Genomic DNA, 71,191 nt, shown 5'->3' on the forward strand with positions numbered 1-71,191 from the left:
AGATCTACCTGCCTCTGCCTCCCGAGTGCTGGGATTAAAGGCATGTGCCACCATCACCTGGCCAAGGCAACTCTTATAAAAGAAAGCATTTCATTTTGGGGGGCTTGCTTACAGTTTCAGAGGCTTAGTCCACCATCATCATGGCAGGAGGCATGGCGGCACTCATAGCACTGGAGATGAGAGCCATGTCCTGATCTATTGGCTCCAAAAGGAAGAGTTGGCACTGGGTCTGGCTTGGGCTTTTGAAACCTCAAACCCAGTGACCAGTGTCCTCCAAGAAGGCCACACCTCCTGGTGCCACTCCCTGATGACCAAGTATTCAAATATATGAGCCTATGGGGGCCATTCTTATTCTAACACCACAGAGGCCAAGGGCAAGTTTGGGGTGCAACATCAGACAGCAAAGAACAAGCGACTCTTCCGGAAGCTTCACTTTTGTGTGTTTTGTTGGTTTGTTTCTGTCATTAAAAGGAAGAAGGAAAGCCAGGAGGTGGAGGGAAGAGAAGAAGAAAATACTGAGAGGAATGAGGTCTGTCTGGCAGCCCAGCGCTCCCCACTACGTGTGTGCCTCAGAGAAACATTCCCAGACCTGAGAGGACACATGGGGAAAACTGATTGCAGCATCCTACGTAATAGAGGGATGGGAGCAACCGAGGAGCCGCCTGCTAGGGGAATGGAAAAGTACGTTGTCGAAGACGGATCATGGGAGTCTTGGAGCAGCCAGAAGCAGTAGATTTTATAGTATATAGTAATCTGGACAGGTCATGAAAAAGCACTCTAGAACATGTTATTCATTGTTAGGTTATGTCACATGACCAGAAGCCATAGGGAACCCAGGGAACGAAAGTCTTTCCCATGCAGCTAACGTTGGATTGCTGGTACCCCACCGATTGAGAATAAGACCACTACCATAGTTTAAAGACAAATTTGAAGCAGGCTTTAGTTAAACACTGGTTAAGTGAATGGGCTCCTGGCCAGGTCCATCTCTGGGTTTCCAGAAGATGGCTCTGAATCAGGGTTTACAGTAGCTTAAGTATTTCCTGTCCGGTCCGATCAGGGGCAAGCATACATCCTGATGTACCTCCAGCCTTCATCCAATTGGGGGCAAGCATACATCCTGACGTACTTCCTGCCTCTGAACCTCTGGTGCAGATGGGTCAAACAAACTTCTTTAGGGTAGTGAAAACATGTGGCTTGTTGTCTCTCATAAACAATAGCCTCCAGCATTTCAGGAACTATCTGCCCTTGGGCAAGGGGCTTGAAGAGCAGAGACATTTTTCTTTCATGGATCTCTTAGGCATAATAATTAAAACTTAAAATGTAACTTTGGCTCTCACATTGCCAGTTGCATGCATCTTGCCTACATTCATATATTAAACAGTTCTCTAAATTTTGTAAGGTAAGTTCATAGTTAAGGAATACTGTACTACAGTGAGTACTGATGGGGAGAAGTGTGGAATAGGAACATAAAAAGAGAGGAAGAGGCGTCAGGAGGTTGACCCAATAGAATAAAATACTAATCTTATTGTGGTGACACATGCCTTCACCCCAGTATTCAGGAGGCAGAGACAGAGGGATCTCTGAGTTTGGGAAAAGCCTGGTCTACATATCTACCTCACCAGGGCTGCAAAGACCCTGTCTCAAAAGAAAGCAAAGGGACTGGGAAGATGGCTCAGCATCCACAAGAAAAGCTGGATGGGTCTGCACATACCTGAACCCCAGTACTGGAGGGAAGGGGAAGACAGAGAGGATCCCTGGGGCTTGCTATCTGCCATCGTAGCCCCGGTTTCAGTGAATATTCGGTGAGACAGAATTCCCTGACTCAAGGGAATAGTGGAGAGGGATAGAGCAGGATATCCCATGTCCCTCTGTATCTTCTACACACCTGCACAGGTGTTGTTGGATTTCATTCTTTTTTCTTTTCTTTTTTTTTTTTTCTCGAGACAGGCTTTCTCTGGGTAGTTTTGGTGCCTGTCCTGGATCTCACTCTGTAGACCTCGAACTCACAGAGATCCGCCTGGCTCTGCCTCCCGAGTGCTGGGATTAAAGGTGTGCGCCACCACCGCCCAGCTCTGGATTTCATTCTTGTGAACTGTTCAGAATATGCACATCCATAGCCAGAAAGTCTCTGACTGACTAGAAGCAGTTAGGTCAGGGAGGAGGGGAGTGAGTGTGGTGTTTGTGTGTGTGTGTGTGTGTGTGTGTGTGTGTGTGTGTGTGTGTGTGCATCTGCAGGTGTGGTAGTTTGAATGTAATTGGTCCCCATATTCTCACAGGGAGTGTCACTATTAGGAGTTGTGGCTTTGTTGGAGTGGGTATGGCCTTGTTGGAGGAAGTGTGTCACTGTGGAGGCAGGCTTTGAGGTTTCCTATGCTCAGTATTTCAGTTGACTTCCTGTTGCCTGCAAGATGTAGGACTCTCAGCTAGGTCTGTCTGCACAATGCCATGCTCCAACCAATAATGGACTGAACCTCTGAATCTGTAAGCAAGTCATCCCAAGTAAATGTTGTTCCTTTTCAGTTGCCATGGTCATAGTGTCGCTTCACAGCAATAGAAACCCTAACGAAGACAGAAGTTAGTACCAGGGACTGGAGTGTTGCTGTGATATAGGACTGGCCATGCTTTTATTTGAAGGAATATGGACCTTGGGACTGTGGATTAGAAAGTAGTGGAACGTTTTAAGTGCTGCTTGATGGGCCATGCTAGCAGGAGTGTGGAGGAGAGTGGTGCTGAGGGTGATTTGGTGAAGCAGTAGTCTAGAGAATGATGCCCACATTCCCAAAATATTGGTTATGGATGTTTGTTATCATTTAAGGGAGGTTGGTTACAAATTGTTATTGGTCATAGTAAAAAAAAAGGCTAAACAAAGGAGTTAAATTCAAAGATCTCTTTCTAAAGGAAAAAAGGGGACTATGATATAGAAATGATGAGATAAAAGAGTAGATTGAATCTACTTTAATCCAAAAACGACTATTAATCTCAAAATATTTTACATTGGTATGGATTTTGGCTTTAAATTTTGCAAATTTAAAGTTAATTTTGTTATACTGTATGTATGTTTCTACTCTTGTTTAGGGTATTGTGTTTATGCAGCTCATTTAAAAATGTAATATATGATTAAGAAATAAAGATTAATAGTCATCTATAATAGTCAAACTTGTAGTCATGTAGGTATGTTTTCAGGATCATTGACAGATATATTTAGATAGATAGATGGTCTTTAAATACTTCAAAGATCTACAGAATATGGTATTTAAAATGTTTTTAATAACATAAGACTTTTCTTGGCAGTGAGACACGTCTGCTCCTGGTAGCACCAATTTACTTCAGATAATGGGCATCGAAGGAACTCTGTATGGAGCTTGCTTTTTTATGGCAAAAGCTAGCCATTTTGGCAAAGAAACTGCCCTTGCATCAATCACTGGCAGTATACTGTCCAAACTAGATCAGCAGGGCACAAAAGAAAGTGACTGCCAAACTTTGCCAAGACAAGATAGGGCAGTCCTTCAAAATACCCTGCTTCAGAGAAAAGTCTGTCAGATATACTAGGCCTGTAGGCCAAAGATGGATGCCCCAACTTTGGGTGACTGTCCAGGCAGCCAGATGTCCCTGTCATTAGGTAACATTTCACCCTTCTGGGGTCTTTGTTGGAGTTAAAGACTAAATAATTAGACTTAAAGTTTTTCTTAGTTAGGATAGAAAGTGAATTAGGTATAAAACTTTAGACTCATCAAGATAAGGTAGATAATTGAGTATTTTCTCTAAATTTGCCAAATACAAATGGACTGGATATTGTAACTGTAATTGTTATTTAATAACTGTTTTTGTTGTATATCATTTTACTATGTTAAAATTAAACCTTTCCTTTTTAATTAGATAAAAAAGAGGAAATGCTGTGGAATAATCCTCTTATATACTGTAAAGATTTGTCACTAGAACTGATTTAATAAAAAGCTGACTGGCTGGTAGCCCAGCAGGAAGTATAGGTGGGACAATCAAACTAAGGATACTGGGATGAAGAAGGGCAGAGTTAGAGGAGATGCCAGAAGATGCAGAGGAAGCAGGATGTGTAGAAAATGAGGTAATAAGTCATGAGCCACATGGCAGAGAGTAGGTAAGAAATATGGGTTAATTTAAAATGTAAGAGTTAACTAGTAATAAGCCTGAGCATTTACAATTAATATTAAGTTTCTGGGTGGTTATTTGGGAGTGGCTGCTGACACAGGAAAACTCGGACTATAGTTATGGAATTTGCCTCCACACCTAAAGAAAGCCGCTGAGGCCAGGCATGTGTCAGGGGTGTCCCTGAATGGAGGCCTAGTAGAGAGACCATTGCATGAAGCTGTGAAGGTGAAGCCTGGATTGCCTTGGAGACCCCAAGATGTTAGAGATGACAGAGTCATATGATACCTGCTGAGGAGAACAGCTAACAGGGAGTGGAACCAGCCCAAGAGAGAGAAGTGTGCTGCAGTCAACAAAGCTGAAAGGAGACGGCGATCTGAAGAGCGTTTTGACAACAGACTTGGAGATGCAGAACTTGGAGTTTGCCCAGCTGGTTTTCGGTCTTGCTTTGGTCCAGTATTTCCTCACTATGCTCCCTTCCCTGTGTTCAGGAATGGTAATGTATATCCTGTGCCATTATATGTTGCAAGTATGTGATCTGCTTTTTTGATGTGATTTTACAGGGGATTACAGTTTAGAGGTTGCATGAATCTCAGAAGAGACTTTGAATTTTGGACTTTTAAACCCTGTTGAGACTGTAGTAGACTATGGGGACTTTTGAAGTTGGACAAAATGCATTTTATATTATGATATTGTTACAAGCTTATGGGGGCCAGAGAGTGGAATGTGGTAGTTTGAATGTAATTGGCCCCCATAATCTCATAGGGAGTAGCACTATTTATTAGGAAGTGTGACTTTGTAGGAGTGGATGTGGCCTTGTTGGAGGAAGTGTGTCATTATGGAGGCGGGCTTTGAGGTTTCCTATGCTCAGGATACTGCCCAGTGGACGCTGGGTTTGCCTGGATGGACAGAATTCCCTTGGCACTGTGGGACTTTGAGGCCAAGTGGTGACTCGGTTGCCTCATCTGCATCCGCTGATGAATGTGGCATGTCAGATCTTTGCCAAGGTCTCTTCTAGCCCACAGATTCTTTGAGGTTTGTGGAAAAGATAAACAACAGTGCACACTCAAAAACAGGAACAAGAAAAGCCTGTTTGTCTTTTCCTGCTGGTAACTGATACTCCCTGGGCAAGCTGGCTGCCCACACCTGCTGGCCATTCCCAGGGTGTCACAGCCAGCAAGCAGCAGGTCACCCTGACTGTGAGAGGAAAGACAGGGTACAAGTTGTCTAAAGCAAAAGTCCTGCTCATTCCCAAATCCTAAACCAGTGGCTTTGGAGGAGAGATCCAGTCTGTGAGCGCTTTAAAAACAAGCAAAAACCTGCTAGGTGACCCAGATGTGTGGGCAGGTGAGAGCTGCCACTGTGGATCTGAGGGCTTCCTGCCCCTCTTCCCTGGCCTTCCAGTTCGTGCGTGCTCCTCCAGCTGATTGGACCATTGGGAGAAGAGGAGCCAAGTCTGTCAGCCTCTCCTGAATGAGAACACCCACTTTTCCTGACGAAGCCTGGGATCTGCTGCAGAGGTCACAGGGGGTCACAAGCCAGGGGTGGGAGGAGCAGAGGTTGAGGGAAAAAATGATCATTGAGGAACACCGAACAGACAGAGCCAAGCTGACTTGCAGGCCACTGTCCCACCCTGATTACATTCTAGCTTTCCTAATTCTAGTCTCTTGAGTTTTTGTTTGTTTATTCATTTTGTTTCATTCTTAAGACATAATCTCCTATAGCCCAGGCTGTATCCAAACTTTCCCTGTAGCCAAGAATGACCTTGAGCTCCTGTTATTCTTGCCTTCACACACTGAGAGCTGGGATTATTATTATTATTATTATTATTATTAATTACTATTATTAATATTAATATTAGAGACAGGGTCTCTTTATGTATCTATCCCTAGCTATCTTAGAACTTGCTATGGGGCTGGAGAGATGGCTCAGAGGTTAAGAGCACTGACTGCTCTTCCAGAGGTCCTGAGTTCAGTTCCCAGCAACCACATGGTGGCTCACAACCATCTGTAATGAGATCTGGTGCCCTCTTCTGGCCTGTAGGCATACATGTAGGCAGAACACTGTATACATAATAAATAAATAAATAAATCTTTAAAAAAAAATTGTATGTCACCACAGCACAGCTTTCTTTCCTTTCTAAAAAAAAAAAAAAAAAAAAAAAAGAACTTGCTATGTAGACCAGGCTGGCCTCAAACTCACAGAGATCCACCTGCCTCTTCCTCTTGAGGACAGGGATTAAAGGCATGCACCACCATGCCTAGCCTTTATAATTATTTTTTTAAGAAAAAAGGGGGGGTGGAGTCTAGAGAGAGAGATGTCTCAACAATTAAGAGTCTGGCTGGTCGTCCAAAGGAACCAGGTTCAATTGCTAGCACCTGCATGGTAGCTCGCCACAGTCTGGAATTTCAATCCTAGGGGATCCAATGCCCTCTTTTGGCCTCCACAGGTACTGCATGCGTGTGATGCAAAGCTATATAGACACACACATAAAATAAAATAAATAAAATCTCAATTAATAAAATAAGAAGCCTGTCATGGTGGCTCATGTCATTGCTCCCAGCACTCAGAAGGCAAGGGCAGGTGGATCTCTTAGTTCAAGGCCAGCCTGGTCTACAGAGCAAGTTCCAGGACAGGCAGGGCTACACAGAGAAACCTTTCTCAAACAAAACAAAATATTAAAGAAGAAATAAGAAGAAAATACAATGATTGGTTACCTCTATAGCATTCCTGTGCTATTGCCCCAGAAGGCACACGTATCTTGCCTGACAGTTCAGTGTTGTAGCATGCACAGTCCATTGATGAGTAAGACCCACTGATAGCGCTTTATCTCCCAGTGGCCTGTGTAGCATCTTCTGGCACTATGGAAGTTAACCAGCAGGGAGAAGATCTCCAAGACAGATGTACCTTGATTTCTCTATGCCTTGCAGCCAAAGTGTATGGTGTCTTTATCAATTGGGTCGTGCCTCCTGATTCTGGTAAGCAGCCAAGAGCAATAGCAAAAGTCTTCAGTGTTTTTGGAGGCCTCTGGAGCCTCCCTGACCCACAGCTCATAGAGAGGTATCACACACTTGGCACTGAAATTTTTGTCTAATAACCCATGGCTTCTGGGAATAGCATTATCCACCCATGTAGGGTACTTCTCTTTAATGCTGCTAAAAGTGTGTGTGTGTGTGTGTGTGTGTGTGTGTGTGTGTGTGTGTGTGTGTGTATGTACATGTGTGTGTGTATGTATACATACACAATATACATGTGCGCACACACACATATATAGTTTTTTGGGACAGGCTCTCACTGTGTAGTCGTGGCTGGCCTGGAATTCACAGGGATCTGCTTGTTTCTGCCTTCCATGTGTGGGGATTAAAGGTATGCACCACCAAGCCAGGCTAAATTATATACTTTTAAATTATCTTACAGAGTAGGAGGTTTCAATAAAGCTTTTAATACATCTTCACCCATGAGCAAGCACACATGGGTCAGACTTGGGATGTGATCAGAAGGCACAGGACCAGCAAATTAAGCAAAGGTATTTATTTGTTTGTTCTGAGACAGGATCTCCAGCAGCCTCTTCCAATTGCTGGGATTACTCCCTAACTCCTGGGTTTGTGCTGCGCTGGGAGCGGAACTCAAGCTTCACGCGTACTGGGTACACTCCACCAACGCAGCCACATCCCCGGCCCGATCGAGGATCTTCACGGAAATTAAAAGCGGGGGCTGCGGAGATGCTCTGGTGGGTAAAGTGCTTTCTATGATGCAGCAGGAGGTCCCCAGCTCAGGCCCCCAGCATAGATGTAGAGTGCCAGGCAGGGGTGGTGGTTGTGCCTGCATGCCTAGCGCTGAGAGGCAGGTGCTCATTGGCCAGCCGGTCTAGCCAATCAGGGAGCTCCAGGTTCCATGCGCGGCCCTGACTCAGAAAATACGGCCAGGGAGAAGATGGCACAGCAGGTAAATGCAGTTGCCACACAAACCTGACGGCTTGGGGTCGAACCCTAAAACCCACCATGGAAGGAGAGGACCGGCTCTGCTCTCATACAGACATCATATACTCGTGCAAAAATAATAATAAACGAAGTGAAAATTAAGGTACAGAAAGGTAGAGCAAGCCACCTGACATTCACCTTTGCCCCCTCAGACACCCAGACAGGCATGTGCATGGACACAGGTACACACAGCTGGGCTGTGATGCCTACCAATGAGAAGGCCTGGCCGGCTGCCATCGGTCAGAGCTTGTCACCCAGGAGAGCTGTGAGCTGCCAGGCAACCAAGGGTCTTTGCTCTCACACGAGTGCCTATCTAGGATTGCATGGGTTTGAGAATGCCGCTTTAGGTCATAGGAACAGGCCCCAGATTCAGGACTCAGGAGGTGCCACAAACACCAGAGAATTAACACTTGGTGGCTGGAAAATAAAGCCGGGCTCCTTGGCCCCGTAAGAGAGAAGCAGATCGAGTGAGCAGCCCGGCCAGCCAGGCTCTGCTGGCAGGAACCCGAGAGGTTATCGGACACCTGGGAGCGCCCTCCCTGGTGTGCATTTCAGTGACCTCTGCGCCTTTGATTCTTAGTGGTCACTGGTTCCTGAGTCAAGGCGACACAGCTGTAGAGGTGCCTTAGGGACCATAGCCAGAGAGTGTGGCTTGAGCCAGTAATGATAGAATTCAGAAAACAAATCTGTCCCCCTTCAATTCCTTTGTTATTTTTAAATTATTTCATGTGTGTGACTGTTTTGTCTGAATATATGCCCATATACTACTTGCATGTAGTGCCCACAGAAGCTGGGAGAAGGTACTGGATTCCCTGGAATTGGAGTTAACACATTTGTGAACCCTCATGTGGGTCCTGGGAATTTGAACTCAGGTCCTCTAGAAGAGCAGCCAGTGCTTTTAACCAACGAGCCATCTCTCCAGCCCCTGTATACATATTTTAAAATTAAATTTAAGCTTTTTGAGGCAGAGTCTCACCATGTAGCCCTGGCTGGCCCAGATCACACTATGTAGACCATGCTGGCCTCAACACCCAGTGATCCACCTACTTATGCCTTCCAGGTGCTGGGATTAAAGATGTGTGCCACATCACCCGGCAGGGCATATTTTTAAATGTTTTTAAAATATTTATTTTATTTCATGTGTTTGTGCATTTGTAGGTGGGAATATAAGAGTTGGTATCTTTTAAAACACAGATTCACAGATCAGTACAAAGCTAGCTTTCTCTACGTGGTTGTTTATCTTCGGAGGGTTTTTATTTTTTAAGCTTTCATTCATGTATATGTTGTCTGCTGAGCACTCCACCACTCCCTGCCCGTCCGTGTCTTCTTTTCTCTCCCTCGTTAGTTCTCTCTGTCCTCCTAGATGGTTTAATTCCACTCTCACGTCCTGTACATATATATGATTTTATGCATCTGTGGAAAACCTAGACATCACAAAAAAGAGAAAGCACGCTGTCTTAGTTCCTTTTCCTGACTCAGCACCTTAAGGGAGAAAGGGTTTATTTGGCTTACATGTGGAGGTTACAGTCCAGTGTGGTAGGGCAGCTGGGTTACACTGCATCCACAGGCTGGAAGCAGAGAGTGATGAACGTTTGCACTCACCCCCCTTTCTCCCTTCCGTACAGTCTAGGATCCCAGCCCAGGGGATGATGCCACCCACAGTAGGTGGATCTTCTCACCTCAACACAAGCAGGAGGAAACCTCAGGGGCCCATCTTCACATGATTCTAACCTCATCAAGTTGATAATTGAGATTAACCGTCACACATGACATTTACCTTCCTGATTCCCCTAATTCTAAAAATCACCTTCAACTGTGGTGCTGGGGCATGCTACGATGTCATCCTTGACAGATGGAGCACAGGTTTGTAAGTGATAAGGGGACAGAAACAAGCCTCTCAGGACAGGGAGGCGCTCCTACCTGTGAGGTAGTTATTGTAGCTATTGCTGTAAGATTCCAATGACAGGTCAGAGGACACACACACACATACACAAACACACACACACACACACCAAAAACAAAAACAAAAACAAACAAAAGACAGGAAGCCAGTGCATGGGGAAAAAATCTTCAGAGGATCTAGAGAGATGGCCCAGTGGTTAAGAGCACTGACTGCTCTTCCAGAGGATTCAGGTTCAGTTCCCAGCACTAACATGATGATTCACAACCATGTGTAACCGTGTCTAACTCCAGTTACAGGGGATCTGATGCCCTGTTCTGGATTCCAAGACAAAACATTCAGAGAGATGGTGTTACACACTATTCTCCAAGCTGAACCAGCTGACATCTTCATGAGTTCAGCTGTGCCTCCTTGCAAAGGGTCATCATGACTGGGTTTGCTGAGTTTACACTCCCTTGTGTAAGGAAGTGACAGAGAGGGTCATGGGACTGTCACTTGAGTATTCCGACATTCCTCCCAATGAGTTGTGTGTAATTCTGCCCTCATTGGACACCATCTCAGCGTCTTGGGGAGGGTCTAAAGTATCTAGGCTGGGAGGAACCAGGGGAAGGGGCTCCATTTGCACAGCCCTGGGGGGTCATCATCCACTCTGGTGCAGACCTAGCAGCTGCCTTAGGGCCGTCCACGCTCCCACTCAGAGCCCTCAGCCCCTGCACTGAAAATCAGCCTGAAAAACTCACCAGTTCCCCCGGGAAGAGGAAGGCCAAGGCTTACTGTGTCACACTCACACCCCAGTCCACAGATGGCGAGGGAGGGAGTGGATTGACGGCCTGTAGCTGCAATCTCTTCCTTAGTGGAGATAAGATCAGGCTGGGTTTATTAAAGAGACAAACTGAGGTGTCTACCCAATGTTTGCTCTTACCGTGTGTGATCTCTTGGCAGGAGCGAGGAAGTTGTTTGGGGTAAACACTGTTAAATGTAGTAGCCATGCCCCACAGAGCACATTTGTGAACTAGATACTGAAAATAAACCCAAAAAATACCTAGCATATCTTTGGCAAGCTGCCCTTCCAAGGCCCCGGCTGTATTTTCTTGGAGACACAGGCACCTTTGTCTTCAGAATTCCAAGCACCCATTCACCAACAGAGGTCAAGGTGGGATGGTAGAAAAGTTACCATCATGCTCTGGTTCCTTAGTAAAGGACATGTGGACTCCTCTCCAAGAGCCATTTAGTCAGGTGTTTTAGTTTTGTTTTGAGACAGGGTCACAGCCCAGGCTGGCCCTGAACTTGCTATATAGCCAAGGATAAACTTATTTATATATTGTGTGTATGTGTTCATGCATGCATGTATGCATGTCACAACATGCCTGTGGAGGTCAGAGGACAACTCTGGGAAGTAGGTGGGTTCTGGGAATTAAACTGAAGTCAGCAAATGCCCTTATCCATGAGCAATATTCCACCTTGACCTTGAATTTCTGTCTGTCTTGATGGGATCACAGGCATGCACCATCATGCCTGGTTTCTGTAGTTCTGGGGATTGAACCCAGGGCTTCACGGACACCAAGCAAGCACTCTACCAAATGAGCTACATCCTCAGCTTGGGCTTTATTTGTTGAGACGGTGTTTATCTGTGTAGCCCAGGTTGCTCTCAGGTTTGCATCAGTCTTTCTGCCTCAGTTTCCCAGATGCTGGGATGACTGGAATTTGTCTTAGGAGCTCCTAGGCCTGGCTGTTCAATGATAATACCTGGAGGAGACTTGAAAACCAGCTGAGCTGGAATCCATGTTATACTAGAGAAACCGAAACCTCCAAAGGTGACTGTGATATTTAGGTTTTTGTTTGTTTGTTTTTCAAGACAGGGTTTCTCTGTGTAGCCCTGGCCGTCCTAGAACTTACTCTGTAGACAAGACTGGCCTTGAAGTCAGAGATTCACCTGCCTCTGTCTCCCAAATGCTGGGATTAAAGGTGTGCGTCACTACTACCCCAGCATATTTAATGTTATTTGTCAACTTGACACAATCTAGAATCACCTGAGAAGGGAATCTCAATGAGAAATTGTTGTAGAATATTATGTTACATTCTTTAATGCTGTGGAACATTTGTTTAGTGATGCAAAGATGTGTTGCATTCCTTTATGTTGCATTTAACTCTGTGAAGCTGTGTTACTGTGCTTGCCTAAAACACCTGATGGTCTAATGAAGAGGGAACAGTCAATAGCAAGGCAGGAGAAAGGATAGGTGTGGCTGGCAGGCAAAGAATAAATAGAAGGAGAAATCTGGGAAAGGAAGGAAGGAAGGAAGGAAGGAAGGAAGGAAGGAAGGAAGGAAGGAAGGAAAAGAGAACAAGAAAAGGAGGAGAGGAGGGTGCTAAGGGCCAGCCACCTAGCCACCCAGCCACCCAGCCACCCAGCCAGCCATGGAGTAAGAGTGAAAGTAAGATATACAGAAGTAAGAGAAAGGTGAAAGCCCAGAGGCAAAAGGTAGATGGGATAATTTAAGAAAAGCTGGCTAGCAACAAGCCAAGCTAAGGCTGGGCATTCATAAGAAAGAATAAGCCTCCGTGTACAATTTATTTGGGAGCTGGGTAGTGCCCCTCCCCCCAAAAGAGCCAAAGAATAAAACAGCCAACAACAAGGAATTGATCAGGTGGGCCTGTGGACATGTCTGTAGGAGATTATTTTAGTCATGTTAATTGAGGCAGGAAGACTTGCCCACTATGGGTGGCACCATTCCCTAGGCAGGGGATCCTGAACTGTGTTAAGAGGGGAGAAAGCCGGCTGAGTCCAGGCATGTGTGCATTAATTCCTTGCTCTCTGCTCTTGACTGTGGATATAATGTGACTAGCTCTTTCAAGTTTCTGCCACTGTGGCTCCCCTGCTGTAATGGGCTGTAACCTGGAACTATGAACTGAAATAAATCCTTTCTCCCTTAAGTTGCTTTTGTCAGGGTATTTTATTATAGCAACAGAAAAGACTAAGATGTTGACCATTAATCCTGTTCACAGATCTTCCTAGGTGACTTCCGTATGGAGCAGTGTGAGAAGTGGGGCTAGAGACCAAGCCAGAGATGTCTTAGAGATCAATGGCCACTCTGGGCCAGGTGTGGGCATTGGTAGCAGTCTGTGTACCTGGACTTCATGCTGCAGACCTAGAAAGGAAGCCTCGGGATGGCAGGAAGGGTCTCAGATTGACTTCTGTAGTTCTGGGGACTGGATGGGACGGGGCCTCAGCAGTAAAGGATAGCTCAAAGCTTTTTGATCATTGGGGTCAAAACAGTGTTTTTCTAGGTGGGTGTGGTGGTACTTGCCTGTAATACCAGCACTTATGGAGGCTGAGGCAGGGAGATCTGAGGCCAGCCTGGTCTAGATAGCAAGTTCTAGGCAAACTATGGCTACATAGTGAGACCCTGTTGAAAAAAAAATACAATTTCAGTTACATTTTTTTTTATAGATATTGCTGAAACTGATGAATGGGTAGCTAAAGGGCATACAGTCTCTTTTGAGGTTATGGAAATGTTTGAAAATGGTGCTGTGCTGGCTACATTTATGTCAACTTGACAAAAACTGGAGTCATTGGTGAGGAGGGAGCTGCAGTTGAGAAAACGCCTCCATAAGATCAGGCTGCATGCCAGCCGGTGGTGGTGCACACCTCTCTGAGTTTGAGGCCAGCTTGGTCTACAGAGTGAGTTCTAGGACAGCCAGGGCTACACTGAGAAACCCTGTCTCAAAAAAGGAAAAAAACCCAAACAAACAAAAATCAGGCTGTAGGCAAGCCTGTAGGGCATTTTCTTAATTAGTGACTGATGGGGGAGGACCCAGCACATTGTGGGTGGGGACACCCCTAGGCTGGTGGTCCCGGGGTTCTATAAGAAAGCAGGCTGAACAAGCTGTGGGGAGCAAGCCAGTAAGCAGCACCCCTCTGTGGCCTCTGCATCAGCTCCTGCCTTCAGGTTCCTGCCCTGTTTGAGTTTTTGCCCTGACTTTCTTTGGTGATGAACATTGGAAGCATAAGCCAAATAAACCCTTTCCTCCCCAGCTTGCTTTGGTCATAGTGTTTATAACAGCAATAGTAACCTTAACCAAGAGAGGTACTAAGGATCACTGAATTGTATATGTGAACTGTATATCTTAATAAAGCTGTTTAAAATTACTGACAGATCTTGGCAGAACACTCAAGCTACAAGAGAAATCAAATAGACAAAGAATTTATATTTTACAGATTTTTGTGAGTTTGAGGCCAGCCTGGTCTATATAGTCCTGATATCAAAACGAAGGAGGAGGAGGAGGAGGAGGAGGAGGAGGAGGAGCAAAACAATGACCACACACTGAAAAGGAGGGAAAAAAACCAGAGCTGGGCATGGCGGTGCATGCCTGTAATCACAGCTCCTAGGTGGTAGAGACAGGAGGACCAGGAAAGCCACCTTCAGCTATGTAGCAAGTTCGAGACTAACCTGAGCTACATGAAACTCTGTCTCACAAAACCAAGAAGAGAGGCCAGAGAGATGCCCAGCAGTTAAGAGCACTGGCTGTTCTTCCAGAGGGTTTACTGAGGACCTAGGGTGATTCCTAGCAACCACATGGTGGCTCCTAACCATCTGTAACTATGGGATCCAGTGCCCTCTTCTGGTCTCTGAGGGCACTAGGCACTCTCATGGTGCACATACATACATGCAGGCAAAACACCCATACACATAAAATGCAATAATAAAATAATTTATAAAAACAGAAAAGAAGAAAAATAGGCTCCATGGTACCAGTCTGAGAGGTTGTGTTTATTAAACCAAGCCTTCAAATTATACATCCACCTACAGTCCATAGAAGTCCACAGAGGTCCATATACAGTACATATACAGTACATATGGAAGTAAGAGGCTAGCCAATCAGAACTGGCAGAGAAAAACTGGACACTGCTACCTCATCATAGCACCCTCCTTAGCCAGCTGTTGAAACACGAGAAGGCTGACTCAGCTCCAGCCCCAGCGGTGGATTTCCAGAGATTTGTCCCAAACTGCGGTGGGGAGGAGAGTAGCAAGGCAATAGTTTAGTTTTACATTCACAGATTAAGTATCTAGTCTAGGTGTCTCTGTTCCTATTGCCGCAGCTCATACGGAACACCACTCAGCAGGTGGGTACAAACAGAGATCTCCTAGAGTGACGCTTCGGCTATCGGAGCAAACCTAAACTGCCCTGTTTCCATCATGAGTGCACTGTGATAAGCACAGCAGCTGACTTCAGGTCAGTAAGGGGCATTCAGGAAGGGAAGAAGGAAGGACCGGAAGTACAAGGCCTAGAAGTGGGTGTCAATGAGGATGTAAACGAGGATGCAAAACACAAGTGTTAACAATTCCTCATTACCCTACTTTGTAGACACCACAGCAGCTTACAGCCCTTTGGATATCTTAAAAAGTAACTCTTCGTTACCTATGTACAAATTTTTAAAAAGATCCATCAGGAGACAAGAAGAGAACTGATTGACAGCATCATTATGAAAACTGAAATTTTCAGCTGTGTGCCTCCATAGACTTTAGGTATGGGACTCTACAATGCTCCAAAAGTCTTTTTGGATAGTTTAAAAATTCCCATAAAAATGTATTTTTACAATCATTTCAGTTATATAAGGGGTGTTGAGTGGGGTGGAGGTACCAAGCCCAGGATGAGGGAGAGGAAAATCTCACAAGCACATGACTGTATGGCATTCATACGCTCACCCTCACCGGGATGCCTAATTTTTAAATAAAGATATCATCATTCACATTCTAATTCTAGAATCCAAAGCACTTACTCCGGATAGTGTGCGTGTCAGGGAGGCTGACCTCACCTTATCTGCCCTTGACCCTGTCACCTGCAGGCCTCCTCAAGGATTCAGAAAGTTCAGAAACTGCAATCCCAGCTACTCAGGAGACAGAGGCAAGAAGCTGATAAATTTGAGGCCAGCCCAGGCTACAGAGAAAAAACTGGCACAGGTAGGTAGCCAGGCTAATTTCCTGTGGGGAGTGAGGGGCACCTCACTCTGGAGCAGTCTTCTCTAGACGTTTTGGCTGATATTCTGGCCTAAGTGTTGGGGATTTGTTAGCTTAGTAGGGTCTGTGGAGGCCCTGGCACCCAGGCTAGAGCTAGGAAAGTGTACAGAGGCAACTTTTCCCAAACTCACCTGGCCGTTCCGGGGCCACCTGGAACAGCCAGATGACTACAGAACACGTGCCTCCTAAAGGACATTGTTCAATGAAGGCCGTGCTAAAGCAGATTCTCTAATGCAGTGACTTTCAAATTGCTCGAAACACACGGGAGGCGTGTTGAAACACAGGGGCCATTCTTGAGGCCCGGGAACCCACTTTCTTAAGAGTGTAATGACCCTGCTGGATTGGGGACATCCCTTGGAGTAGTGACCTTCCTCGAAACTCTTTGCCCTACAAATCTTGAAGGCAAGAAGCACTCCTGTGGCCTCAGGAAAGGCTGCATGTAACATTCCTACAAAGTTAGCTAGAAATCCAAAGAGGCCCAGTGACATTCTAGCAGGTCCCATCCTGGAGGGATGGAGGAATGTGTACTAGGCTCCTGTCCATGTCCCTAGGTGACCAGGGACAGCTGTGGCATCTTATGTGAGGAGTGACAGTGGCCCCTTTCAAGGTTCCATGAGCCCAAAGCGACACAGATGCCGAAAAGTCCCACCTAGCAAAGAGCATGATAAAGTGTCTGTCCCCAGAAGGATGTGCCAGTCACTGCAGGGAAGCTTCCTTCCTCTGCCACTGCTGGGTCTGTGTAAAAGCCCATTCTGGCAGCTAGTGAAGAGGAAAGAGGCAAGAAATGTGGCATCTTTATCAGGAAGAAATGTGTAAGTGGATTATCTAATTAAAACACCTGATTGTTAAGCGATCAACCCACAATCCCAAAAGTTGGCTGGGTAACTGTATCAGAGAGAAAAAAACCAATTCCTCCCTCTACTCACATATAAATGAGTCACAGCCGCAACATTCATAAAATTCAGCTGAGTTAGTTCCAACCTCACAAGCTGCTCTGGTGGGGAGATTTCAAATGTGATCATTAAAATAGACACCTGATTTGGGTTCAGAGACACACCCACAGAATGAGAAAAGAGCACACTTACACACACACACACACACACACACACACACACACACACACACTCCATCTTAGCCAGTGAAGTGCCTCTCAGCAGAGGATCAAAGCTGTAGCAATCTGTATGTGTTCAGGGTCAGAGTACAGTTCAGCAGGGATCTCACTGCCAAGCCCTGGTTTTCTGGGTGATCCCACCATAGGCAAGGCTGTTCCCTGCTGGCTGCCCGATTCCTTTCAGATGTGCTCTGGGTGGCTCTGCAGACAGGAAAGCATCTCTGTGACAGGCCTGCCTTCATAGCAGATCTGATACACGGCTGTGAAGAGGGGAAACCTGGAGGGATAGGAGGGGAGGACGCGTTAGGTTGTGCACTTTGCCTCTTGGAGTGAGTTCATTTGTGTGTGTGTGTGTGTGTGTGTGTGTGTGTGTGTGTGTGTGTGTGTACCCCCAGACCATAGCACAACTGATACCATGATGAAAGCACACTTCATGCCCAGAAGCCCAGCACACAGGCGGCATCACCTATCAATGAGAACAAAGACCTAACCCATCAAAGTCCGTAGTTCTGGGAGAGCCCCTAAATGTACTAACCTTGTTTTTTGGCTCCTGTAGTTGTGATTCTGACTAACTGAGGTGTGTCAACCCAGGATATGATTTTTGTGCTTAAAAACTCACCCCTGAGAAGGGCTCAGGGCTGCACTGGGATCCTGAACACCCGACATAGTCACCAGTTGGCTAATAAAGACTTCCTATTGGCCTAAACCCATGTCTGAGAAGTCTTCTCTGGTGGATTCCATACAACATGTACCTGCAGATATACTCATGTACATGTGTGCAGAGGTCAGAAGACAACTTTGAGTGTTGTCTTTGGTATGTTTATTCAAGACAGGGTCTCACTACGTAGTCCTGGCTGGCCTAAAACCTAGAAATCTTCTTACTTCCGCCTTCCTGAGTGCTGGTGTTAGAGGTGTGAGCCACCATGCCTGGTCCACGTTCTGTGTGAAATGTGACTTTGTGCCCTTCCTGTGTGGAGGGAAGTGCACAGACTAGAGTAGCCATGGCTGGCAATCATTGTAACCACCTGCCCCTGCAGTCTCTGGCAGCTAGGTCTCCCCTCTCTAGAATTAGGGGTGGTTAATGGTACACGCCTCTATGGTCTGGTCCCCGAGTGCACCCCTCCAGGCTTTGAGTGATCGATTCCTATTCTTTAGCACTATTGGGAGATGCTGGAACCTTGAAGACATAAGACCTGAGGGGAGGGAATGAGGTCATTGGGGGGGTAGGTCCCTTGAATGGGATCCTGGGAACCTTCCTGACTCTGCTTCCTGGCCACCTCAAACAGACCTCCTCAGCCATGTGTTCCTGCAGTGATGTTCTACTCCTGCAGGGGATATACCGCAACATCATAGGCCCAACAAAGGGGCCAGGGGACCATGGGCTGAGACTTCTGAAACTATGAGCCAAAGAGACTTTTCTCTCCTCTTAGGCTAGCTCAAATACTGGTAGTTGACTCCTGATCCTCCTGTCTCAGTCTGCTGAGTGTTAAGGTTAGAGGCATACACTAACTACCATACTCAGCTCACCCCCCCTTTCTTTTTCTTTTAAAAGATTTATTTATTTATTATATATACAGTATTTATTATGTATACAGTGTTCTATCTGCATGCCAGAAGAGGGCACCAGAACTCATTATAGATGGTTGTGAGCTGCCATGTGGTTGCTGGGAATTGAACTCAGGACCTCTGGAAGAGTAGTCAGTGCTCTTAACCTCTGAGCCATCTCTCCAGCCCCCCACTCCCCCCCCTTTCAAAATACACGGTCTTACTCTGTAGCTAAGGCTGACTTTGAAATCTCTTTGCAGCCTAAGCTAGCCTCAAACTTGTGGCAGTCCTCCTGCCTCATCTTCCCCAATGCTGGAGTTTCAGGCATGAACCACCACACCCAGCTCATTTATTTCCTTTCATAAAAACCAAAAGTATCTGGGTGTGGTGGCACACACTTTAAATCCTAGCACTCTGGAGACAGAAGCAGGCAGATTTCTGGTTTATATAGTGAGTGCCAGGCCAACCAGGGCATGGAGTGAGACCCTGCCTCAGAGGAAAGCCAGCTGCAAGGGAGATTCCCTGTAGAACAAACTAGATCCTAGCAGATGTGCCTAAAGCTCCTCAGGATTGGCTATGGATGGAGCTCAGCACACACAATTATAAACTGACTGAAAACATTGGGACTTTTTTTTTTTTTTGCTATTTTTTTTGTTGTTATTCAACCCCAGGGTTCTCAAGTGTGAACCTTGTAGATGACAATGTCATGTCACAATGTAAAAATGCTGGGCACACTTGACTAAAATTTCATATTCTATACCATGTTTTATCTATAGGATTAAGCTCTTCTCCATGAAGTTGAAATTGGTTTTGTGTAAGTAGCTACTGCCCACCAGAGATGTCCACATCACATCAGAGTCCAAACAGATCCAGTCAAGTCCTAAGTACCCTGGCCAGACTGCTGCCCTCACCCAGCCTCTGCCACTGTCTCAGGAACCAGCAACCCAGACGACAAGACTCACTTGTCCAGCAGCCCCTTCTGCTTGAGGATGCGGTAGACCTCGGCAGAGGTCTGAGGTCCCTGGAGCTTCTGCCCGTTCAGCATCTCCTTCTCCAGTTCTTCAATGGTCTGAGGAGCAAAGCATAAAGAAAGGATCCACTTGAGAATGTTCCTTTCGAGAGAGGTGGAGAGGAGAGCTGAGATGTCCTGTTTCCAGGCAAGGATAGGCCCAGGACATTCCACAGGGACAGATGAAACCATGAAATTGCAGGCAAATGGGACTGGAAAATGTCCCATTAAGTGAAGTCATCCAGGCTCAGAAAGTCACCCAGGCTCAGAAAGGCAAATAGTGCATGTTTTCTCATATGAGGATCTTACCTTCTCTGTGTGTGCGTGTACACACATGTGTGTTTGTGTACCTGTGTGTCCATGCCCATGCGTGTGCATGCATGTAGAGGCCAGAGGCTGGTGCTGGGCGTCTTCCCCAGTCACTCTCCACCTTCCTCCCTGACCCAGAAGCTACTGACTTAGCTGGGCCTGCTGACCTGTAAGTCCTGGGCATCCTCCAGTCTCTGCCTCCCCGGCACAGACATTACAGGTTCATACGGCTACACCCAGCTCTTTATGTGGGTGCTGGTGAGCCAATGTGGGGTCTTCATGTTTGTGTGGCTGAGCCATCTCCCCAGTTTCCTAGCTTCTAGTGCTTATATCTGTACATTTATGTTGGAGTGGGTGTGGGCAGAGGCCAGGAGACTAGAAGCGAGCCCCAGAGAAGGGGAGCAAGGCTTTATGGGATCTGGGAGGGTAACAGAACATCTGTGATATGAAAATGGAGGGGAATTCTGGTAGTAGAAGGGCACAGTCAGGGATGGCATGGGGAGACGGAAGTTGGGAGGCAGAGGGGTTGGGGGAGAATCAACCTAAATTAAGTATTATGAAAACGCCATCACAAAACCTGTTACTTTGTACGCTAATTTAAAAAAATTAAATGAAAGAAAAGATAAGGACATTTAGGGTCCAGAGCAGTCAGGTGAGCGCAGTCAGGGCAGACAGAACAGGTGCTGACAGGGGAAGTCTCTGTGGGGACAGGGGGCTCAGATGAAAAGGTCTCGGGGTCAGGTAGAGCAGGTGGGGTTCAGGGTACCTTTCCGGTCCTGGCAAAGGCCTCTGCCACCTTGCGGTTCCGCCCGCCATAGCAGGTGGTGATGAGGTCAGCTACCCCGCAGCTCTCCAGGAAGGTGGCCGTGGACACCTGCCCCTTACAAAAGATCTTGGCGAAAGCAATCATTTCCATGAGTCCCAGGCGGATGACGGCTGCCTTGGTGTTGTCCCCACAGCGGAGGCCATCGCAGAAGCCAGCTCCCACAGCAACAATGTTCTGCAGAGACCACAAAGGAGGGGCTGGCTGACGCCAGAGCACACACAGCCCTCAAAGGGTGTGGACCAGTGTGGGAGGTGGGGGTAAGTGTGGAGCATCAGCTGGAGTGTTAGATCAGTTGACAGCAGTCCGTGGGTGCATTCTCTTTGGACAAACTAGTTTGTCTTTTAAGTTTTCTTTTTTTTTTTTTTTTAAATCAAAACAGTGCTAGGTTGTAGCTTGGTGCCTCGTGCCTTTGATCCCAGAATTCAGGAGGCAGAGGAGGGTGGATTCCTGTTATTTTGAGGCCAGCTCGATCTACACAGTGAGTTCCCGTCCAGTCAGAGCTACATACCCTGTCTCAAACATGCACCACCACCAGCAGCACCAGCAGCACCAGCAGCACCAGCAGCACCAGCAGCAGCACCACCACCACCACCACCACTTGCCTTGCAAACAAACACAAGGATCTGAGTTTGATCCTCAGAATCCATGTTTTATTTTTATTTTTTATCTTTTTAAAAAAAGCCCCCAAACTGAACTCTACCCCACTGCAAACTGACAGGAAATGGGTAAATTGAACTACTATCAAGCAGCTAATAGATCACTCTGAGCAGCTGCAGTGGGCAGTTCTCTTAGGCATGCTCTAGGACAGTGGTTCTCAACCTTCCTGATGCTGTAGTCCTTCAATACAGCTCCTCATGTTGAGATGACCAACCGTAAAATCTTCATTGCTACTTCATAACTGTAATTTTGCTACTGTTATGAATCGTAATACAAATATCTGTTTTCTGATGGTCTTGGGCGACCCCTGTGAAAGGGGTGTTCGATCGCTCAGGGGGTCTTGATCACAGGTTGAGAACTGCTGGTCGAGGAGATGGCTTGCTGGGTTCCTGGGTAAGCATCCACACAACTATAGCTTCAGCCACTTGTTCCATTTAAATTTCTCCAAATGAACATTGGTGGGGTACCCACTCTGCACTGTAGTGCATCTGCTCTACTATACACAGGCAAATCAGATATGGACTCCCCTTCCATAGGTGATAATCCGGCATGGAGGCTGCCAACCTAAGGCCTGTGTTTGTCACAGTCTATGGAGCCTGTCCACACCACCTACTGATGGCAGATGTGAATGATGGAGATGTGGGCCAGAGGCCTAAAGCACTTTCTATCTGTACCTTGCAGAAAATGCTTGCCAATCATAACAGGGAAAATAAAATGTGTGTACAAATGACAGTCCCTTTCTTTTTGGAGGTCCAACAACCCATCTGACTCTCCCGGGGCTAGCTCTTGATGGACTTGACCTCTAAGGATGTCTGTTTGAACAGTGGGCTTACCAAAGACAAGGGGCTACATTCTGCTTGCAAGCCGGGCCCTGTATCAGGGAACTTGGTTAAGGATTCTAGGAAACCCATGCTCAGGGCACTAAGCTGGGCCACCCTGATACGTTTTGTGTCTGTTTCATCCAAAGGAGTAGCCCGTGTGGCCACTAAGCGTTTGCAAAGTCCAACTCAGGAGCAGGCCAGTGGCTTCTTGAACTTGTGACTATGAGCTAAGGCTTAGAGAGGGATTGTTAGCTGAATGACTGGAGTTTTGAATCTCTCTGCTGTCTCTTGGACTGTGTGTCTGTCACCCATTCTTGATGGTGACATGATAAACCAGCCCTAGGAATTACCGATCGGGGGGCTGAATGGGGAGAGCAGGATCTTTTATGCTGCAAGGGGCCACATCCAGGCCGCTGCAGTCCTGACTCTGAGGCATGGGCTTACCCTCCTGTCTCCTGGCTGAGAGAGGGAAGAAGCGGGAGTCATCCCTGAGGCCCAACCCCCACACATGGTGTGTGCCCCGTGTGTCACTGATTCCCATGCCTAGGACATTTGTCCTCTTTCTCCCAGGTTGGAGAGACTTCCTCACATCCCAGCAATTCCGTGTCACAGGGACATGTCTCCATGGTTTCTCAGAGGCAGAGGGAGTCCAAGGGCAGGTCGGGAGGAGAGAAACACCATCAATAGCAACGGCTAACCTTAGCTCAGTGCTAGAGTGCTTGCTCGCCAGTGAAAGGCCCTGTTGTAAACACTAAAAATAAATAAATTTACACCTCCCAGATTCTCACACGGTGGCTCCTTCATCGGGCACAATGAAGGATGAGGAAGCCAGGCACATCGCAGCTTGCCAGGAGACACACCATGCCCACAGGCCCAGTGAGCAAAAGACACAGAGAGGCCTCCTCAGAGTCCAGGCAAGGGCTTTTTCACGGGAAGAGCTGGCCCACTGAACCAAAAAGCTTTGGCAGGCTTCTCTGTCAACTGGCTAAGCTGGGTAGTATGAGGCCTCACGCCCCAGCCCAGCTCTTCCAGTCCTGCACTCAAAGAAAAGGCAGACAAGGAGGAGGGCAGAAGGGAACAGGGCTGTGAGTCCTTCCCAGCAGGACCCTGGGCTCAAAGCTTCCAGGAGTCACTAACCTCCCCACCAGGGGGCCTTGGACAGGCCAGCTCTCTTCTAATAGGACCCTGGACCCCGACCCAGCTAAAAAACCACACTGAGCCAGCTAGAGCATGTTTGAACAGAATTTGAGCAGATGTCCTTTGAGAAAGCTCAGCTATGAAAGTTACCATTATTCCCCTTGCTCACGCAAATCTGCTCTAAACTAGCCGCAGGTAAAAATACCGTGGGTTTTGGAAGACCGGTGTGTTAAAGCCTTCCCCAGGTCCCACGGTAGAGCAGTGCTCAGAAGCAGCCCCCCATCTGGAGGGGCGGTTTCTTCAGTGGTGCATCGGGCCAGGTAGACAGGGCTCAATTCTACTCTTAACCTTGCACAGAAATACAACACCAGGCTGGGATGTAGATCTGCAGGTAGAGTGCTCGCCTAGCAAGTGTGAAGCCCCGCCTTTGATTCCATCCTGAACTAGGTGTGGGTGCTGCATACCTTCAATCCCAGTGGAGTCAGGAGGGTCAGGAGTTCAAGGCTGGGGCTGGAGAGATGGCTCAGTGATTAAAAGCACTTGCTGCTCTTCCAGAGGACCTGGGTTCAGTTCCCAGCACCCACGTGGTGGCTCACAACCATCTGTAACTTCACTTCCAAGGGACCCAACACCCTCTCCTGGTCTGTGGGCACGGCACACACAGGGATGTGGGCATGCACCCGAACACATAAAATATTAAAAATCAAAAATTAAAAGAAAAACCGGGCAGGAGTGGCGCATGCCTTTAATCCCAGCACTTTGGAGGCAGAGGCAGGTGGATCTCTGTGAGTTCAGGGACAGCCTGGTCTACAGAGCTAGTTCTAGGATAGCCAAGGCTGTCTCCAAAAAACAAAACAAAAACAGACAAAGAAAAAAGAAAAAGTTCAAGGTCATCAGGTACATATGGAGTTCAAGGTATCATGTTCTTCCTCCCCAATATTGACCTCTCTCTATATATTTACAAATGTATACCATACATGGGTATGTATATACATCAAACCAGAGGGCAGTCCATGCCACTGCAGGTCACACAAACACTCCCACCATGTAGGTAGAACTATCCTACAGTCCCCAGGGCGGCATCCCCCTCTTCTGGAAGTTGAACAGCCCACCTAGAGGTTGTCTGGACTCTTGCTTTAGCTGTCTAAAGAGTGCTTGCTCAACTGGCCTCTGTGAGAATCCGGAGACTCTACAAAAGCCACCCAGTCTTATGGTCACAAATAAGCCACATGGCATTCTAGAATCAAATGATTTTTAATTTAAAATGTTATAGTTAGCGTGTATGTGATGCGTGCATATAGGCATGCACATGTCACAGTGTGCGCGTGGAGGTCAGAGGTCAACTTTGTGGACTCTGTTCTCTCCTTCCACCTTTATGTGGGTTCCAGAGAGTTCTGTCTTTAGGCTTGGGCAGTGAGTGCCTTTAACCACTGGGCCATCTCACTGGCCTGATCTTTCTGATAATGGAAACATGACTCAGGTTCAGACTACACAAGTCCAAACTGAATAGTTCTAGCTAGGACAGAAATGATTCCACACAACTATTGATACTGGAGTTAAGTAAGCAGAAAAACAAACAAGACATTTGGATGAAAGAAAATTAAAGACTGGCCAAAATATGATTGGTTGTGTAACAGATGAGAACAGGCCTGTGTGCCAGGCAGGCGGGTGTGACAGACGAGGGGGCACATGCAGACTGATAGACTGTATGACAGACGAAGGGGCACACGCAGACCGACAGACCATTTGAGCAGCCTGTGGTGGTTCACATTAGTCATCAACGTGACAGCTCTGGAATCACCCAGGAGGAGTGCCTCCAGGCACCCGGAAAGGGATCATCCTGACTGGGTTAACTGAGGTGGAAAGACCCCCTCAGTTAATGGGGTGGTACCATCCTCTGGGATGAGGGCCCACACTGAATAAAAAGGAGAAAAGGAGCTGACCACCAGCATCCATCTTTCTTTGCTTCCTGACTGCAGATAGAGTGTGACCTGCCGGGGCCCCTGTTCCTGTCCCTCCTGCCATGATGGCCGAATCCCCTGGGACTGTGGGCGAGAATGAACCTTCCTTCAGTTGCTGTCCTCAGGTTATTTTGTCAGAGCAATGAGAAAAGTAATTAAGACACTATGATTAGTCTGCAGATCGGCCCCAGCAAAGGAGCCAGCCAGGTCAGAGCACCAGAAGGTGCCATCTGCCATCAGAAGCCAATGTCACAGCCAGTGGACAACACTGGGGGTGTGCTTAGAGGATGTATAGCCAGGCCCCACCTCCTGTTCTTTGCTGCCTGAGCGTATGCAATGTGATCAGTCAGCTTCCTGCCCCTGATACCATGTCTCTCCCGCCATGATGGATTCCACCTCCTGGAATGATAAGCCAACACTGGCCCTTTCTCTCTCAAGTTGCTTTGGTATTTTACTTTAGCAGCAGGGGAAGAAATTAATACGTGGTCTTTGCTGACTAAACCTAAGATGCAGCACTATAGAAGTCAAACAGGCCCATGTCTCTGAGGTATTGTTTGCTGCTTTTAAAATGAAGTCTGGAGGCTGGAGAGATGGCTTAGGGGTTAAGAGCACTGGTTGCTCTTAGAGAAGACCCAGGTTCAATTCCCAGCACCCATTAAGCAGCTTACAACTTCTGTAACTCCAGGCCAAGGGGATACGATGCCCCTCTCCTGGCTTCTGCAGACACTGGGCATGGTGCATAGACATACATGCAGGAAAAATACCCATGTACATAAATAAGTAAAGTAATAATCAGTGTGCACTTGTAGTTTTATGTACATTTATCCTTTTCCTGAGGTTGGCAAGTCTTTCAGAGTAGAGTTTCTAAAGGAGGATAATCCTGGGTGTGCTGACAGCTGCCTTCAATCCCTGCACTGGGAAGGCAGAGGCCAGCCTGGTCTATGTAGTGAGTTCCAGGCCAGTCAAGGTTACACAGTGAGACACTGTCTTCAAAGTAAATAAACCAAGATGTATAGAAGTGGTTTGCGGACATTCTGGGTGAGGTAATTGCAGGCTCTTCACCTTCACCTGTACCTAGGGCTGTATTTCTCAGTGCAATGTTATTTGTATTGTTTAGGTGATATTCTTTGAACATGTAAAAATAATAAGAGAGCACCAGGGAGCTCTCAGTGGATGAAGCCCTTGCAGCACAAACATAGCTGCCAGCACCCATGCAAAAGCAGATACGTGAGTGGGTGCCTGGAGACCCAAGTTTGGGGATGGAAACAAGTGGGTCCCTGGAGCTCAGTGGCCAGCCAGTGAGGCAGACTGGAGAGCCGCAGACTCAGTGAGGGACCCTTCTCAGAAATAAGGCGAAAAAGGCTCGGAGGAGACACCCAATATTCACCTCAGGACTCCAGGTGTCCATGTGTGCACAGGCATGCATACCTGCAAACGCAGATCACACACACACACACACACACACACACACACACACAGAGTAGATTCTCACTGAAATCCTCAAGCACTAACATAATTTCTTGAGTGTCGGAGGAAACAAAGAAGCCCAGCATCTCTTCCAAGGACCTCTGCCACTGTTTTTCTTACTCTGTTCTGGGATGAGGTCACAGCCAAGCAACATGGGCTGGCTTTTCCAGTGGCAAGGAGCAAGCTAACCCAACAGAACCAGTGTAAAAATAGCTTTCCACGACCTGAGTCTGGACTCTCACCCTTCTGCCGAAGGGGAGGGGTGAAGACCAGGAGGGAAGAGCACCCAGGCAGGACTGTGAGGCAGAGGTGGGGACGGGGACGGGGACGGTGGTGGTGAGAAAGGACGCTCAGGTCATTCACTCTGGATCCTCTTCTCCTCATCTGTGACATGGGGTACCATGGTTGGATTCAGCTAACAGTGAAAGTCCCTACTTCTTGGTTTTTAAATCTCCAGTCCTGACGCAGGCTCAAGGGATGATGGAAAGCCACTGGGGACGAGTAACAAGGGCCCCGGGTCCCCCTCTGCCTCCACCTCCCTCTATCCTCTGTCCTGCAGGCATGAATCCACTTACAGGTGCCCTGCCAGGAGCACACCGACCCCCATTAACAGACGCCTTCTAGAACCATCCATCTAGAATCTTCTCATCCAGCACCCTTTGTTCCAGGCAGTACTTCACATCATCTCCCCAGTGCCACCCAAAATATCCAGTCACTTAAAACCGGCTTTGTGCCGCTTCTGGCTAATGCTGAGCAATCAGGCATTCATGGTGTCCCCACTGTTGAGTGGTCTTAGTTTAATGGAGGACTATTAAAAGCCATACAAATCTCACCCAATATAAAGCCGCCAAAGCCAGTGCCTTGATGACTGTGGGCAGAGGCCTGCAAGCACATGACTGGAACAGCGTCCCCCATGCATAGAAACAGACGCATGCTGCCTGGCGGACCAAACTTTAGTTGGTCAGAAGTCTTTAAACATGCATTGTGTTTTGTGACCATACAATGTTAATTCTAAAAAGTGGTCTTAAATTCTGATGAGAAATGAGGATGTAGACTTCCTGAGAAAGAGGGGGTAGGTGCTTGTCTTCCGACTTCCACGTTCCCTTTGGCAAGTCTCGTTGGAAACAGGCAGTTGGATGCCAATCACCGGGCACCCTTCCCAGCTGTTCCAGCTCCAGAAGCAATTTTGGATTAAACTGCTGGGTATTTGGGTATTTACATTGAGAAGTCAAGGGGGAAGGGGAGGCTGGCCTCCAGCTTCCTATGTAGCCAAGGCTGACCTTGAACTTCTGATCCTCCTGCCTCCACCTGCCCAGTGCTGGGATTACAAGTATACACCATCATGTCTGGTTTGTGTGGTGCTGGGGATGGAACCCAGGGCTCCCTGTATGCTGGGCAAGTATTTTACCAAGAGAGCTGCATCCCGACCACTCCCCATCCTTCTTAAAAATGACCTTTATTAAAGCCAGGTGTGGTGGCGCACAACTTTAATCCCAGTACTCTGGAGGCAGAGATGCAGGCAGATAGATCTCTGTGAGGGCAGCCTGGTCTACATATCGAGTTCCAGGACAGCCAGGGCTACACTGAGAGACCCTGCCGCAAAAACACAAACAAGAAAAGAAAATGCCACTTATGTATGTATGTGTATGTATGTATATTTATTTATTTAGAGTGTATGTATATATTTAGTGTGTGTGCATACTTCTGGGCATGTGAGGCAGTCAGAGGACAGCGAAGAGTCAGTTCTTCCATCACATGGACCACAGGGACTACCTGAGGTTGCCAGGCTTGGCAGAAGGTGGCTTTATCCAGAGTCACCTCACTGGCCCATCCTCCATTTTGCACCCTCAAATAGGCAGAGTCAACCAATTCTGATGCCGGAGAGAAAGATCACGGAAGCAGCTGTTGTAGCCCTGCTTCCTCAGACTGTCCCCCCTCAGGACAGAAGGACAAGTGTAGAAACATTTCCCTCGACCTATGCTTTTTGCTTTGGTTTTTCAAGACAGGGTTTCTCTGTGTAGCCCTGGCTGTCCTCGAACTCATAGAGATCTGCCTGCCTCTGCCTCCCGAGTGCTGGGATTAAAGACCTATTCTTAATTAAGATGATGGGAAACCATTGCTTTGGGGCAGTACTTCTACATGAGACCCCATAGACCAGACTTGCCAGAATGGAGTCACTCTCGCCAAGTGCCACATCATCAGGCTGGACCACTAGATCCCAAAGCTTTTCCTGGAAGCAGGAGTCTATCCCGACAGAAAGCGCTGGGCGTGGTGATAACACTCAAGACAGGGAAAGAGTGGGCTATATAAAAAGTTGAAAGCCACTCTGGACACTTTAATTAGATGCTATTTCAAAATAAAACCTAAAAAAGCTGGGGGTGCATCTCAGTGGCAAAGTGCCTGCCTCGAATTTGTTCAAGGCCCTGTACTCAAAAAGGGAAAAGAAGGCTGGGGGTGTGGCTCAGCTGGTAGTGTTTGCCTGGCAGGCATGAAGCCTGGGTTTGGTCCCTAGCACCACCTAAACCAGACGTGGTGCACAAGCCTGTAATCCCAATGCTTAGAAGGTGGAGGCAGGAGGGTCAGAAGTTCAAGGTCATCCTCAACTACATATTGAGTTGGAGCGCAGACAGGGCTACTAGAAGCCCTCCCTCAAAAACCCAACAACCCCCAAACCAACTGCATCAATTTGTTGCAGTAACTGTAAATAGCCTGGTGCTGCTGATCAGGCTTTTTCCATTGCTCTGTTTCCTGGGTTTTTGCTCTACAGAATCCTCAGCCCTGCCCTGCTGACAGGACATAGTTCTCCTTGGCAGATGCAAACCGCCTTCTGCACGTTTGGGGCTAGAGGCCGATTGACCAAGTAAGGAAATTTGTTGTGATTTTTGTCTCCTGACAGACAATCCTTGGTCACTGGCCAATCGAAACTGCTTCTTTTCACTCTAGGGAACAAAGATAAACTATTCTTTGAAGAAAAAAAAAAACCCCTCTTGTCAGCAGGAGACAATTCTTCCACGGGAAAAAGAATGAGAGGCCAGTGGAGTGGAGCGAGAGGAAACAAATTCCCACTCAAGATAACATCTGGGTGAGGAAGGAGAATGTGAAACCCTGGAGAAGCCAAACACAGGTGACTGTCAAGGCAATCACCTAGGGAACAAGATGCTGGAGCTGGAGAGAGCCCAGGGTTAAGAGCACTCATTGCTTTGGCCGAGGACCCAGGGCCAATTCCCAGCCCACAGGAAGCAGCTTACAAGCTTCTTTCTATACTTTAGTTCCAAGGCATCCAGCGCCCTCTTCTGGCCTCTGAGGGCCCTGTATGCATGTGGTACACAGACAACTGTGCAGGCATACACATATACATACAAATAAAAATAAATAAAGTGGGGGCTGGAGAGATGGCTCAGTGGTTAAGAGCACTTGCTGCCTTTCCAAAGGACCAGAGTTTGATTCCCAGCACCCACGTCAGGTGGCTCACAACCACCTGAACTATAGCTCCTGGGGATCCCATGCCTTCTTCTGGCTTCTGTGGGCATCTGTATACATGGGCCCATTCTCGGACTGACACACACATAAATAAGAACAAAATCTTAAAAATAAATAATATGTGTTCAGAAAACAAAAAACTACAATTTGGGGCTAAAGAGACGACGGCTCAGTGCTTAAGGGCAGCTGCTGTAGCACAGGTTCGGTCCCCAGCACCCCATGACAACTCACAGCCATCTATAACTCCAGTTCTAGGTGGTCCAGTGCCCTCTTCTGATCTCTGTGGCACCAGGCATGCATGTGATACACATACATACATGCAAGCAAAACATGCACACAAATAAAAGTAATCTGAACACTTAAAAGAAGCACAATTCACCGGTATTTATAAATAAAAGTAACGAGACAGAGCCTACCATCCAGGAAAGAGGAAAGTCAGGGGCCTGTGATGAGAGCATGGTCACGCTGGGGGGATGGCTCCGTGGCTAAAGCATTTGTCATGGAAGCCTGACACCCCAAATCAACCCCCAGAACCCAGTGAAACCGGACACAGCAGGACACATCTGTAATCCCAGCCCCAAAGGAGGGTCCTGGAAGCCTGGGCCAACTGGTCTGCTGTACCCAAAGGTGAACAGCAGACAGGCCTTGTCTCAAACCAAGTGGAGTCAAGGACACACACTGGCCACGTCTGGACTTCTGTGTGCATACACCTGAGCACACGCACACACAGATGAACCAACCAACCGGCCAACACAGAGCCCACTCTCCACATTCGACTGCTAGCATTGGCCTAGTCTGCAAACCTCCTCCCCTGGGTGGGATACCAAGGCCGGCTTTACCTTTAGAGCACCACAAAGCTCCACCGTGTCTGCATCATCTACCACAGTGATTCGGAAGTTGGGTGTCTGCAGCAGCTCTTTGAACAGGAGGCCGTTCTGCATCACTTTGCTACCTAGAGGAGGGTTAGAAGAGCAGGAGATTAGTGACGTGTCCTGTGTCCACTTCTACACCTAGCGAGGTTAAAGTGTTAGCTTTTGTTACAAAAGTAACACGGGCCCTTCACACACACACACACACACACACACACACACACACACACACACACACACACACTGTCAGGAGGGCACATAGCTATGGACACAAAACCATAGCTCTCACCTCTAAGTGAATGAGAGTTTCAAATGAGTGATCACGGCCAGGGATCAGATTCAGGCTACCCCAAATACCGTGTTCCACCGTGGTAATAGTCTCATGAGCCACTCACTTATAGTTCCAGAACAGAAGAAAGCCAAGAATCAAGGCACTTTTCAAATAGACTGGTAGGGCTGGGTGGCGGTGGTGGCACACGCCTTTAATCCCAGCACTCGGGAGGCAGTGCCAGGTGGATCTCTGTGAGTTCGAGGCCAGCCTGGTCTACAGAGTGAGATCCAGGACAGGCACCAAAACTACATGAAGAAACCCTGTCTCGAAAAACAAAACAAAACAAACAAACAAACAAAACAAACACCAAAAACCAAAAACAAATAGACTGGTAGGAGTACCAGGAGGATTACAGTGGAGTGCAGGAAGCTTTGTCACAGGCTTCAGGTGCCACTTGGTGACATCTTAGCTTTTGGGTTGGTAGATGCCAGTGATCTGAAGTTGGTGCATTCCAAAAGGTTTTACCCAGTAGTCAGAGGATGTTAGGGCAGACACACAGGTTGCTAATATGTGGCTGTAAAGGGGGCTAAAGACAGATAATTGGATCTATGCACTCCAAATCTCTTCAATAACTAAGTTCAATCAAGTCAGTCGGCCTTGCCAAATTTTTAACACAGGCGTGGCTTTTTTTTTTTTTAAGGGTAAACTTCAGTTCAGATAACAGAAATAGAAAATAATGATATCTCTTGCCTAGCACTTGGGAGGTTTAGGCAAAGAGTATAGGAGTTCAAGCCAGCCTATGTCACCTAACACTCTGTCTCAAAAATTAAAAGCAGTTGTAGGCTGGCAAGGTGGCCCAGTGGGTAGATGTGCTTGTTGTGAAAGCCTGGTGACTTGCGTTCCATCCATGTAAAGGTGAGGGGGAGAACCAACTCCACAGTGTCCTCTGACCTCCACATGTACCCTTGGCACAAACACCCACCCTACACAGTAATAATTAATTCTAAAAAAAGAAAATTTAATTATCCCATAATACCAGAACCAATTATTTACAATTCAACAAATGACATCTGACATACATTTTTAATTTATTTAACTTGAAAAGTTTTTCTAGAAACAGAATGTAAGACCTATATGTATTTTAGAATCTGCTGTCCACAAATGCTATGGGATAGATACGCAGCCAGAAAACCTGCCTTGGCCACGGCCATGCTCCCCTCCTCCGGAGCAGGACATGAAGTGCCCGGTGCTCCTTGGCTTTCATGCACTCAACTGCTTTTATTCTTATGTGTTTTGGACACCTTTCATTAAACAGTAGTGTGATGGCTATTCTTGGTTGTCAACTTGACTATATCTGGAATGAACTATAATCCAGAAATGGAGGGCACACTGTGACACTGTGATCGGATCTTTTTTTTTTTTTTTTTTTTTTTTTCCGAGACAGGGTTTCTCCGTGTAGTTTTGGTGCCTGTCCTGGATCTTGCTCTGTAGACCAGGCTGGCCTCGAACTCACAGAGATCCTCCTGGCTGTGCCTCCCAAGTGCTGGGATTAAAAGCATGTGCCACCACTGCCCTGCTATGATCCGGATCTTTGGGCAAGAAGACAATCTGCCTTTGATCCAGATCTTGAGGTGGGAAGACACACGCCTTTAATCCAGACCTTGCCCCTAGAAGGCACACCTTTCATCTGGGCCACACCTTCTGCTGGAAGTCTGTATAAGGACAGTGGAAGAAGGAAGGGTTGTTCTTAGCCTGCTTGCCCTCTCCTAGTCAGCACATCCGTTCCTTCTTCAGGACCCCAGCAGACCAGCTGTGACACCCAGCCTCGTGGGACTGCATAGCTACTAGATTCTTGGAGTTTCCATTCATAAATCATTCCAATAGATTCCCTTATATATATTTAGAGAGATTCATTCCATAAGTTCTGTGACTCTAGAGAACACTGACTAATATAAGTACAGTCAGATGTGATGACATGCCTTGAATCCAGAGTCTGGAGGCAGAGGCAGGTGGATGTCTGTGAGTTCAAGGCCAGCCTGGTCTACTTAGTGAGACCCTGTCTCAAAAAATGAAACAAGAGAAACCATCAGAAATCAATCCTGGCGATCCATATGTTGCATGTAACCCTAGTGTCTGTGAGGCTGAGATAAGAGCCATGAGCTCCTGGTTAGCCTAGGCTGCATGGAGAATCTGGTTTCAAAAACACCAAACCACAACACTAGCAACAAAGGAAGACCAAACCAAAGGAAAACCTTACCCATAATGCCCCATGTGAAATCTGTTCTGACTGGTGGGGTGCGGTGGACTAGGCAAATCCCCTCCCCAGGTTCTAACTCAGGACCTCAGGCCACAAGCTGGCTGCAGCCATCAGGACATTGGAAAACCCCAGAAGACTCTAGCCCCAGGCTCTGCCTGTCTCCAGGTGGGAGACCAGCTGTTTCCAAGCTTGCCTGCACACGCCACCACGGGGAGCTTTAAAAACACAGGTAACCAGGCCGTGACCCAGATCCACTAAATCACAGCACGGGAGTGGAACAGTGTGGCTAGCGTTTGAGACTCCCTTGGGGATTCGGACAGAAGCCAGGCTTGCAGATCTTTGATTTAACCTCCTCCAGCTTCCTCCTGAGAAAAAACACCAGGTACTCTCAGGACGGCTGCAAAGTTAAGTAAGAATCAGAAAGAAAACAGCCTCGGTGGGAGCGAGGCTCCAGCCCCATAATTATGAAGTCAGCTGACACTCACTGGTGTGTGTGTGTGTGTGTGTGTGTGTGTGTGTGTGCGCGCGCGCGTGCGCGCGCGCAAGAATGTGTGAATGTGAGTATGCTTGTGTAAGCATGTCTTGTCTGTGCAAAGTACTTGCCTGTATGTGTGGAGGCCAGAGGTGGGCAGTGCCCCCCCCATTCCATATTATTTTTGAGATCACATATATGTCCGAAACAATGTTAGATATCTAGGGTGTGTGGCCCTAGCAGGACTTCTGTGAATAAATACAGGGTCATATTAGCTTTAAAAAGCACACAGGTTTGGTAAAATCAGGAGCATGGAAGGCATGTTCTCCACCAGGGGGCAGCAGCACACGCTATGACAGCATTTCCATCAGGTGCTGTCAATTATGCGTTTCCCCCTCCATAGAATTCACAAGTGAGCTGATACGCCTGACTCTACAGTTAAACATCCGCTGGTCCTTAACGTCATCAATCCAGAGACCCGGAGGCTGGGAATGGAGCTCAGTGGAGAGCTTGGCATGCCCAAGGCCCAGCCTATCAAATAATAAGGTGAGCTAAAGGGGTGGCTCAGTGCTTGAATACGTACGAGTTCAATTCCCAGCACCCAGGTCAGATGGTTTATAATTGCCCCTAAGTCCAGCTCCAGGGGTATCCCATATCTCTGGCTTCTAAGGCAGCTGTATTACGTGTATACCACCCTTCCACATACATATAGATAAAAAATCTTTAAAGGCATGGAGGCCGGAAGTCAATATTGGGTTTCTTCCTCAATAACCGGTCACTTTTTTTTTAAAGATTCATTTGCTTTATTTATAAATGTGTATGAGTGTTTTGTCTACATGTCTCTATGTGCACCATGTATGTGTCCATGGAGGCCAGAGAGGGCATTGGATCCCATTGAACTGAAGTTACAGGCATTCCTGAGCCTCCATGTAGATGTTGGAAACTGAACCTGGCTCTTTTATAAGAGCAATAAGTGCCGTGCCGTCTCTTCGGCCCCGCCAGCTCTTTTAGAAGTAGGGTCTCTCGTGGATCCTGGAGCTCACTGATTGGCTAGACTAGTTGGCCAGCCCTTGGGATCCTCCAGTCACTGCCTCCCCGTACTGGGATCATAGACACCTGATTCTGTGCCTGCTTTTTTCACGGGCACGGGGGATCTGAACTCAGGTCCTCATGCATGCTCAGCAGACTCTTACCTATTGAACCATATCTCCAGCACCCTCTACCCTGCTCTCTACTGAGACAGGGTCACAGGTAGCCCAGGCTGGCCTCAAATTCACCATGTAGCTGAGGCTGGCCTTGAACTCCTAACTCTCCTGCCTCCATCTATTGCAATACTGGAATCACAGGCTTGAGTTCATAGGTAGAGCATGTATGCAGCACATATGAGGCCCTGAGCCTCCAGCACCAGAGCAGGGAAGAGAGGCAGAACCAAGTGTGGGCTGGGGAGCAAGTAGGAATAATACAGGCTAAGCCCGGCACTGCCAGGGCCCTCTGCGGCCTCACCAATGGTGGTCTCACAGAACTTCTCCGCAGCCACCTCACTGGCGATGTTGGCCCCCATCAGCACACTGATGTCAATGCCCATCTTCTCTCTGATGATGTCGGAGATGAGCTTCAGCCCTTCAGGGCCCTCGTCTATGCCCTGGAAGGATGCAGAGGAGTCAGGGGACTGCAAATCAAAGAGGCAAGAGACACTTGTTTTATAAGTAGTCTTAGCTGGACGCGGTGACCCACACCTACGTCCCATCATACCTATAACCCAGCTGAGGCAGGAGGACTGCTCTGAGTTCAAGGCCAGCCTTGGCCATGTTGGGAGTCAGCTTGGGATACGGATGAGACTCTGTCTCTATCAAATCCATGTAAGAATAGAATGAAGCAGCTAGTTTGGGTAAGATGGTGTGGGAGGCACAGAGGTCCCTGTGCTCCCATATAAGCACTAGGGGAACCAGGAATGAGAACACACGGGGTTGTCTCATCAAATCGAGAGATATGTAACCTCTTTCCTGTCCAGAAGGCTGGGAACAGATGTGGTTAACAGCCTGGTGACCTTTTCCCTATCTGTGTGGTGAAACCACACCAGATCCTCCCCAGGCCCTTATCCTGAGCTTGTTTTTCTCAGTCAATCTGGAGAACCAATCTTTGTGGAAAATGTCACGTGTACTTTACAAAGAGTTTTGATGTAGTCACGTCTTAGGCTTTATTGTGTACACAGGATTGAGTTAATTATCACCAGGAAATTTTTTCACCAAATTGTGCTAAGCTTAAATATGCCTAAAATAAATGATTTGGGGTCAGATTCTCAAAGTTTGAACCAACACTGGCTACTGAATCATGTTGAACCAGACTGCCTTCTTATCTCCTGAGAATTGGAACTCTGCTGGCCATGGTGTTTGCAGAGACCCCTACAAAGTGGTTCAGGTTACTTTGCAGAATGGGAGCTCTGGCCTGGAAGGCCCTGAGAGCACACAGGCCCAGTGGCACCTTCCAGGGCTCCGGGAGGCTTCTAAGGAGCAGGCTACTGGGATGACAAGGGAGATCCTGATGCTACACAGAAGGGACTGGGCCCATAGCATACGCTGTCCCCAAAGTCAGCTTCAGGCACCAAGGAAGACCCCACTTTAGTTCCATCCATCACCAACAAGTGGAGAGTGGGTGGCACCTGTGAAGAGGGCAACCACACCGTCATCTGGCTCTGGGTGCACGGGTGTGGAACCTATTACCAGCTGATGCCACACCAGCTGGCCCAATCGGAAGGTGACATAAAGGTTCTTTTCTCTAGGGTGGGGGAGATAGATCTGTGCTTGGTTCCAGCTCCAGGGGGATCCGATGCCTCTGGCCTGCGAAGGCACCTGCACTCATGTGTACACACCCATCCTTAGACACACACACGTAATTAATAAAATAAATCTTGGCTAGCTACTGCATTGGCTACTTCCATAAGAGACAGGGTGAGGGTCTTCTCCAGGTTCCTCTTCTCCCATCAGACAGAACAGCTATGCTGAATGCCGTCAGCACCTCACTCAATTTTCTTTTACTAAATTAATTTTTATCATGTATAAGCGTTTTGCCTGCATGTATGTCTACCATGTGTGTGTAATACCCAAGAAGGCCAGAAGATGGCATCAGGTCCCCTGGAATTGGAGTTAAAGACAGGAGGCTCTCGGTGGGTGCTAGGAATAAAACCTCAGTCCTCTGGTATGCACAAGGTGATGGATTCCAGCATCACAAAACAGACAAAACAAAACAAAAGGAAAACACAGGAAGCCAGCGGGTACCAGCATTCCACATTCTCTACTTCTGGTCTGCTGGGATGTGAGCTAGCAGCCGCCTGAATGCCGCTGCCTCCACACAGCTGTCCACAGCCATGCCTGCCTGGCCTCCTTGGCCATAAGGGAATACCTTGCCTCAAACAGTGAGCCTGAATAAATCTCTCCCTGATGAAGTTGCTTCCTGTCAGGTGTTTAGTCATAATGGATGAGAGGGGCCCGACAGACCTTCTCAAGCAGAGGAAAGAGGGAGTGAATTCTGGAGGAACCAGGGTCTGCTCTTCCTGGGTGGTTACCTTGATGAGCGTGATGCCTAGGGCCTTCTTGGGCACCCTGCCCGTGATCTCATCGCAGATCTTGTGAATGAACTGGTGGGGGATGACGAACACCAGCAGGTCTGCATCCTGCACAGCCTCGCTGAGATTCGGGACAGCAACCTGCAACAGAATGGGGGACAGTCAGTCCACACCCTCGCCCCTTCAGAATGCACACTGCCATGAGGTACTGCCGTCTCTGCCCCCATTGTTCTAGGAAAAGGATCCTAACGTCCTTTTAATTAAGTGTTGCTTGCTCTTTCTCTTCAACGAGGCGGCCGAGCAGACGCCAACATGCAGATTTTTGTGAAGACCCTGACAGGCAAGACCATCACTCTAGAGGCCGAGCCCAGTGACAACCATCGAGAATGTCAAGGCCAAGATCCAAGATAAGGAAGGCATCCCACCAGACCAGCAGAGGCTGATATTTGCCGGCAAGCAGCTGGAGGATGGCCGTACCCTGTCCAGAAAGAGTCCACCTGGTGCTGTGCCTGCGTGGTGGCATTATCGAGCCGTCCCTTCGTCAGCTCGCCCAGAAGTACAACTGTGACAAGATGATCTGCCGCAAGTGCTATGCACACCTGCCCTCCCCCCCCCATGCGGTCAACTGCCGCAAAAAGAAGGGCCGCCATACCAACAACCTGCGCCCCAAGAAGGAGGTCAAATAAAGCTGGGGCTGTACCTAGCCCATGACCCTGGGACCACTGGGGGAAAAAAAAGTGTTGCTCAATTTTAAAAATTACAACTTTATTTATTTATTGGTGTGTGTGTGTGTGTGTACATGTTGTGGCATGCATGTGGGGGTCAGAGGACAACTGAGGACTCTCCTTCTCTGTGTAGGTACTGGGGATCAGACTCAGGTCGTCAGGCTTGGGTGCAGACACCTTTCCCCACTGAGCCCTCTCCCCTGCCCTGTTGTTGTTGTGATTGTTTGTGAGACAGACTCACATTATTGCCCAGGCTACCCTGGAAGTCACCATGTAGCCTAGGCCATCCTCCTCCCTCAGCCTCTCTTTAATCCTGGATACCAAACTGTTAAGGCTGAAGGATCAGGAGTCCTAAATTATCTTTGGCCACACATTGCAAGGTTGAGGCTAGCCTGGGCTACACAAGACTGTCTCAAAAGGTCAAAAACCAAACCAAACCAAAACCCCACTGACAAACGGATTTTAATCTTTATGAGAACAGTGTTTTTAAAGACTGGCAGAGCTCAGCAGACAAAGACGAGAGAGACAATGAAGAGCAACTCAGAATGTGCTGTGGTCAGTGACTCCCGTGTCACACTGGGGCCAGCTGAAGAGCCCTCGCCTGGCCAAGCTCCAAACACGAGGTCCTGGCAGAGAGCAGTGAAGCCAGATCGACCACTGCTCTCCAATGACAGGGAATGACAAGTGTCCTCTCCATTCATGTCTAGGGAAGCCACACTCTCAGGCCAGCCAGCTGTTAGTGAGCCAGTGGTGAAGATGGCCGTCAAAGACGGGCAGTCACTGTCCTGAGCGGGGGCCCTCAGGCAGGGCTAGGTGTGCGGTGGGTTAGGACCCACGCAAGGTAGACTTGGACTCTGAAGTCATGGCCTCACCGGTAGACATGCACAGCAGTGCTGGGCTTGGAACGGGCTCAGTTAGCAGAGAGCCTTCTCGGGATGTGTGAAGCCCTGAGTTTGATTCCCAGCACCACATAAACCAGGGGTGGTGGACTGGGGAGAGGAGGCAGGAAGATCAGGAGTTGAATCGTCCTCAGCTCCATACCAAATTCGAAATCATGGGATCTAGTGTCCAGGGGTGCGAGAGAGACTGCTCAGCAGTTCCAGTGGCTCTTGTGGAGGACCAGGGTTCAATTCTCAGCACCCACATGGTGGCTCACAACCATCTATAACTCCTGTCCCAGTGGGTCCAGCACCTTCTTCTGACCTCCATGGGCACCAGGCATGCATGTGGTACACAGACATACATGCAAAAGGCAAAACACCCATACACATAAAATCTTTAAAAAAAAAAAAGTTTAGTTAAAAGGAAAATTAGAGCCGGGCAGTGGTGGCGCATGCCTTTAATCCCAGCTCTTGGGAGGCAGAGGCAGGCGGACCTCTGTGAGTTCGAGGTCAACCTGGTCTATGGAGCAAGTTCCAGGGCAGCCAGGGCTACACAGAGAAACCCTCAAAACAAACAAACAAACAAAAAGCCAGCAATCTGGTGTATGTACTTCCTCAACTCACAAGGAGACAGGTGCTTAAAATGAGCCTTTAGGTAGTTACAGAAGCCACAGGGGAGAGAGGGCCTAGAGGGGAGAGAGGGCCGTACACATGTTGTGACCTTAAGGTTCCAGTCCTGGGTACAGATGGCTCCCAGGAGCATTATCAAGAACAGAGGTCACATAAATGTCCACTCCAGAGAGCAAATGGTCGTTTGGATGCAGGACATTGACAGAGCCCTAGGAATGGGCCTTTCCTCCTGTCTCCGTTCAGCCTGGCAGGGAGGTGATCAGCGAGGACGCCCCGCTGCCATATCTGATGCTTGCTGCTCCTCGTTCACGCAGCGCACAGGCTCTTGCTCCTTAGAACCACCCCTCGGATGATTCATATTAAGATGCATGGCCCCAGGGCACAGATTTATAATCTCAGCTACTCAGGAGGGTGAGGCAGGAGGATGGAAAGTTCAAGGCCTGCCTGGGAAACACAGGGAGATCATATCTCAAAATAAAAAGGAAAAGCACCAGGGTAGGTAGTCTGGGTACCTAGAAAGTCAAAAGCGGAAAGCCAGAGTTACAGGCATGGGGTAGATGGAAGGAGCAAGTTCCTTGGTGACTGGCATAAGGAAAGAGCAGGACAGTGAGGTGCCTGGCCCACAGAGGAGCCAGACTGGCCCGCATAGACCCTCTCTCAACCCCCTAACTCCCCTGCCCCAGTAAGCAGGTATGAAGCCCTGGGTTTGATTCTCAGCACAGCATGACCTAAAGCTGTGGTGCTAGTACGTGGGAGGTGAAAGCAGGAAGACCAGAAAAGTTCAGTGTCATATGTATGTGAGGCCAGCCTGGGCTACATGCAGTGTCATAAGTGTGTGAGGCCAGCCTGGGCTACATGCATGCATGTCGTGGGATGGGGGAAAGGCCTAAAAACTCAAAAGAAATGAATGTTAATTAACTAACGAAACTATCAATGGGAAGGGCTCTAATCCAATGTGACTGCTGTCCTGGTAAGAGGGAGTAATGAGGATGGGTGGGGTAGCTGGATCAGTAAGAGAACTTGCTGCTCTTCCAAGAGGACTGGAGTTCGGATCCTAGCATCGCGTAGTTCACAACCTCCTGTAACTCCAGCTCCAAGGGAGCCAGTGACCTCTTCTGACCTGGAAGCACACCCGGCACAGAGCACACAGGCACACATTTTTAAGAGGTAGTAACAACAGTTTCCACAGAAGAAACACAGGCCCTGTCTCAAAGAACAAACTGACCAGAATCCAAGAAAAGCAGAGCCAGTCAAGTGACAATAGAGACCGGGAAAAAGGGAGGTCACTTGGCCTAGTCCAGGTCCCCTTGCCGCTCAGAGGATCACAGCCTGGAGAATGAACCAAATGTGCCCCCGCCACCACCAAGTCTTACCACATTTTCTGGCAGCTTGTGTCCGGGGAGATATTTCACATTTTCGTGGTCATTGTTGATGATGTCTGTCAGCTTCCTCCCATTAACGGTCTCTTCGAAGACCCACATCTTGACTGTGGAGGCAAACTTCTGCAGGTTCTTTACATTATTTCCAATGATTTTTGCAACAGCTGATCCCCTGTAATAAGACCACGGAAGAGGAAAAAAAATTAAACTTATTTGAGAAGAGAAAAAGCATTTGACTGAAATGCAGGAGTCTTGCGTTTTGATTCTGAGACCTCTGAATCAGCTCAAGGTGAGTGACCTGGGGACTCAGTTGTTCTCATGGGAAGTCCCCCTTCAACCCACCCTATTATCAGGAAAATGCCAGCATTTGGTACAAAGTTTCAAAATAAGCCAGAAGTTTGGGGTATAGCTCAGTCAGTAGAGTGCCTGCCTAGCATGCACAAAGCCCTGGGTTCGATCTCCAGCTCTGCTTAAACCAGGAGTTGGTGGCACAAGCCTGTCATCTCAGCACTTAGAGGGTAGAATTAGAGCAGAATTTCAGGGTCATCCTTAGCTACATGGAGAGCTGAGGGCAGCCTGGGAGACAGGAGACCCTGTCTCAAAAAACCAAAACTCTACTAAGACCCAACCTATCTTGGCAAGTGTCACAAGTGGAACAGAAATTCTGGAAAAATGTGGGAAGGTCCCAGAGGGGGTTTGGAGTCTGTAACGAGGCTTCGCTATATCTCAAATCAATCAAGGAAATTAAAATATAGCCACTGTGAAATTAACTGTGTCCCGATAAACTGCAGCAGGGCCTCCTCTGTGTGAGAATGGAGACACCTCCACAAAAGGAAACAGGTCACAGGGTGGGTCCCCATCACTCACACCCCACATCTCCTGATGGCCTCCAGCTCCCAAGTTCCCTTCCTGCTTTGATATTCAGTGACCGAGTTTTAAAGTAGTTCCCACGGCCCTCGGTGGTCCAGGGCTGTGGCAGGGCTGGTGGTGCAGGGCTGGTGGTCCTGGCCACTGTACCCTTGGGTCAGGCTGTGATGGGCACCTGAGCTGAACGGCTTCCGTCTGTGGAGTCTGAAGTGAGAACTGCTGTTTAGAGAAGGCTCCTGGTGTGGACGCAGGGGTAAGGCTGTGGTAAAGGAAGGAAGGAGGTGTGCCAGTTCCTCCCTGTAACTCCAGCATCCAGGAGGCTGAGCCAGAAAGATGTCCATCATGGACACAGTGGGTCCCAGGCCAACCTGGGTGACAGACTCAGACCTCATCTCAAAACTCAAGCAAAGGCAATGAAGAGCCCTTGAGAATTTTAAGATTGTGTATGTTCACAAGAGTGTGAGAGCACACCTGTGTGCAAGTGTGCAAGCAGTGCTGCTGGTGAGAGCCAGACAGAGAGAAAAGGCAGTGGGCAGAGGCCTGACTCAGTTACGTGGTGGGGGAGGCTCCAGATGGGCCTCGCAGCCTCAGGGAAGTCCCTGGAGTCAAGGCCAGTCCAGAGTATAAAACCCAACTCCCCACCCAAGCAAGGATTATCTTAAGCCTTAGGCCTCAAGACACACACTAACTCAATCAACTCTGCAATGCTCTGCAAGTGAAATTTGTGATTCCAGCACTGGGAGGTGGGGCTAGGGGGAAATCAGGCATTGAAGGTCATCCTCAGCCACCTTGGGAGTTGGAGGCTAACCTGGGCTACAAGAGACTTCTTTTAAAAGACAAAAAAACAAATGGGAAACAGAGGTAGGAGGACATCTATGAGTGTGAGGTCTAGACCAGTCTGGGACTACACAGTGAGACCCTTTCTTTTCTTTTTCTCCTTCCTTCCTTCCTCCCTCCCTCCTTCCCTTTCTCTCTCTCTCTCTCTCTCTCTCTCTCTCTCTCTCTCTCTCTCTCTCTCTCTCTCTCTCTCTCCCTCCCTCCCTCCCTTTCCTTTCTTAAAGGTTTTTTGAAACAGGGTTTCTCTGTGTAGCCCTGGCTGTCCTGGAACTCACTCTGTAGACCAGGCTGGCCTCGAACTCAGAGATCCACCTGTCTCTGCTAGGATTAAAGGAGTGTGCCACCACCACCCAGCTGTGAGACCTTTTCTTAAAATAACAACAGCAACAACAAACCCAAATTAATACTAAGCAAAAAACCCAGCCAACCAAATAAATAAGGGCACTGGAGACATGGCTCAGTGGTTAAGAGCACTGGCTGCTTTTGCCGAGGACTCAGGTTCAATTCCCAGCATGCACATGGCAGCTCACAATCACCTGTAAGTTCAGTTGCAGATCCGTGATACCTGCTTTTGATTTCGACTGTACCAGGCACATACCTAGCCATGCTTGCAGGAAAACACCCACAGGTAAAATAAGAACTATAAAAATAAGTCAGTGGAACATGGGTGGATTTTTGGTATAAGGTCTCAGTCTTTATACCAGTCCATAGGAGAGACACATTGTCCCCACTTCACAGATGAAAAAATGGAGGCTAAGAGAGTACAGATGTGACCCAAAGTGACCCTGTGATCACCAAGAGGCAGGAGTTCAAGCCCAGATCTGTTTCCCACAAGCCCTTTCCTGTTCAATCCTAGTTGCTCTGGTCTTAAGTCGAACTGTTTCCTGATAATACATGTGTAGACCCCAAACTGTGTGCAGGGGGGGAGGGGAGGGGAAGTCACAGGTCTGTGCCCTCCTGGAGCCTAGACACTGGGACATGGAGAATGGTGACGCCCCAGCATGGTGGCTGTTGTGTGAACCTTTTCCCTGGGGAGATAGAAACAGCTGCTTGCTACCATCAGGACACCAGTGACAAACCAAAGCAGATTCCAAACCCAGCCTGGGGGAACCACTGGGTTTATTGGGCTCCTTTATATAGTGAGGGGCTAATGAAGGGAGCATGGGTGAGCAGAAAGTCACATCCCCATGAAGTCTCACCTGTAGCTTATATAGTCGAAGGCTTCCACTCAGTAAACCTTATAACCTCTAAATATTGTTTTCTTGAGACCAGGGCAAATGGGATCGAACCGGAAAGGGCTCTTGAGAAACAGATCTGAGCTAGAACTTGGCCTCATGGTGCTCACAGGGTGTGGAGTGTTGTGGCAGTAGCTTAGCAGGTGAAGATACTTGGCACACAAACCCGTTATCTTGAGTTTGATGTCCACAACCCACCGTGGAAGGAGAAAGCCAGCTCTGGAAAGTTGTCTTTTGACCTCCACATGGTTGTCATGACACACCCTTGCTGGCATGCTCACACATGCCAGCACACACTTACACATAAACACACTAGAAAACATTTTTAAATGTGCAAAGCTCTGTGCTTGATTCCTAGCACTGAAATAAGGAAAATAAAAAGAAAGGGGCTGGAGCTGTAGTTCAGCTGGTAGACAGCTTGCCTAGAATGTACAAAGTCCTGGGTTTCATCCTCAGCATCCCTAAACCATGGTGCACACTGTAATCCTAGCACTTGGTAGAGGCAGAAGGATTGGGAGTTCAAGGCCATTTCAAGTTAAAGGCCAGACTGATGCCCCATCTCAAAGAAAGAAATGTGAAGAGAGACTAGACTGCAGGGGACAGAGAGAAGGCTGCTAAAGAGTCAAGCTGAGGATGGGCAGACCAGCCCATCTGTCTGGTACCTGGTATCTGTCTGGTACCCACCAGGCATCATGAAGTTTCTAATACCTCATTAACACTACCCGTTTCAAGGCAGGTTCTGAAGGGTTTGCTGTGGAATAATCCTCTTGTACACTGTAAAGATTTGTCACTCAATTGGTTTAATAAAACACTGATTGGGCAGTAGCTGGGCAGGAAGTTAGGCAGGAAAGCCAAACTGAGAATGATGGGAAGAAGGAGGCGGAGTCAGGAGTCTCCAGCCAGATGCAGAGGAAGCAAGATGAGAATGTCATACTGAGAAAAGGTACCAAGCCATGTGGCTAAACATCGATAAGAATTATGGGTTAATTTAAGTGTAAGAGCTAATTAGTAATAAGCCTGAGCTACCAGCCAAGCACTTATAAGTAATATTAAACCTCTGAGTGGTTATTTGGAAACTGGCAGGCAGGAGAGAAAAGCCTCTGATTACAAGGGTTGGCTGGGGTTGGAGGTAAGGACCACCTAACTGAGATCATGGTGGAAAAGTACAATTCAGAAAACCTCCCTCTCCAGGGTGTGAATCTGATGGGGAAGATCTTTGGCTTCAGTTTCTTCATGTAAGGAACTGATGACAGGGTGGGCCAGATGGCTCAGTGTGTAAAGGTACCAGTCAGCAAGCCTGATGTCTTGAGTTCTGTCTCTAGGAAGGAGAGACCTGACTTCTACAAACTGTTCTCTGACCTCCATTGTGGAGTGCACCCTCACCCTTTAAACAAACAAACAAACAAACAAACAAATAAATAAATAAATGTAATTTAAGGGCTGGAGTGGTCAAGAGTCCTGGCCGCTCTTCCAGAAGACCAGGGTTCGAGTCCCAGTACTCACACGGAGCTCACAACTGTCTGTGTCTCCAACCCCAGGGATCTGGCCTCCTTGAATAACATAGGTATACTGTACACAGACATACATGCAGGCACAACAACACCATACGCATAAAATAAAAATAAAGGTACACATTTTTAATGCAATCTAAAATTTTGTAAAGTAAATATATAAAGGAGTTATATCACACTCTGGATTTACTAATGGGCTCTGGGGATACATAATACATCTATCTATCTATCTATCTATCTATCTATCTATCTATCTATCTATCTATCATCTATCTGTATCTATCTATCATCTATCTATCTATCTATCTATCTATCTATCTATCTATCTATCTATCATCTATCTATCTATCTATCATCTATCTATCTATCTATCATCTATCTATCTATCTATCTATCTATCTATCTATCTATCTATCATCTATCTATCTATCTATCATCTATCTATCTATCTATCATCTATCTATCTATCTATCTATCTATCTATCTATCTATCTATCTATCTATCAGGTCTATCTATCTATCTATCATCTATCTATCATCTATCATCTATCTATCATCTATCAATCATCTATCTATCTATCTATCTATCTATCTATCTATCTATCTATCTATCTATCTATCAGGTCCTCATGCTTGCAGGGTAAGCACTTTTGCCAACTGAGCCATCCCCCAGCCCCTTGCTTTCTCCTTTAACCAAAAAGGAAAAGGGTCTAGGGAGAATGAGCATGTAACTACACTGTCCATGACCTGAGTTCCCATCCCTCCCAGGCCCGTGCTGAGCTGTGTGGTTCACCAGGCAATTGAGGATGTTGGTGAATTTTCTTTTAAACGACATCTAGTCTTCAATCCTAAGAGCAATACATGAACAAAGTCAAAGCATTATGAATAATCCCATCTCACCACCCAGGCAGAATCATGGTCAACACTGTGTGTGATTCTCTGCAGTTAAAGGCTTTTAAAGTACAATCAAATACCAGAGAATTAGATACAAATGTGAAAAGTCTAAGATTTTAAGAATAGATTTGACTTGGTGCAATGTTTATTTGCTCTCCGGGTAGAGAAGCTTTCCAAGTTTAAAACCAAAAGAGGAAACCACAGAGACACCACAGAGACGGTGTGTGTGTGTGTGTGTGTGTGTGTGTGTGTGTGTGTGTGTGTGTGTGTGAATGTGAGCACTTCACTTAAAGGAAAGGACCATCACAACAGACAGGGCTTCGGGTGACTGCAGAGGGCGCTGCTCACTGTGAGACTGTCCCTTCAACAAGAGGCATGTGGCTGGGGATGTGGCTCGGTTGGTAGTGTGTACCCTAGTGCGATGCCCTGGACTCCATCCCCAGCACCGCATAAACTGGTTTTTTTTTTTTTTTTTTTTGGTTTTTCGAGACAGGGTTTCTCAGTGTAGCTTTGCGCCTTTCCTGGGACTCACTTGGTAGCCCAGGCTGGCCTCGAACTCACAGAGATCCGCCTGGCTCTGCCTCCCGAGTGCTGGGATTAAAGGCGTGCGCCACCACCACCCGGCCATAAACTGGTTTTCTAGGCAGCAAGTTCCTTTACCTGCTAAACCTTCTTGTCAGCCTCCTCCCATCCCCATTTCCCAGTTGCAACAGAGTATCACATGGTCCAGGCTGGTCTCTAACTCCATTGGTAGCTGAAGACCTGAGGATGAGCTTGAACTTCCATTTTTCTGTCTCCACCTCCCCAGAGCCAGGATCCCAGGTTTGTGCCCAGGGTCTCCTGCACACGAGACGAGCATTCTGCCAACTGAGTGTCATCAGCTATATAAAGACTATATACCATCTGTGTATCAGCAGACAAACCATAGTGGTAAGAGAACAATGGAATCCAGCTCTGGTAAGATACTTCCTACGACCGCATCTATCAATTTAAGAAACCCAGTGAAAGGCTGGGGAGATGGCTCTTGGATCTTGCCACACAAGTGTGAAGACTGCAGTTCAGATCTCCAGAACCCACAACTCCAGGAGGTGAGGGGACCACTTGACATACCCGTTTATTGAGAGGCAGAGACTGGAGATCCCAGGGCAAGCTGTGTGGCTAGACAAACCAGAATGTGTAAGCTCTAGGCTTAGGCATGGAGACCCCAAAATGAAAGATGACATCTGACACCAACTTCAGGCTTCCACGTGCATACACATGCGAACGCGAATATACAGATGCGTGAATATACAGATGCATGCACTGCTGTGGATATTGCTCTGTATAAATAAAATGCTGTGAGACATGTCTGCTCCTGGCAGCACCGATTTACTTCAGAGAGGAGGATGGGCATCAAAGACACTCTATATGGAGTTTATCTTGTTCTTGGCAAAAATAGCCATTTGGGCAAGAAACTGTTCTTGCCTGGACTGCTTGATCAACTGGACATGCAGGACCCATAGGAAGGTGACCACTGAACTTTGCTTGGCAAAATGGTCCTTCAGGTTCCTGCTTCCAGAGGAAACTGCCAGGCATTCTACAGGACACGGAGAAGTGACTGAGAGACTCTAGGCCTGTGGGCTGAAGACAGATGCCCCAACTTCACAAAGGAACTTTGGATGACTGTCCAGGCTGTCAGCTGTCTCTGTCCACTCTGCAAGACTCCTGAAAGTTGCTTGTGTCCTTCTCCCGTTTCTTTTCTTTTCTTTTTTTTTTTTTTTTTTTTGGTTTTTCGAGACAGGGTTTCTCTGTGTATCCCTGGCTGTCCTGGAACTCTCTTTGTAGACCAGGCTGGCCTCGAACTCACAGAGATCCACCTGGCTCTGCCTCCCGAGTGCTGGGATTAAAGGCGTGCGCCACCACCGCCCGGGCCTTCTCCTATTTCTCAGGTAATATTATATCCTTCTGAGGTCTTTGATGTAGTTGAAGACTGGATAGTTATAATTTTCTTAGTTGTGATAAGAGATAAGTTAGATATGAAACCTTAGACTCACAAATACAAGATAGATAGGATATCTTCTTTAATTTTGCCAAATACAAATAGACTAGATATTGTAACTGCAATTCTTGCTTGATAATTGTTTTGTTATATGTAATTTTACTATGTGAAAGTTAAAACCTTCCTTTTTGAAAAAAGAAAGGGGGAAGTGCTGTGGATATCGCTCCGTATAAAGAAAATGCTGATTGGCCAGTAGCCAAGCAGGAAGTATAGGCAGGACAAGCAGAAAAGAGAATTCTGGGAACAGGAAGGATGAGTCAGAGAGATGCTGCCAGCCACCACCATGAAAAGCAAGATGTAAGGTATCGGTAAGCCATGAGCCGCATGGCAACTTATAGACTAATAGAAATGAGTTAATTTAAGATATAAGAACAGCTAGCAAGAAGCCTGAGCCATTAGGCCAAACAGTTTAAATAATATAAGCGTCTGTGTGTTTATTTTATAAGTGGTATGTTGGAGTGCCAGGACTTGGCAGACCTGGAGAGAAAACTCTAGCTACAATGCACAGCGCACACAAAGAAAAGGAGGAGGAGAAGCCGAGTAGTGGTGGATCAGAACCAGTCTGGGCTACAATGAGACCCCAATTGAAACACAAAAAGCTCTCAGGAGGCAGAGGCAGGCAGATCTCTGTGAGTTGGAGGCCAGCCTGGTCTACAAAGTGAATTCTAGGACAGCCAGGGCTGTACCCATAAGTTAAGATGTTCCCTTTAATCTTAGATGAAGGTGGTTAGGTCTGTAGCACAGAGCTCAGGGCATTTCTGTACATACAGCCAGTGTTCAGACTGCTAGGTCAGAGTTCTTGGAGACACACAGTCTTTGGTTTTGTTGCCTATAGCCCATGCAAACCACTTCCTTCTTCTAGAGCTGGGAAAAAACAGGTAGGAGCAGCCAGATGGTGAGAAGCAGAAGCTGCTCACCACCTGGGACAGCGTTTCTCAAGCTTGCGGGGAGGCTGGTACTTAAACAGGGGAAATGGGGCCCAGTTCCTTACCCCACTGACGTTAGCTGCAAGAAACACATGTGTCCACTTGTATGCTAAGCTCCTGGGCCATGGTGCTAATTGATGCTGGTTAGTTATAAACCAAGGGTTTGGGGCAGGGCTGGGTTGGTAAAGTGCATGTCTAGCATGAACCCAGGAAGGACACAGTCTAGCATGTCCATAATCCCAGCACTCAGGAGAAAAGACCGGAGGATCAGAACCAGTCTGGGCTATAATGAGACCCCCATTGAAACACAAAAAGCAACAACAAAACTCAAAGCTTAAAAAGCAAGCAAAGTGGTCTGGGGCAATGGCTCAGCCTGGTAGAGTGTTTACCATGGAAACACAAGGACCTGAGTTTGAATCCCCGAACTCATATAAAAAACCTGGATATGGTAGTGCATGCTGGTAATCCCAGTGCTGGGAGGTGGAGGCAGGTGGATACCTGGGATTTGCTGACCAGCCAGCCTGAGCCTGCTTGGTGACCTCCAGGCTAACGACAAAGCAACAAACACAACAAGAAGAAAAGCAGGCCACTGAGATGGTTCGGTAGGTGGAGGCAATTGCTGCCAAGGCTAACTATCTGAGCTGGATCCCCAGAATCCCCAAGGTGGAAGAAGTTGTCCCATGACGGACGACATTCGTGTGACGGACAATATACACACACATGCCCATACACTAAATGTGCACATGTAGAAACATTTTTTACATTAACTGTATGGTCACATAAGCAAGGTCTGCACAACACCAGCTGACATCCTAAAATGGATGGGGGCCTCCCACAGGGTCCCACCAGGCAATTAGTGGCTGCTACGGGAGGGGGGGGTCAGTCCTCTACAGGCATACGGAAGAGCGGCACTAAGTGGATCCAGGCTGTGTGTGTGTGTGTGTGTGTGTAGGTAACAAATTAAAGAATGAGGTCATGAAGTTGAGAAGGTATAAGGAGAACAGGGGAGGAGTTGGAGAGGGGATAGGGTGGGTAGAAATGATTTAAATATAGTACTCATGTGTCAAATTCTCAAAAAATATTAAAGTATAAAATTCTTAGCTAAAAACAACAAAGTTGAACATTGTCCTGTGGAAGACAACCAAGGAGACACACACACACACACACACATGGCATGATAGCATACTTACCTGTAATCCCAGCATTTGGGAGGTGGAGGCTGGAGGATCAAGAGTTCAAGGCCAGCCTGAGCTACATAGTGAGACCTTATCTCAAAATGTCAAAGGCTAGGGGTATATCGATCGCAGTGGTAGAACACAGAACACTTGCCTAGCACATGCAAGAACCGGAGCTTACTCCCTAACACAGCAAAAAGTGAAGAGGAGGAGGAGGAGGAGGAGGAGGAGGAGGAGGAGGAGGAGGAGTCAGGTGGTGGTGGTGATACTCACCTTTAACACTCAGGAGACAGAGGCAGGCAGATCTCTCATTTTTGAGGCCATCCTGGATTCAAAAAAGTTCCAGGACAAAGTGAGTTCAAGGACAGCCAGAGCTGTTACACAGAGAAACCCTGTCTTGAGAAACTTAAAAAAAAAAAAAAAAAAGAAGGAAGGAAGGGAGGGAGGAAGGAAGACAAATAATAGTAAGATATATAATCCCATCACTTGGGAGATTTAGGTAGGGAGAATGTCAAGAGTTTGACGTCAACAGTGGGCTATATAGTGATACTAGGCAAGTCTGTACCACAGGACATTGTTTCAAAAACAAAACATGTCTGGTGCATGTCTTAGTCTGAGGAACATGAAGCAAAGGCAGGCAGATCTATGAGTTCAAGGCCATCCAGGGCAACATCGTGAGATACTATCTCTGTTTCAAAACACTGTAGTCCTGGTTACCCTGGAGTACACTGTGTAGACCAGTCTAGTTGCCAATTCTTCTTGATCCTCCTGCCTTGGCCTCCTCAGTTGCTGGGTGTTGTGGAATATTATTTTAACTGGGCAAAGATGTGTTACATTTGTTTATGCTGCAGAATATTACTTTAACTGTGTAAAGGTGTGTTACTTTTGTTTATGCTGCATTTGTTTAACTATGTAAAGATGTGTTGCATTTGTTTCACCTTGCCTGCCTAAGGCACCTGATTGGTCCAATAAAGAGCTGAATGGCCAATAGCTAGGCAGGAGAGGCTAGCGGGCAGAGAGAAAAAGGAGGAGGAGGAGGAGAAATCTAGGCTCAAGAGAAGGAGGAGAGAATGGGGGAGATGCCCCAGGACAGAAGACAGACGGACAGAAGCCAGACAGACGCCAGCCAGCAGACTGGAGAAGCAGTGAAAGTAAGATGTACAGAAAGAAGGTAATACGCCCCGAAGCAAAAGGTAGATAAAGAGAAACTGGTTAATTTAAGTTAAAAGAGCTAGAAATGTGTGCAAGCTAGGCTGAGCATTCAAGACTAATAATAAATCCTTGTCATGATTTGGGAGCTGGTTGGTGGCCCAAAAGAAAACGCCTGGTCCAGTGGGATTACAAGCGTGAGTCACCACACCCAACTGAACAGCACCGTTAACTGCTGACATCGGCAGATTCACTCTGATCTCAGTGGAGGGACTTCACGACAGCTCTGGTCAAGGACAGTGAACTGAGTAAAGATTCTAGCAGTTGACACTGAGCTCTGGGCCACCAAGCTCCCGCCTGCCCCCCCCCCCCCCCCCCCCCATCTCCTGCAATTACGACCCTAATCTCAGTCAGCAGGTACCTTTGGTATTCTGAATAAGCATTTATAGATGCAGTTTGCTCAAGGCCTGCTGCCAGGCAGGGGGCCCCCAGTTGCTCCTTAGACTATTGCCCTACCCTAGCTGCATGGGAGGGGGGTGGGTGCTTTTGGGCAGAGGCTTTGTTCCGCAGTGCCCTGAAGTCTGCTTTTGCATCATTCCTGAGTGCTCTTCCCAGGGTGCTGGCGGAACCTGGGAAGCTGGCTTTTGTTGGCAATGGTTCTTAATATGTTTTATTAGTGTGCTTATTTAGTTAGCTTTGTGTGTGTGTGTGTGTGTGTGTGTGTGTGTGTGTGTGTGTGTGTGTGTATGAGAGAGAGAGAGAGAGACAGACAGACAGACAGACTGACAGACACTGTGGTGCAGATGTGGAGAGTAGAGAACAACTTGTGAGAGTCGGCTCGCTCCTTCCACCCAGGGGACCTAGAGATCTAACTCAAGTCATCAGGCTTAGGGGCAAGTGTCTGCACCCACTGAGACAGCTTACCTGCCCATGATTTCTCTGGCTCTTCACGGGGCTATGGTAAGATGGACAGTACCCCAGCACCAGGCAGCTCCCTCCTCCCGCCTCTCTGTCACCAGTCCTGTAGACAGTACCCACCCCCAATCCAGGACAAGAGCACCTTACCTCGCCCACCCTGCTCTCCCAGCCAGGTCCTTCACAGCCACTGGTGTCAGGGGACATGAGGGAGGCACTTGGGCCCAAGGGTTATCACTACCTCTTAGCTGTAAGTGACTGCACCTCTATTTACATGAATACTCCCATCCCTGGTGTAAAGATTGCTTAAGCAACATTTACATTCCTGTGGTGAAGACCAGACGTGGAAGGAAGGTCCAGCTCCTGTTTGAAAATGAGCACAAGGCTAAAGTCCTTTTGGGGAAAAAAATCTGCCCTTTCCTAAGGAATGATGCAGCAAGACTGTCTGCTGAGGCAACACTGGCGTCAAGGTGTCTTTGGACCACATACTGCACATGGGGAGGCAGAGAGGCAGGCAGAGCTCTGTGAGTTCAAGTCCAGCCTGGTCTTCATAGCAAGTCCTTGTCTCACAAAAAAAAAAAAAAAAACCAACAAAAACAACCCCACACAGTGTGACTTGCCTGTAGTCTTAGCACCGGGGAAGCAGAGGCAGGAGGATCAGAGGTTCAAAGTCAAGGCTGGAGAAGTGACTCATGTTAAAAACATTGCTGCCCTTCCAGAGGACCTGGGTTCGATTCCCAGCATCCACATGGTGTCTCACAACTTTCTGTAACTCTGGTTTCAGAGGATCTGATGTCTGCCTCTGGCCTCCAAGGGCACCAGGCACACACGTGGTACACAGACACACATGCAGGCCAAACACTCCCCACAAAATAACAAAACGTTAAGAAAAGTTATATAAATAAAAGCCTACAGTATATATTAAAAAATAGCTCAAGGTCATTCTTTGTTTTGAGTTCAAGGCCAGTCTGAGCTATATGAGAACCTTCCTTTTATAAAAAGGGAGAGGGGAGGGAGGACACTGCTTTAAATGTAACATCTAGGCTTGTGCCAAACTCCAGTTCACAAAATTTGTATCTTTGAATCTTATCTTCTAAGCCCTTATTTATCTCACACCTGAGTTGCTTAATAGTAGAGATGATGTCCTGTTCCTGAAAAGAGCAGGGTACCCTAAGGAGCATGGTACCCTAAGGAGCAGGGTACCCTAAAGAGCAGGGCTCCCTAAAGAGCACAGTACCTACCAGGGGCAAACACGGCAGTGTATACTAACTCGGAGCCGAACACTCCATCTTCACCCCCTTTATTTTTTGAGATTCCTCTGTATTCTGGCTGGTCTAGCATTTACTATGTAGCCCAGGTTAGCCTCCTATTTGTAGTGGTCTTCCTGCCTCAGCTTCTCATATGCAGGGATTACAGACATGAGCCACTCTGCCCCTTCCCGGGCCCTCCCTGTGGCTTTCAGTTCCTCTGACTGGGGAGCTCCCGGGAAGTGGGGATCCTCTCTCTAGGACTGGAGGGACTCTGTACCCAAGGCGATGGCGTGGAGCCAACGGTTGCTTCTGTCTGATCTGGTATTTAATGGAGGCAGGCAGCCAGCGCAAACCTTTGGAACATTTCTCAAGTGCCATGTCACAGGCCAAGTTCTATTCACTCCCGGAGCCGGATCAGACCAAGAATACAGCCGAGTTCATCAGAATGAAGATGCTTCAGGCTGGCAGCCAAGCCTCCGTGAAGGGCCAGAAAGGTTCGCGTCACGGTCCTTGTTTGAGCTCAGTCTAGCGTGGCAGAGCTGGCCACTCCTGTCTGCAGCTGACAAGGTGGGGAAAGGGCTGTCTTTTGTGGAGTTGGAGAGGAGGGGCAACCAACCCGGAAAAGGGGCCCGTGAGCCTAGCCCCAGGGGGATGGAGGCAGGAGGAGCAAAAGTTCAAGATCACCCTTATTTAGGCCAAGGCCAACCAGGGCTAAATGAGACCCTGTCTCAAAACAACAACAAAATAAGCTCAGTGGGTGCCTGCCCAGTGGCAGAGCCAGCAAGGCAGCTGACATTTCTCTGGAGTGCCCTTGATATCGTAAGTGGTGAGACGAAAGTTGGAGGTCAATGTGAAGCTCTGAAGAGACATACAGGAGTCCCATTTAATGTGACACAAAGCATTCTGCTGTTACCCCAGACAGAACAGGGAAAGCGCAGAGTGGGGCAGCAGGTAATGTGCTTGCAACACGAGCCTGATGGCCCGTGTTGAATCCTCAGATCTACAAAGAAAAGAACTCCCAAAAGTTGTCCTGACTTCTGCAGAAACTCTCACTTTCTCTCACAAACGCACAATAAAAAATAAAAATAGACAGGTGTGGTGGCACACCCCTTTAATCCCAGTACTTGGCAGGTGGGTTTTTGTGGGTTTGAGGCCAGCTTTCTCTACATAGTGAGTAGCAGGACAGCCAGGGTTACATAAACCCTGTCTCAAAAAACTAAATAAAATTTTAAATAGTCAGGTGTGGTGGCACAAGCCTTTAAACCTAGCACTTGGGAGGCAGAGGCTGGCAGATCTCTCTGAGTTCAAGGCCAGTCTGGTCTACATAGCAAATACCAGATCATCCATGCTGCAGAGTAAGACCCTGTCTTAAACAGGAAATAAAACGGGGGCTGGAGAGAGAGCTCAGTAGTTAAAAGCACTTGCTGCTCTTGTAGAGGACCTAGGTTCTGTTCCCAGCACCCACATGGTGGCTCCCAACTGGCTGGCTGTAACTCTAGTTCCAAGAAATCCTGTGCCCTTTTCTGACCTCCGCAGGCACCAGGTGCACGCAGGACATATGCAGTGCACTTACATATATGCAGACAAAACTATCATACACATAAAAATACAACTAAAAAAAATCACAACAAAAGTAAAAAGTATGACTGAATTCCTGATTCCTCTGCCTGCCCCACAAGGGCTGGGATTCCAGCCAAGTGCTACTACAATCCTAACACACATGGAGTCTGGCTGGAGGGGGGTTGCTTCCTAGGAGGTAGGAGGAGAGGGGCCTTGGGGTTTGATTCCCTGCAGCAGCAGAGTAGAGGTATGTTAACAACAGAATAGTTTTGTGTTAGTTGAGGGTGAGGCAGCGCAAGGAGTTTCCTCTGTGGTAGAGCATTCACTACCACTCAAGAGGCACTGGGTTCAATCTCCAGGAAAAAAATTTTTTCCCCTCTGGGCATGATAGGGCTTGCCTTTAATGCCAGCACTCAGATCTCTGATCTCTGTGGATTGAGGCCAGCTTGGTCTACACAGCAAGTATCATGCCAGAGCTGCAATAAGACCCTCTCTTAAAAAATTAAAATAGTCTTCAGACATTCGTTATTCATTTAGCATATGCCAAGCACCAGGTAAAGAACTGGGCATGAGGGCAGAGTGGAAACAGGTAACTAAACGGTGAGGCCACACAAGGTCAGCAACAGGAGCCTGGGAGAGAGGCCACCGGCTCAGCATCAATGGAAAAGGACAGCCAGGTAAGGTCGCCTCCAAAACTACTTGCTGAGCCAAGTCTTCAAAGAGTGTGACTAAGACCAATCAAATGGTCCCTTGGACTCCTGCACTGTACCTCTTCTAGGAGCCTGAGCTGTGGTGTGAGTCAGACCACAGGAAAACACACGGGGACAGGAGCCAGGAAACGTTCCGCCACCCTCCCTGGGCCGCAGGAAAAGTCTGGAACACACCAGCACTATGTTCTGCTTCCTTGTCACCAAGACCCCAACTTCTGTGTTTAAGTATCACCAAGGTACCGAAACTACTGGAAGAGCTTGAACGCCCTCCAAGCATCAAGCGCTTTACTAAGTGAAGCCAAGTCCAGCCCAGTGGAGATGGAAGCTCTGTAAACACCTTCCCCCAGGACCTTCACGTCCCAGCAGCAAGGCCAGCGGGGACTTGGACCCCCTTCCCGGAACCACATTAGCACGCTTGGGAACCAGTCGCTTGAGGCAGTGAGAACCGCATCTTGAAGGACAGAGCCTGCCCCAGGTAATAAGAACCCTTTTCGCTATCTGTGCCTCGATTTCCCCAATACCAAAACTGCAGTAAGAACGACTGAGCCTCTGCCAATTCCTCCAGGGGGTGATCGGCCAGGAAGATTGGAGAACGCCCTGAGGGTGTTTTGCTAAGTCCACGGGCGTGGCGAGCAGGTGGCCAGTAGCCGCCTAGTTACTCGGGCGCAGACAGGTGCTCGCAGGCTGGGTGCGCGCTGCCACCTGGGCCACCCGTGCCACCCGTGCCAGGCAGCTCGCGCGCCGGTGCCTCGGCGTGTCCTCTGGGCGTGCAGTGCCCAACCGGGACATGCGATCGCAGGCCCGCCTCTCTGCCTGCCCGCGGTCCCTGGTGTCCGCGCTGAAGCAGCCGGCGGGCAACCCTGGCCCGCCCGGAACCGGGGCTTCCTGGAGGCGGAGCCGCGCCGCCCACCCGCCGCTGCTCACCAGTTCCCGGAGCCCACGATGCACACTTTCAGAGGCGCCGCTGCCATGGCCAAGCCGGATCGCTGCTGCACACTCTGCTTCCCAGGGCCCAGCCGGATCACCGCAGCAAGCTAGATCGCTGCTGCACGAGTAGTGCCTCCCAGGCCAGCTGCTCACCTCCCCAGGCAGGATCCGCCTAGTGTTGCCGCTCCGAGCGACCCCGCCCCGCCCTCCTCTCCACCAATGGCCACTGCCACCCCTCCTGGGCGCCTAGGGCCACAGCTGACAGCCGGGAGGACCCGCCCCACCACTCCCAAGAACCACTGCGCACGCCTGGTCCAGGCGGGTGGCCTGGTCAGCCTCCGGTGTCGCTCCACCCCTGCCCGAGGAATGTTGGGATGTGTAGTCCACCTCCCTACAGGCTCCTGGACCATAGTTCTAGACGCACCACGTGCAGGCCGATGTCATTGCGCAGAAACTCGATCCTGGAGTTCCCGTTGTTGTGTTGCACTGTCCAGGACGGAGCTGGTCCGACTCAGCCTGAAGAGGTGTCCCCTATTCGCTCTCTGCCCAGGGAGAGCTGTCAGTTAAGGGTGGAACCCAGAGAGGCTAACCCGTTGACTCTGAATTAATTCATTCAGATTTGGGCTCCTTGCCTGCACCTGTTTTAACAGCGTCTGCCAAATTCGTATAAACTGGACAGATGTAGGCACCCACGAATTTCTTAGCGAGCCTGGAGCTTCTAAGGCCTCCTACCCTTGACCTGACAGTATTTGCTCTACAGGGCTGGGATTGTAGTTCAATTGGTAGAGGGCTACTAGATTGAACCCAGGAAGTGGTGAGTTCAATCTCCAGTGCCTGGTGGCTCTGGCCTGTAATCACAGCATATGCAAGATGGAGAGAGGACCTGAAATCCCAGGTTATCCTTGGCCATATAAACAATGGGAGGCCACCTTGTCACCTAGTCTCAAACACCCTTGCATTTCGGGATGGAAAATTTGTCTCCACAGGGTTAAAACAGAAACTTGAACCCTTGTGCACTCACAGGGCAGGACTTGCCCTTCCCTGTGCTTGCCAGGGCTTCACTGATCTGTCTGTGGTTGGTTGGTTTGTGGTTTGAAGCCCATACATCTCTCCTTCCTCACAAAACTTTCGAAGCTAAGCACGAGTCTCCAAAACTGTGATTAAAAACTGTATATGGGGATGCTCATGCCGAGGCCACAGAAAACGGTGATAGTGGGGTGTGCTGTAACCCCAGCTCCAGGGAGGCGCAGGCCGGAGGACCAGCAGTTTGAAGTCATCCTTATCTACACAGTGAGTTTGAGGCCAATGTGGTTCACATGAGATCCTGGCACAAAACAAAAACAAGTGTCGCCTCCCGTCAGTGGTCCTCTGACCTTCCCTGTGCTCTCCCATACATGCGTCCACTCTCTCACACATAAAATAATAATGATAAATGACAAGCAAAATAATCATAAGAAACGAAATCATTTTAACTCATTTTTTGGAGAGAGGGTCTCACAATGTAGCCCTGGCTAGCCTGAAACATGCTGAAGACCAGGTTGGCCTAGTACTTACTTTATAGACCAGGCTAGCCTCAGATGCACAGAGATCGGCCTCCCTCTTCCTCCTAAGTGCTGGGGTGAAAGGTAAGTGCCTGGATTAAGTTAAATTAATGCCTGGATTAAAATAAATTTAGTTTTAGAATAGGTTTAATCCCAGCACTCTGGAGGCAGAGGCAGATGAGTCTCTGTGAGTTGAGGCCAGCCTGGCCCACATAGCGAGTTCTAGGTCAGCCAGGGCCAAATAGTGAGACCACCTCAAAGGAAAACAAAAACAAAAACAAAAAACACAAAAGAAGTCAAACTGGGTGTAGTGATACATGCCTTTAATCCCCAGATAGGCAGGTCTCTGTGGATTGGAGACCATCCTGACCTATATAGCCTGGTGATGCAGTGAGGCCCTGTTCTAAAGAAAAGAAAGAGAGAATAGAAAAATAGAAGAACAGACCTAAAATTTGCAAACTGCTACAAGTTAATCTTTAACCCTTGTGTAGGCACACCCCAAACCAAATACACCAGAGGCCCCAGGGGTGAAGGGTTTGCAGCCCTCAGAATTTTAAAGTTCAAAGATGGGTACATGTGGTGCATGGTGGCTGTAATTTCAGTGCCTGGGATGTGGAGGCAGGAAGATCAGAAGGTCATCTGTGGCTGGATAATGAGTTCCAGACCAGCCTGGGATACAGGAGACCCTGTCTCTCTCCCGCGAGAAGGCAAACAGCTGGAGTGATTGAGAAAGGGGCCTTTGGCAAGACGACACCGCCACAGAAGGGAGGGTTTCTGGGGGAGCTGAAGAACAAAAGGCTGTGGAGAAGGGGTCCCCATGGGGTGCAGGGAGCCCCGTGCACAACACTGGAGCCCACAGGGAGCACCCTGCACGACCCCGGAGCCCACAGGGAGCACCCTTCACAACACTGGAGCCCACAGGGAGCACCCTGCACGACACTGGAGCCCACAGGGAGCACCCTTCACAACACTGGAACCCACAGGGAGCACCATGCACAACCCTGGACCCCAGTGCCTCATGGGCACTGTTGGTGAGCCTAAGGTGGGCATTTCACAATAGATGGAAATGAGAAAGCACTGAGTGAGCTAGCCTTAGCTCTGCATGTTGCTAGCTCTGGTCAGTTTAATTCTGAGTGCAGGAGTGGGTATGAGTTTTGCTTCCAGAAGGTGTAGATATAAATGGATGGCAAAGAAGTCAAGTTTGGCTGTTGGGGCTCAAACTGCAGAGTTGGAGAGGCTCTCCACGAGGTCAGAATGACTAGAAATCAAGAGTGCTTTTCTCTCTCTCTCTGTCTTCCCCTCCCCCTCTCTCTCCCCCCTCTCTCCCCCCCTCTCTCCCTCTTTATTCCCCTCTCCTTCCCTCTCCCTGTCTCCCCCTCCCTCCCTCTCCCTCCTCTCTTTGGTGGCCTCAGGGTTGAATCCTGGGCCTTGTGTGGTAGGCAGGAGTTCTACCACTTATCTGTGTGGCCACCCCTTTCTCATTTCGAGACAGCCTCTTGGTAAGTTGCCTAGGCCCTTCTGTGCTTAGATTTAATATACAGCCCACTCTGACCTGGAATTCATGACCCCTTTGTTTCTGCCTCCAAAGTGCTGGAGTTACAGGCATGCACTACCACACCAGGCTCTCAGTCCACTCTAAAATTCAAATAGTTGCTTGCTTATATTTATTGTTTGGCCTTGGTGTTTGTGTGTATGTGTGGCAGGTGCATCTGTGTGCCCAAGGTTGTCATTGGGCACCTTTCTCTATAGATCTCTATTCCATCTTTTGAGTCAAAGTCTTTCACTGAACCTGGAGCTCACCAATTTGGTTAGACTGGCTGGCTAGCAAGGTCTCTTGGATCCTCCTGCCTCTGATTCCAAGGCATAGTTATTATGGACTCATGCTGTATCTCTGTCTTTTTATGTGGGTATTTGGGATCTGAACCTGGGTCCTCACAGCAAGCACTTTACCAACTGAGCAACTGCCCCAGCCTGGTTTATTTATTTTTCCCTTAAGGTTTATTTTATTTTTATGTGTATGTATATATATGTGTATGGCACTCATGTGCAGTACCCAGGGAAGCCAGAGAGGGCGTCAGATCCCCTGAGCTGCTGACATGGGTGCTGGGAACTGAACTATCCCGTGGAAGGGCAGCAAGTGTTCTTAGCTGCTGAGCCATCCTTCCAACTCCTTGATTTTTGCTTTTGGAGACAGGGTCTCACTATGAAGCCTTGCTGGGGAGAGACTATCTGAACCTTCAGTTCTGCACTCGCACCACCATTTCTTGCTCTAATGTGCCCGGTATAGTCTCTGAGGGTGGTATTTGTTTTTTGTACAGCAGGCTACAAGTGCAGTTGCCCATCTTCAATATTGCTATTGACAGTCCCATGAGAAATCACGGATTTTTGGCTGGAGAAACAATGCCTGGGTCTGGAAACTTCTAAAGAGCTTTGATCTCCCTTCCTTGGGGGGATACAGACACAACAGATGAAAGGTAGCATCCTCAGCTCACGAGAGCCAAATAGAGCTGCAGACACTTACCAGTAGGGTGTGTCAACTGTCATTTGTTCATGTCAAAATTTATTCAATTATCAAAGAGGTTTGTGTATTAGGTTTTATCTGTTAACTGCACTTTTTTTTTTGACAAGTCCCTTAAATTGGAATGCAGTGAAGTCTGTCTATGTATCTGTGTATCGATGTATCTGCCTACCTACCTATTTATGTGGAGACAGGCTCTTACTGTTCAGCTCTGGCTAGCCTGCAACATAACACACAGAACTTCTTGACCTTGAACTGTTGTCTATCCTCCTGCATCTGCTTCCTGAGTGCTGGGGTTGCAGGTGAGGTCTGTGGCCCCTGGCTTTCTGTTGTTTCTTTTTTTGTTTATGTTTCTATGCAATATTCTTGTTGTCACTTTTGTGGTTTTATTCTTGGCTCAGAGATAGAAGCCAGAGTTTTATACCTTCTGGGAATGCAGTGCCACTGAGTTACAGCCCTGAGTTCTGTTCCCAGAATCCATGCTGGGTGGCTCACAACCACTTGTACCTCTGGCCTTTATGACCACACTGGTGAGTGTGAGCTCCCACACATATCACATGCCCACATGAATGTATACGTACACCACAGCCATACCCACATAAGAACCATTAACCAACCATGGTGACACATGCCTATAATTCCAGCTTGGGAGACGTAGGCAGGAGGATTGAAAGTTCAAAGTCGGGACTAGAGGGATGGCTCAGCCCTTAAGAGCACTGACTGCTCTTCTAGTGGACCTGGGTTCAATTCACATGGGGACTCATGGCTGTCTGTGACTCCAGTTCCAGGGGATCTGACACCCTCACACAGACATGCAAGCAAGACACCAATGCACATGAAATAAAAATAAATAAAAAAAGAAAGTTCAAGGTCATCTTCAAGTATGAAGCCAGCCTAAGCTGTAAGAGAAACATCTTAAGAAACTAAACAACAAAAGAGCCTACTATGAGCCAGGCCTGATAAAGCAAGCCTGAATTCCAGCTACTGAGAAGGCAGTATCAGGAGGATGGCAAGTTCAAGAGCTTCCTGGGTTAAAGAGTAAGTTCAAGACCAGTGTAAGTAATTTAAAAAAAAAAAAAAAAAAAGACTGGGGCTGGCAAGATGGCTCTGGGGGTAAAGGTGCCTGCTGCCAAGTCTGATGACTTGAGTTCAATTCCCAGAACCTACTTGGTGGAATGGACTTTTGTAAGTTGTCCTTTGACCTCCACATGAGCCCTGTGACATATTTATGTGCTCCCCACTAAATAAACATAATAAAATGTAAAATGAATAGTAAAAAGTAAAAGTGAAGGCTGAGATATAGAGCTCAGAGATACAGAGCAAGCAGGAGACATGAGGTTCAGTCCCCATCACCACAAATAATAATAAAGTACATTGCTTTTAAAAATCCACCATTGTGAGACAGAGGCAGTCAGAGCTCTGTGAGTTCAAGGCCACCTGGGTCAGCATAGGGTCTTCATAGTGATTTCCAGGTCAACCAGGGTTACACAGTGAGACCCTGTCTCAAAAATAAATAAATGAATAGATACATAATCCACCATTATAATATTTATGTATTTATTGATTTATCAAAGTTTCTTGTTACTCAGGTGGTCCAGAATAGCAAAGGATGACCTTGAGTTCTAATCCTCCTGCATCTACCTTCCAGTTGCTGGGATTACAAGTGTGTACAAAGGTTTTTTTTAGCCATGAAGTAGGCATTTAGACTACCTTGAGAGACAGCTCAGCGGTTAAGAGAGCTTATTGCTTTTGAAGAGGACCTGGGTTTGGTTCTCAGCACCCACATGGTGATTCACAACCACCTACCATCCCTAACTTCAGTTCATGGGATCTGATCTCTCCAGCTCTCAGAAATGTGCCTGCTTCTGCTTCTGCCTCCTGCAAGTGCTGGGATTAAAGGCATGGGCCACCACATCCAGCTTGTTTGATTTTGGTTTTGTGTCTTTGATTTGATTTGGCTTTGGTTTTTCATATATATATATATATATATATATATATATATATATATATATATGTATGTATGTATGTATATGTATATGTATATACACATACATATATTCATTTAGTATCTATCCCTCCCTCCTCTGCCCCCTCTGTGTGTAGGTCAGAGAACAACTTGTGGGAACTGGTTCTCTCCTTCCACCATGTGGGTCCCAGGCATCAAACTCAGGTCTTCAGGCTTGTCTGCTCGAACCTTTACCTGCTGAGCTATCTTCCTGGACCTTTTCTCATCATCATCATTATTATTACTGTGACAGGTTCTTACTGTGTAGCTCAGGCTGCCTTTAAATTCATGATCCTCCTGCTTCGGTTAGCTGAGGGCTGGCATTACAGGTATATACTACATACTCAGCTAAGAATTTGCAGGTTTTCAAACTGAAATCACTAAGGCCAGTGTGGAGGCCTGCAAAGGTTTCCTAGTGAGATTTGAGCTTGCTTTACCCAGCAGGGCTGCATTAGAGGATTGCTTGACCATGTGCATGATTTCTAGGTGATTGGAGGTCTACACTTGGATGAGCTAGGGGGAAGTCTTTGCTCCACCCCTTGGCATTCTGTTGTTCGAATCTTTTTTTTTTTTTTTTTTGGTTTTTCGAGACAGGGTTTCTCTGTGTAGCTTTGCGCCTTTCCTGGAACTCACTTTGTAGACCAGGCTGGCCTCAAACTCACAGAGATCCGCCTGGCTCTGCCTCCCGAGTGCTGGGACTAAAGGTGTGCGCCACCACCGCCTGGCCCATGTTCGAATCTTAAATGGTCTTATTAATAGAAAACTCTGAGCCAGATTTTGGGGTAAAAGCTGAAAGATCAGAGAAGCAGAGCAAGCCACAGCCAACCTTACCTTGCTAACTCCTCAGCCCATCCTGAAAGCCTCTGAGCCCTCACCCAGAAGGCCTCAGCAAAAAAGAGCCGTTAGTACCTGTCTCCTCACGCCTTATATACCTTTCTCCACCTAGCCATCACTTCCTGGGATTAAAGGTGTGTGCCACTACTGGCTGGTGCTGTGGGATGTTCTGTATGGCAAATGTGTTGCTGATTGGTCAATAAATAAAACACTGATTGGCCATTGGCTAGGCAGGAAGTGTAGGCAGGATAAGGAGGAGAATAAAGCTGGGAAGTGGAAGGCTGAGTCAGAGAGACACTGCCAGCCACCACGATGAGAAACAGCATGTGAAGATGCCGGTAAGCCACGAACCACGTGGCAAGGTATAGATTTATGAAAATGGATGAATTTAAACTGTAAGAACAGTTAGCAAGAAGCCTGCCACAGCCATACAGTTTGTAAGCAATATAAGTCTCTGTGTTTACTTGGTTGGGTCTGAGCGGCTGTGGGACTGGCGGGTGACAGAGATTTGTCCTGACTGTGGGCCAGGCAGGAAAACTCTAGCTACAGCCTGGCTCTGTTTTCTCTCCTAGACTGAGTCAATCTCATGTAGTCCAGGGTGGTCTCGAACTCACAGAGATCCAGACAAAAGGATCTCTGCCTCCCAAGTGCTAGGATTAAGGGTGTGTGCCATCACTGCCTGATCTCTATGTCTAATCTAGTGGCTGGCTCTGTCCTCTGATCCTCAAGTAAATTTTATTAGGGTACACAATATAGCACCACAGTATTCCTATAAATAGCCATTTAGAAGAGACAGAAGGGGCTGGTAGATATTGATCCAGGCCCTCCAGAGGTTATCCTGTGTTTCTATCTGTTTCTCTCCCCTCTATCCTTCTATCTAATATCTCTTATCCCTCTCTCCTCAAGAGTTCCCTGTGGTAAAATGTGGGGGCCGGTCTCCCAGCTGGGCTCCCACAAAACAGGTGTGGTGTCTCCAGCCCATAATCTCAGCATCTTGGACTCTGACACAGGAGGACCATAAATTTCTGGCTAATCAGGGCTGCATAATCTAAACAAAAAAGGGGATGGGGGGTGGGGACTCCAAAGATGATCAGTAGTGGTGCGGGTTTTTGATATCAGAATGAAATGATGTCATAATGAAATCTTATTGTGCAGGACAATCCTCCATCCCTCCCTTCCTTCCTGTCTCACTCTGCAGCCCTGGCTGGCCGCGAACTTACAGAGATCCTCCTCCCTCTGCTCTGAGTCCTCAATGGCTTCTTTAGAACACATGATACTTAACTCATTGAGGGCTGGCTGTGACTCGGTTTCCCTCATCCAGGACTGCAAACTCGACCATAGACTGTTGGGAGGGTCGGTTTGGCAGCAATGGGAGGGGAAAAGGGGGGAGGCCAAATCAAGGAAAACTTTAAGAAATTACATTCCCTCCTTCGTTTACGAGTGGGGGTGATGGGAGAGCAGGCGTGTTGTACAGGGTCCTCCTGCAAGCCAAACCCCACCCATCTTAGTCATTCAGCTGTGCTCACTTGCAACAAACTATCCCAGCCGTGACTTGCTGACTGTTCACATCCCCTCACAGAGAGGGAGGGTCACTAGACCCTCAATTCAGTGTCCAGCCACTCCCTACCGCTCTTGTGAGTAACAGTGCCCTAAGTGCTCAGGGAGGGGCTGGGGTACACAGGCCTGTTCAGTTCTGGGTGGGGGCCCCTCCTGTGCTGCTCTGGGAGAGTCATCTTTGCTGAGGTGACCTTTTGTGAAGGGCACCCACACTCCAGTAAGTAACTCCTCCCTCACCTGTGCTCCCCATAAACTCATTGGTTCCCCAGAGTGAGCTTGGATGGATTCCTGTTTGTTTGTCTTGGACTTTAGGAGGAGGGGTAGATGGTGTTTATGTCTCCTCCAGGGAAGGAATTTTATCAACTCCATGGTGCACTTGGAGGTCAGAGAACAACTTTCGGAATCACTTGTCTCCACCAGGTGGGTTGTGGGGACTGAACTCAGGTCGTCAGCTTGGTGGCTAGCGTCTTTACCCACTGAGCCATCTTGCTCACCCGACAAAACACTTTTCCTGGCCCTTCACCGTTTTCAACAGGAAGTGTGACACATAGCATGCCTCTCCTACTCTGGAGACAGATCAAAAGCGTGGTGTGTACCCAGGCGTCCCAGGCGTCCCGCCGCACTCCCAGACAGTGCCCATCACTCATGTCTGTAGTGTTCTGCACCCTGCTGCTTTCAGTTATGAAAAGAATCAATCATGAGCCAGGCATGGTAGTGCGCAGCTGTCAGCTCAACCCTGGGAGGCTGAGTTCGAGTCCAGCCTGGGCGATAAAGCAGGAGGAAGCCTGGCTCAAAACACGAACTAAAATAAACATCGACGATGCCAGCTGGAGCCCTAGAATGCCTGAGTTGGACTCCCTGAGGCCATGGTACTTGGAAATCTGGCTTTCGGGAGGCAGCAGGGTCGAGGACAGGAAGCTTCATAGACAGATTGCTGTCCCTGTGGGAAGAGACATCAAAGTCCTCGCTTTGTGCTAATGTGCCTTCACTTGAGGACAGGCCGGTCTTGAACCAGGTGACCCTTGTGCTCTCAGACACTTATCTGCAGCCGTGTGCTCTGCAGCCTGAACTGACTCAGAGGGTGCTGGCACTCAGCCATCGTGCTAGCTTAAGTGCCCTTACTCACTGACCAGTTTTCTCGGCCCTTCTGCCCTTTTCCCTCCATAGAACATGTGACATCAAATCCCCTATCAGCACAGTAAAGTCAGACATATTGCAGTCACGATATCTCACTTGGTCTTATAGCCCAGGCAGGCTGAGGATGACCTTGAACTTCTGATCCTCTAGCCTCCCCATCTTCAGAGCTAGGCATGGAGGCACCTGCTGAAGAGGCCTGGTGGGTACTGGGGATAGAACTCAGGCCACATGCTTGTATATCAGTTAGGAAAATGCCTCTTTAAGATCCGGCTGTAAGCAGGCCTGTAGGGCATTTTCTTAATTAGTGATTGTGGTGGTTTGAAAGAACTACCCAATTGCATCTCCCAGTCCTAGATCATAATCTTATCAGTTTTTTTTTAAACACAGTTATTTATTAAGGAATTTCTAGGCAATTCAGAATGTCATATCTCCACCCAGGGCAGAGACCTCACTCTGACCTGTAATCAGAGTCTTATAGCTTCTGATCCTTGATTTGCAAGCTGATAACAAGGGAAGGGTTCATCCTCAGTGACCTCAAAGTTTGCTAGTATTTAACTAGCTAGCTTCGCACACAAGATTCAGGGTCTCCTGCAGTACCAGGCTTCCAGGGGCCAGTGAGATGGCAAAGACGCTTGCCGCTCAAGCCCGAGGATCAGAGTTCGATCCTCAGAACCCCCGTGAAGGTGGAGGGAGAGAACAGACTCCATAAAGTTGCTCTCCAGCCTCCACACGTGTGCCACGACACCTTCTCACATGCACATTGTGCCCACACAACAATAATAATGTTTTAAAAAAACATTTTTAAAGAAGCATTATCTGATGAGTTTTGAATGTCATTGGTTTTAACCCCCTCCCCCATAACATCATGAACTATTTGAATTGTCACCGAGTCCAGGCAGCTAAAAAACAAGAACAACCCCAGCAATTACCCTTGCTGTGAGCTGTGTCCTCTAGATAGTTTGTTTTCTCAGGCCCCAGATCTGAGGGCACATGTGCTGGCCACATGTCTCCTCCCTGTGCCCTTGCTCCTCAGGGTCCACTATGGAGCTACGTGATTGGACGTTCTACAATGGGTCTAGCAGCTCTCAGGGGCAGTAGTGTGGAGCTTGGGGGTGTGAGGGCAGGAGTTGGGCTGCACTAATTGTGCTTGAGGGAGAAGACAGTGTGTGTTGCGGGCTAAATGTGAAATGCTCCCTCATAGGCTTATTCATGTTTGAGCTCTTTTTTTTTTTTTTTTTGGTTTTTTCGAGACAGAGTTTCTCTGTGTAGCTTTGTGCCTTTCCTGGAACTTGCTCTGTAGACCAGGCTGGCCTCGAACTCACAGAGATCCACCTGCCTCTGCCTCCCGAATGCTGGGATTAAAGGCGTGCGCCACCAGCGTCCAGCCATGTTTGAGCACCTGATCCTAGCTGGTGGCAGTGTTTGGGGAAGTTGTGGAACCTTTAGGAGGTGCCTCAGAGGAAGAAGCGAATCACTGGGGGTGGCCTTGAGGTTTTATAGGCTGGCCCTACCTCTTGTCAACGCTCTGCACCCTGACTGCCCATGCAGTGTGACCAGCTGCCTCACACTCGGCCACCTATCTCTGCCACGATGGACTGTAGCGCCTTGGACTGTGAGCCAGGAGAAGCCCCTCCTCCCTTGCTGCTGCTTGTCAGACATTCGGTCACAGCCCCAAGGAAACTAACATAATAGTGTGATGACTACTCTGGACCTTCAAAGTCTCGGACATTTAGAGCAGAGGATAAAAGTTGAGTCAGGCTGGAAAAGAGGAAGAGTTGGGAGAAAGCACCCAGTGTGGCGATTATGTTGTGTGGTATCCATCAGAGAAGACACTCAGACCCAGGTTTTAGCCAACAGGAAGTCTTTATTAGCCAGCTGGCACTACATGGGTGTTCGGGATGCCGGAGCAGCCCCGAGCCTTTCTCAGGGCGAGCTTTTGAGCACAAAAACCGTATCTTGGTTTGACATACTTCAGTTAACAAGATCAGGTTAGCCAGAATTATAACTACAGAAGCCAAAGGCAAGGGTAGCACACTCAGAGACTTTCCCTGAACTATGGACTTTGATGGATTAGGTCTTTGCTTGCGTTTCAGCAGGGGATGCTGTCTCCGTACTGAGTTTCATGGCCTGAAAGGTCCTTCCATTACGGTGTCAGTTGTGCTAAGGTCTGGGGACCTGTTAGAGTTAGAGGAATGGATTGTGGTGTGGGGCTTCGTTCCTGTGCAGGGGCCTGCTGCTCATCAGCCACCTACTGGGGTTCTTTGCTTTTGAGTGTGTGTCTTTAATTTTTATTACTGTGTGTGTGTGTGTGTGTGTGTGTGTGTATGTATGTATGTATGTATGTATGTATGTGTATGGCTCTGTGTGTGTGGTATATGGCAGTGTGCGTAAGGAGGTCAGATGAAGGCAGGGCCTGTCTTAGTTAAGGTTACTATAGCTCTGATGAAACACCATGACCAAAAGTTACTTGGGGAGGAAAGTATTTATTTGGTTTACTTGTCCATTATTGAAGGAAGTCAGGACAAGAACCTGGAGGCAGGAGCTGATGCAGAGGCCACGGAGGGGTCCTGTTTACTGGCTTGCTCCCTATGGCTTGCTCAGTCTGCTTTCATATAGAACCCAGGGCCAGCATCCCAGGGGCAGCCCCACTCACAATGTGCTGGGCCCTCCCCCATCAATCACTGTCTTAGTTAGGGTTTTTGTTCCTGTGAAGAGACACCATGACCATGGCAACTCTTATAAAGAAAACATTTAAGTGAGGGGGCTCACTTACATTCAGTCCATTATCATCATGATGGAGAGCATGGCTGCGTGTGGGCAGACGTGGTGCTGGAGCTGAGAATCCTATATCTTGACTCAGAGGCAACAGGAAATCAACTGACTGTCACACTGAGGGAAGCTTGAGAAAAAGAGACCTCAAAGCCCGCCCCCACAGTGACACACTTCCTCCAACAAGACCACACCTCCTAATAGTGCCACTCCCTTTGGGGGCCATTTTCTTTCAAACAACCACAATCACTAATTAAGAAAACGCCCTACAGGCCTGCTTACAGCCTGATCTTAAGGAGGCATTTTCCTAACTAAGGTTCCTGCCTCTCAGGTTGCTATAGCTTGTGTCAAGCTGACATAAACTAGACAGCAGAGGTCTCTCACCAATCCTGGAGCTAGGCTGGCATCCTGCAAGTGCTAACAATCCCCCTGTCTCTGCTCTCTACAGCACTAGGCTATGTGAGTGTGTGGTCACACCTGGCTTTTCACCTAGGCTATGTGAGTGTGTGGTCACACTGGCTTTTCACCTAGGCTATGTAAGGGTGTGATCACACCTGGCTTTTCACCTAGGCTATGTGAGTGTGTGATCACACCTGGCTTTTCACCTAGGCTATGTGAGTGTGTGGTCACACCTGGCTTTTCACCTAGGCTATGTGAGTGTGTGATCACACCTGGCTTTTCACCTAGGCTATGTGAGTGTGTGGTTACACCTGGCTTTTCACCTAGGCTATGTGAGGGTGTGATCACACCTGGCTTTTCACTTGGGCTATGTGAGTGTGTGATCACACCTGGCTTTTCACTTGGGCTATGTGAGTGTGTGGTCACACCTGGCTTTTCACCTGGGTTATGTGAGTGTGTGGTCACACCTGGCTTTTCACCTAGGCTATGTGAGTGTGTGGTCACACCTGGCATTTACCTAGGCTATGTGAGTGTGTGGTCACACCTGGCTTTTCACCTGGGCTATGTGAGTGTGTGGTCACACCTGGCTTTTCACCTAGGCTATGTGAGTGTGTGGTCACACCTGGCTTTTCACCTGGGTGCTGGGAGTTGAACCCCTCCCCTCAGCTTGCCACAGCATCCTCACCTTCAGAGCCGTCTCCACAGCCCCTTGCTTTGGTTCCCTGTCTCCTAGGTGGCCTTCAGACTTGCTATGTAGCTGAAACTGGCCTTGAACTCCTGCTTCTACCTCCCAAGTGCAGGAATTACACCGTCTCTGGCCTGCAGGATTAGGCTCTAGACTGGGGCAGACAGCAGGGGGAGGGGGTGATGGTGTCAGCATTGTGTGGTGAGTGCTTTATGGCTGAGCCACACCCCCACCCCCAGCAGCTGTGGGATGTTTTAGTTTTGTGAGAAGTACATACATGGAATCTTCTGAAGATGGTAACTTCAGACGATCCTTAACCAACTCCCCCAGCCCCACTCCTAGCCATTTGGTGTGTGGTGAATAG

General features: G+C 48.1%; 2 protein-coding genes and 1 pseudogene across 4 annotated transcripts in view; 2 read left to right on the forward strand and 1 right to left on the reverse strand.

The window, feature by feature from the left end:
* Window positions 1-10,086, forward strand: part of Cmtm6 (CKLF like MARVEL transmembrane domain containing 6) — a 173,912-nt gene extending 163,826 nt beyond the window's left edge. Inside the window, exon 8 of the transcript XR_008214909.1 lies at window positions 7,675-10,086. The gene's annotated coding sequence lies outside the window, so the exon portion shown is untranslated. The remainder of the gene's footprint in view (window positions 1-7,674) is intronic.
* A 4,664-nt stretch (window positions 10,087-14,750) lies between these two features.
* On the reverse strand, window positions 14,751-57,807 carry Gpd1l (glycerol-3-phosphate dehydrogenase 1 like). 3 transcript variants are annotated; one of them, XM_052723442.1, is made up of 8 exons: window positions 57,536-57,807; window positions 41,383-41,560; window positions 37,774-37,914; window positions 35,715-35,853; window positions 31,182-31,294; window positions 20,760-20,993; window positions 19,638-19,744; window positions 14,751-17,407 (listed from the first exon to the last, which is right to left on the reverse strand). In XM_052723442.1, exons 1-8 carry the CDS (start codon window positions 57,790-57,792, stop codon window positions 17,311-17,313), a joined length of 1,266 nt encoding a protein of 421 aa, XP_052579402.1. In that variant the 5' UTR covers window positions 57,793-57,807; the 3' UTR covers window positions 14,751-17,310. The 3 variants fall into 3 exon arrangements, with proteins under 3 accessions (XP_052579402.1, XP_052579395.1, XP_052579404.1); XM_052723435.1 differs by having other exon boundaries at window positions 35,715-35,880; XM_052723444.1 differs by having other exon boundaries at window positions 35,715-35,880; window positions 57,380-57,637.
* On the forward strand, window positions 37,939-41,370 carry LOC128100808 (ubiquitin-60S ribosomal protein L40-like; annotated as a pseudogene).
* Window positions 57,808-71,191: the final 13,384 nt, after the last annotated feature.

The sequence above is a fragment of the Peromyscus californicus genome, unplaced genomic scaffold (assembly GCF_007827085.1).
Source record: "Peromyscus californicus insignis strain IS unplaced genomic scaffold, ASM782708v3 Scaffold_11__1_contigs__length_118956290, whole genome shotgun sequence".
Classification (NCBI taxonomy): Eukaryota; Metazoa; Chordata; class Mammalia; order Rodentia; family Cricetidae; genus Peromyscus; species Peromyscus californicus.

Excerpts from the sequence above, each read along its gene's own strand:
- Gpd1l (XM_052723435.1), bottom strand. The coding sequence starts at position 57,792 with ATGGTCCAGGAGCCTGTAGGGAGGTGGACTACACATCCCAACATTCCT. Across the intron at positions 35,881-37,773 it reads TAGGCATCACGCTCATCAAG|TCCCCTGACTCCTCTGCATC; the intron begins GTAACCACCCAG and ends TTTGATTTGCAG. Across the intron at positions 20,994-31,181 it reads AGCTTTGTGGTGCTCTAAAG|AACATTGTTGCTGTGGGAGC; the intron begins GTAAAGCCGGCC and ends TGGTCTCTGCAG.